The sequence below is a fragment of the Setaria viridis genome, chromosome 5, assembly GCF_005286985.2.
Source record: "Setaria viridis chromosome 5, Setaria_viridis_v4.0, whole genome shotgun sequence".
NCBI lineage: Eukaryota > Viridiplantae > Streptophyta > Magnoliopsida > Poales > Poaceae > Setaria > Setaria viridis.
Genome location: NC_048267.2, coordinates 17795916 through 17867521, shown reverse-complemented (window position 1 = coordinate 17867521; position 71606 = coordinate 17795916). Strand labels below are relative to the sequence as shown.

Below are 71606 nucleotides of genomic sequence, written 5' to 3'. Positions count from 1 at the left end.
GCACAATCGTGAAATTCTAAGGCTACGAGATAAATGGTTATACATTTTACACGAGAGCCCAAGACAAAAAAAGCACAAACCAGAATAGTGGTGTCTGCATAGATGCCATAGACAGCAACAGGAGCAAGGACTCATATTATGGTTTCATAGAGGAGATATGGGAACTCGAATACGGACCACTGAACATTCCTCTATTTCATTGCCAACAGGTGAAGCTAACTGGAGGTGGTGTAACCAAAGATCAGTATGGAATGACAATAGTGGACCTGACCAAGACTGGATACAATGATGAACCATTCATCCTTGCCAATGATGTGCATCAGGTTTTCTATGTGAAGGACATGTCTAGCAAACCAAAGAAAAATTTAGAAGAGCCATGGGAGCCAAAGCGCACATAGTTCTTCCAGGTAAAAGAAAAATCATGGGAGTCGAGGACAAAATAGACCAACCAGATGATTATGATCAGTTTGATGGCATGCCTCCATTCGTTGTTCAAGTTGACCCAACCATCGTGTTTGCCAAAGAAGAGGCTCCGTACTTACACCGCGATCATGGCCAAGGAACTTTCGTTGAAAAAGTTTTTTAATGTTACATTGTAATGCACTAAATATGCTTCACCTTTATGTAAAGTTACATTGTAAAGTTCTATGATTTCATGTACTACTTGATACAATTTTTAATTTTACGTATCTATGATTTCATGAGTGCTTAAATTAGTTGAGTGAAGATTTATTCGATCAATATGAATAATGTTAGCCACATACATCAATTGAATTTTTCACGTGTTGAAATTATTTCATTCCATAGTTTCTTGATAACACTGGTCCATTAATAATTATTTTAGAAACTAAAAGAACTAATATAGGATTAATGACTCATTCAAACTTATTGTAAATATACTTGCTAATTTAATATATTTTTGCATGTTCGAAATATGTAAAGTTTTTATTTTTTCTTTAACAAAACTAGTTGAAAACATGTATAAATTTGTGTGTTTAAATTAGTTGAGTTGAAGATTTATGCGATCAATATGAACAATGCTAACCACATCCATCAATTGAATTTTTCGCGCGTTGAAATTATTTAATTGAATAGTTTCTTGACGATGCTGATGCACTAAAATAATTATTTTAGAAACTAAAAGAACTAGTATAGAATTAATGACTCATTCAAACTTATTGTAAATATAGTTTCTAATTTAATATAGTTTTGCATGTTCAAAATATGTAAAGTTCTTATTTTTTTCCTTTCTAAAATCCGATGAAAACATATATAAAATCTATTTGCAAAAAACAGTTGGGAGACGAAAAAACAAAAAAGGGCCTTTTTTCCCAATTGCAATTTTGCAACCGGGACAAAAGGCCCTCCTAGTCCCGTTGCAATTCGCCTCCCACGCGGAACACACCCTTTTGTCCCAGTTGCAAATTGCAACCCGCCCTAAAGGGGGGGCCTTTTGTCCGGTTGTAGTTTGCAACCGGGACTAGGGGGGTTAAAAGCAACAATCGCCTTCTCCCCCCTTCCCCATTCAACACTTGCAAATTTCCAAGATCCCACTCGTCTCCTCCGTCGTCGCCCACCGCCCCACCGTCACCCCATCTCCCATCCCCCAGCAAGCCGTCCTCCTCGTCGCCCATCGCTCCGTGGCTGCCGCCCCGACCACCATCGCGCACGCCCGTCGCAACATCCGCCTCCGTCGCCTTTGCCCGTCACCCGTCCGCCTCCATCCGCCATCGCCCGTCACCCATCCGCGTGCTGTCACCCCGACCGCCACTATCGACCGTTCGCCGGCCCATCCGCCATCGCCCGTCCGCTCACCCGCCCGTTCGCCTCCGCACATTGCCGCGGCCGCCGGTCTCCGCCGCCATTGCCCGCCACCCCTGTAGGCCCCCCCCCCCCCCCCCCGGGCCCTCTCCACGGCAGTTGCCCTTTCTTAGCAAAATCAGCAGGAAATTACTATGATCAGTAGAAAATAGTAGAAAATCAGTAAGAAATTACTATGATAGTAGAAAATCAATAAAAAATCAGTAGGAAATTACTATAATTAGTAGAACATCAGTATAATTTAGTTCCAATGCTTAGTATAATTTTGTATACATTTTATATAATTTTTAGAAATTATTATGTTTTATTATAAATGTTTCCAAAATTGGTAGAAATTTGTAGAAATGCTTAGACTTATTTAGTATAAATGCTTAGTATAATTTAGTATACATTTAGTATAATTTTTAGTACATTACTATGATTTAGTACAAATGCTTCGAAAATTAGTAGAAATTAGTAGAAATTTGGTAGAAATTCTTAGAAATTAGTAGAAATTTTGTAGAAATGCTTAGAAATTAGTAGAAATTTGGTAGACAATCTTAGAAATTAGTAGAAATTATTAGAAATATGTAGAAACACTTCAAATTTTGTAGATATGCTTAGAAATTAGTAGGAATTAGTAGAAATTTGGTAGAAATTCTTAGAAATTAGCTAGAAATTTGGTAGAAATGCTTAGCAATTAGTAGAAATTTGGTAGAAATTCTTAGAAATTTGTAGAAATTTGTAGAAACACTTCAAATTTGGTAGAAATTCTTAGAACACTTCATTCAAGAGATTCATGTAACTTTCTTGTAAGTTTTCATGTAAGTTTCATTCAAGACATTTCATGTAAGTTTCATTCAAGACATTCATGTAAATTTCTTGTAAGTTTTCATGTAAGTTTCATTTCGTGGATGGTTTCATGTGTAGATTTCAATCAGTTTGTTTTATTTCATGGTTGTTCTATGATTTCATGTATATACCTTCACGTACATGCATCTATGATTTCATGTGTGTTTAAAGTAGTTAAGATGGTAGACGATAAGCACGCAAGGTATATAATGGAGCAGATTATTGCTGGTGATAGTGGCTCCAACCTGCCTATAACGTACACCGACAAAGAGGGTAGCTAGGTGGACATGTTCCTCAACATGTCCGGTGATGGCAATGAAGAGCCCGAGCCCGAGCAAAACCTTGCCATGACGGAAGGTTCTGGTGAGGTATTTATCATTTCCATTATTTTACCCCATCTATAATTTCTTAATCATTATTACTATGTACTAATTAACGAATCTTGAACTGTTAGCCCTCTGGATCGAGGAACCATCTGAATCCTTGAGGTTGTACAAAGGTTATGAGGGAAGGCTTATCATCACGAAAGTCACAGAAGAGGGCAAGCCGGTTGCTCCCGAACATGTGGCAAGAAAGTACATGAGTCAGATCAGGGAAATCGTAAGGGCCAACATGCCCATCAGCATTAGGGAATGGAAGGGCAAAAGAAATTATCCATACGCGCTCCCGGATACACAAAAGAATATGCTGTGGGAAGTTGTCAAGAAACGCTTCACATTTCCTGAAGGATATGCTGAAAAGGATGTGAAAGCATGGATGCTGAAGAAGATGGCCACCCAATTCCAGACATTCAAGAAGATGTTAGATGCCACCTTCATCAAGAAGGGCCGAACTCCGTATTTTGATGAGTGGCCAAAGTTGAGGGACTACTAGGAGTCATTTGTCGAATACAAGACGAGCGAAGACAATGCAAATAAGGTTTGCATCAATGTTGCAAATGCTAGCAAGAAGGAATAGCACCATCGTTTAGGGTGAGGTGGTTACAGCACTGCAATTCCTAGATCAGGGTATCGTACTAGCAACTTTTGATTGGCCCGATCGATGAAAAAATTGGTATTACGCTCATGGAGGCAACCTAAGCCAAGAGGATTGGACACTGGTCTTCAATGAGACAATACGGTCAGAAGGCCGAAAGGCTTATCAAGAACATTGAAGATGCTAAAGTTTGGAGGTTGAAGGTGGATTGAGAGAATGATTGATGAGGACACCACGAGTACATCTACACCAGCAACACCTCAGGCACCTTCAGTTGCTCCTCCACCTCAGGCGCCTACAGTTGATCATCCAGTTGGGCCAATCACTCGGGCCCGTGCGAGAGAATTAAACTTCATCATGCTGTTAAGGAACGAAGGCCCAGCGGAATAAGAAGATGGCCCAACAAGGGAAGCCCAGGTGGGGCGCCTAGGGTTGGGAGCGGCGACCCTTCCCCTGGTCGCGCGCGCCCCCCTCCTGCCGTGGCGCCTCCTCCAGACTCCAGGGGCTGCGCCCCCTTTATTTAGTCGGAGTCCCTTTTGTTTATGACTTGAGTTTTGTTTTACATCTAGCTTTTAGCTACTCTAGAACACGCGCAAATACGCGCTGTCCTTGTGTGATTCAGAACTCCACCTTCGAGTGATATTTAGATTGCTCGCCTCTTTTTCTTGTTCGTTCTTCGATTGCGGACAGGAATCGATCTTCGTGATCAGGCTAATCTTGCGCTGGCAAGGTTGGTAACCATAGGAAGTTGGTTCAGCGATTGCATTGGCGCTTTGGGTTCGCTCGTCGTAGTCGGATCGTGAGGGTCTACTTCCACCAAGTCGAATTTATCTCCACTCACCGAAAGATCGGGCACTCCGACTCTATCAATGATGAGCTCACATTGGCCCTCGGGAATCCCAAGCACTGTTGTCGGGACTAAGAGTCGCATCGAGAAAGGAACCTACAGCACCACTTAAGAAGTCGAGACCACCGCCTTCCAAGCCAAGTCAACAAAAGAAGAAAACAAAGGAGCCTGAAATGATTCATGAGGAATGCTGGGCCGAAATGACTCATGAGGAACTCTAGGAGGCAATCAAAGAAGAATGCAGGGAGTAGTTCAAAAAAAAGGTTGAAGAAAGAAAAGCAAAGGAGATGGAGCCACCGGTAGTAGATCGAAGACAATAAATTTTTTTAAAAAAGATGACAGAAGCAGCCAAGAAGACCATGCCACAACTATCGAACTATGACCGGCGTTAGTCAAGACTGATGAGAGGCAAAAAAGAAAAGGAAAGTCGTCTTCAAGTGGTACTATCCCCCACCTCGGGCATCTACTAGAAAAAGACACTAAAAAGATAGCAGCAATGCTTTTGGATCAACAAGCACATATCGTGAAATTCATGCAAGAAATAGGTATGTCCGTTGCTGAATGTCCATGGCAAATTGATCTGCCAACTCCATAGCTAGTTGTACCAAAATGGACCTTTGAGCTAGGCAAGTCTCTAGTAAGGGCTGAGTTGGTACAGAATCTATCCACGAAGATGTACGAATTCCATGGATGGTACATGAAGCAGTATGCCGACGAGAGCGAAATGTTCAGTCTTAAGGTAAAATTGATAGATTTTTTTGGCAAAGGCGAGACAATCCTGTGGCTGCAATTCAAGGATATATATGAAGTGTACCATCAGGATGCCCTTGACATCTCTCTCATCAGCATCTGGGCTATATAAGTGTCCATTTATCTATATGTAAATTTTGGCTCATATCATTATTTTTTGTGCGTGCGTCGCCCTACTAACTTCGTCTTCCACTTTATGTAGGATGCTAATTCAGACATGCCGCAAAGAAGCGTACTTCCATGTTGACTTCATAGATCCATCCCTAGTTAACCAAAACCAGATACGGGATCAGCCAGAGAAAATGTTGGTGGAAGTATACAATTTCCTGGACAAACAATATTACAAGAGTTACATACTACTGCCATACAACTTTGAGTAAGTGTGGGTACCGTCTATTTTCATTTTCTTTTTCCTTACCTGATTAATGTGAGTTAGCTCTAATATGAACATTTAATACGCAGCTTCCACTGGATCCTCCTAGTAATTGAGCCTGATAGAAGCCACATCACTGTCTTCGATTCGTTGACAAAAAAACCAACAGACTACCAAGACATTCAAGACATGCTAAACTTGTAATAATTCTGGACCTTTATCTCTATGCAAAAGTTTGTTTCATAAATTTTCACCTAACACTGCATCATTCATTATTTTAATCTACAACGCATGGAAACACTTCCTCAAGAAACACAAAGGTCCATTCAAAGAAAAACTTACATTCAACACAGACTTTGTGGTATGTATGAAGTTTGCACATTTTGTACATTCTATAGCATGAATATTTTATAACTAGTTTTTCCCCACTGAAGTGCTTAAGACAGGAACCTGGGAATAATCTATGTAGCTACTACGTTTGTGAGCACATGTACAGTTTTGTGGGACCCAAAGGCCAGACGATGCCGCATGACATGAAAGTAGGTAAAATAAAACTATTAATAATTAATTATTTTCTAGCTCCTTATATTTAATTATTCATGTAACATTCTGTTGGCGCTAGAAATCGGCCGATCGAATTCCCAGCGTCGGACACACCACCTGGGAGAATCTGCTTAACTCCTATTTGGGTGATCGCCCTGGTGTGGTTCGCGCGGCGTGCCAGCCAATCTGACCTGTTGATTGGCAAGGAAAGAAACATGTCAGATCCCAGAGGTTGCGATCAGCTAAGGTTCCGATCTCGAGAAAGCTTATCAGCGAATCGGCCAATTTGCCGTAATAAAGAAATCGGCTATGATGCAGCCGATTACCGGGCAGCGTTAATAGAGAAAACTGTTGGAGTAATCTAAACAACGCTACAGTAACAACACTAAGAATAGATCTAAATCGGCTATGCGTGAGATAAATAGATCAAATGACGAAATACAAGAAAAGCCGAAATTGCCGATTCCTAGCTGGATAACTAGTGATAAAACCAGAACAACAGGTAAAACCTAGAATTCTAGTAAATATCGATAACTGATGAATAAATCTAAACGAAACGACAGCGATGCGCCCGAAGTTAAAGCTTAGAAATTATTCGATAAGCGGAACTTACAAGATCGGCCGGAGGTCAAGTTGATGCAGCCCCGCCAATCCGTACGAACTCGTGAAAAGAGAAAAGTATTGGCGAAGTCGCCGATTTGAAAGTAAGTACGAGGAAATAGTAGTTTGTTGTATTGAGTTGATGATGATTACAGATCTACAAGGGTGGCTATTTATAGCCCGTTACAAACGACTTCTTATCCGATTAGAACTCTATCCCTAAATTTAAAATGAAAACGAATATTTACAAGTACGATTCGTACTAGGTCGATTATCGCGCGCTTCATGGGCTGATTCCCTCTTCATCTTCATAATCCTTTTTAGGCCCATACCGGCCCAATTATTCCAGCCTCCTAATCGGTCAATCACCTCATCGGCAAGGGACAACCGATTAGGACCCACATGTCGAGGGCTCAGACTACTCCGACCCTGGAAACTAAGGTCGGGCGAGGCGGAGATCCTCCCTTGGAGGGTCGGGCGCGTCCGATCCCAAACCTCAGGGGTGTAGCATCAATCGGCTAATCCTCGACTGTAGCACCAATCAACCGATCCTTGACTGTAGCACCAATCGGCCGATTTCCAAACGTCGCCCTTGTATCTCGCCGCATCTTCTAATTTCTTCCTCTCCTAACGCCGATTTTACTCGTGTCAAAATCTAGCGTCAACACATGCCCCCCAGTTTCGGAGTAAAACATAGTCTTTACTTCGAAATTCTTTTCAACTTCCCTTCCGAAACAAGCGCATTGAAAATATCCTTCCGTTTCGCGGTCTCTAGCCTGATGATTGCAATCTTTTCGAAACGGGCGCCCACGAAAACCACTCCTCCCGAAAAAATCGAAACGCCGGCGCGGTAAAAATTCCAGTTTTACCCCTTCTCAGACCTCCTTTAAATATAAGCACGCCCCGTTCTTCCCTTACGAGCTCACGTTCTTCTTCTTTAGCGCACGGGCCTTCTTCTCCCTCCGGCGCCTTCCTTAATTCTCCAGTTTTCCGGTGCCTCCTTCCATCCCCATTCCTTCCTACCTCTCCAATGGCGGCACCTTCAGGCACTTCACCAACGCCCGAAGCTCCGGAAATGGCCCCACCGGCAGAGGTTCCAGTGGCAATGGCGGCGGCTCCATCGACGGGAGGAGAAACTCCATCAGTGGAAGCTGGGGCTTCAACCGAAATCCCACTGATGGCTTCATCATCTGCAGCTTCACCGGCGATCCTGCCGATCACGATGAGCTTCATCCCGGAGGTCATTACCGAAACTTTCCTTAACAGCAATGTATTTACTTTAGATCTATTCTTACTTTTGTACCCCCTTTTTCCTTTTTTAGACGGTTAGGCATCGCATTACCATCCGCCTCACCGAAACTCCTGGCCTTATCTGCCTTGGTCCCATGGGAAACCCAGATCCAACCGACCTAATCAATTTGGAAACCCATAGGATCCTCTTTAAGCAATCAACTATGGACCTAGATCAGTGGTCGGGTACTTTCAGGTCATGGCCGAATGAAACTCCCGGCTGGAGGGAATGGTACCAGTGGATAGCCGCCTCTAAGAGGGTCCAATGGGATGAGCGCAAAATCGGCCAGTGCATCGATCTATCTTTGTCCCAAATGGAAAGGAACGAGCCATTAGTGATAGCAGCCTCTTACTTCTGGTCCGATGCTCTTAATGCATTCCTTTTTGGACACGGACCCATGACCCCACCTTGGCCGATGTGGTCTTGCTGACCGGCCTGGACATTTCCTCCCCGGACACCCCTTTGCACCTTTTAGCCACGACATCTCATCGGCTGGACACAAGGGGAATCGGCGGATGGAAGGGTTTCATCAGATGCAACAGAAGGGCCGGATCGGTCGAGAACAGAGAGCACACGGCCTTCCTGATGATGTGGCTGGAGAAACACTTCTTCTGTGGGAGAGCAGCTGGTCCGTCCACCAACACTCAAGCTCTGGCCGAGGCATTATCGGCAGGGACTTCCGTTCCCCTCGGAAAGCACCTACTGGGAGCAGCCTACCACATGCTTCACCAAATCGGCGTTAAATTATCCCAAGGGGAGCCGATTGAAAACCCTGGTGGACCCTGGTGGTTTATCAACTTATGGCTTAACCTGTACATGAGCAAGATTTCTCAGCAGCGAGTAGAGCACATGACGTTCCCCAACATTGAATCGGCAGAGAATCCCACTGTCCGACTCCGATGTACATCATTCGGCGAAGCGGCATCAGCCTTCTCCGGTTGCTCGTACTCTGCTACCAAAGTGGCCGAATACTTCCGGTGTTTTTATAATGGCTTGAGTGAAGATGCAACTGTCTGGTTCCCTTATCAGAGGGATGACCCAATCTTTGAGCTCCCTTCTTGCTTTGACTCGACTACTGGTCGATTCGACGAAGACCTCACAGACGAATTAATCAAACTGGGAATCTTACCGGCCAACTTCTTCTCGGGGAAGGATGCTCCTACGTATGAGTTCTACAACCCCTCCGTTGCAGCACGGCAATTCTGCCTGGGTCAATTGCCGATTCAGGCATACTTCGCCGGCCGAGCAAAGTTCAGAGATGAACTCACCAAGGGCCTTGACTATAATCGGCTGCGAGATCGGATCCCAGACTCCAGTACCATAGACCTGAATGAATGGATAGTAGCCCCCTTCGCCGTTCAACCATTCAAGCTATGGTGGGCCGAATGGAAACAGTACCTGTTCTGCACTTCTGCATCGACATACTGCAACCTTCTGGATCCAGCCAACATCGACCCGAATGCTGAGGTATTTTTTTCCCTGGCCGATTTTCATTCCCTATTAATGTTGTTAAACGTATATACTAACTCTTGCTGTTGACTCAGTCTGAGAACCGCGTTCCCCCAAAACGCAACCGGAGTGGCCGGCCGATAGAGGACCGTTATCCATATACCACCTTCCCCCTTATCGGCTATCATGCTCCTTCCGTGGACGTTATTGCCGGTCGAGTGAAGAAGTCGCAGAAGAAGGTTGTCAAGAAGACCAGTCGCCGAGTACGAGCTCATATAGAATCGGCAGTAGCCCAAGCAGTCGACGAAACGCCAGTGCTTCCATCTACCGAGGTATACTATCCTTCAGCCCATTCTTCTAGCATTTGGATGATGCTCTTATTAAATTTTCACACAGGTCACCGGTACATCAAGCGCCCCGCCTAATCAACCATTGGTCATCCTTCGAGAAGCTGGCCCAAGCAAAGCGCCAATCATTGTAGAATCTTCTTCTTCTGACGAGCCAATGGCACCAGTCCCTGAGTCGAGGGTAACGGTCTCTCAAACGCAGCTTGAAGAAATCCGTTTTAAGGAGGTAAGAGATTTCCCACCCTTAACCGGCCGATTTGCTATCACCATCGGCTGACTTGTCTTCTTTTTGATTTACGATTTTCCAGGAACAGGACACCCCCAACAATAGCCTTTTCTCGTTCGCAGTCACCCTCTCCGATGACGAGGAAGTCGCTTCCCGTCAGGTCACTTTGAGTTCCATTCCTAACGACGTCCGTGCCAAGCTTGAGAGCATACGATCCCTTCTTCAAGAGGACATCGGCCGATTGGTAGAAGACGCCTCGCTGATTCGGCAACTTTTTGGTGACGTCAGCGGGCGAGTACCAGAAGAGGCGGAAGAAGCCTTGGTGCCAGCCGCGTATATCGAGTCAATGCGGATTCCGGTCTTTAGGGCCCTGCGCCACATGGCCGATCGCGCCAAGCTGACCAAGACTCGCGAAGAAGAAGATCTGTACAAGCGTCAAGCTCAAGAGGTGCATCAACGGATTCACTTTCTGGAAGATTCTTGCCCTGGAATCGTCGGCACAATAGATCGCCTCAAACGCCGAAGAGCAAAACTTGCCAAGGAGATGGAGCAGGTGACCAAAGCAATAACCGCCAAAGAGAAGAGGCTTCAGGAACTTCCTTCCGTCATCGCCGATCTGAAGTGGGAGAGGCAGCACCTGGCTCATGAAGCTCTCAAACTCCACCGACATATGTCAGAAGTCCCGGGGTTGGCGGAAGATGATCAACGGGTCCTGGATTCGGCCAATCAGATCCGGCGTCGAGCGATTGCGGCTATCAACGCCCTTCTGGGCGACCTGTAAAAGCACTGGCAGTCTTTGTACGAACATTAATACCTCCTTTGACCGTCCTTCGCGGTGCCCCCTTATTTATTACCTTTTTACTTCTGATGGGACGCGTCTTACCAAACATCCACACCTCCTTCGCTTATAAATACCGGCCTAGGTTCCCCTTTTGAGAGTACCCGTTTAACTCGACCTTATCTTCCCTGACTTGTTCCCGTCGGCGCGCTTTGCAGTCATGTCTTCTTCATCCTCTTCCTTTTCCTCTGTTAATCAGGTAAGAGATTTGCTATCGTCTTCTTTCTCCTGAAAAGAATCACATCTTCGGCGGCTATATATATTGTTGCTTTTCCCAGCCGCGGCGCCTTAGTCCTGAACTCGAACGGGTCATCGGGCTCGTGTACTCGGATGAACCATTGTCACCAGAAGACAAGGATCTAATCAGAGCTCATCGTGAAGAACTCAAGGAGCACGTTCCTGCCGACGTCCAACGGATCTGGGACTTCCTTGATGGCAATGACCACGGGCGACCTCAAGCAGACAGAAGTCACACGCTTCCTCGTCAAATCGCCCTTGAAGATGCAGCGGCAGGAACATCACGTCCGGCAATGAACCGGAGTCATCCCCTTCCCCGTCAAGTTGAAGCGGAAGCCGCGATGAAAGAGATAGAAGAACGGCACATACGCCTTCTGATAGAACTAGGTCAGGTTGAGAGAGAGCTTAAGAAGAGACGTGGTTAATTATTTTTTGTTCTAAGGGCGACTTGTACCATGTCGGCCGTGTAATCCATCGCCCGTACCGAATAATATATCGGCTGATTTGGACGATTATGTTTTCTCTTTAGACAATTCTGTTCGTATCGGCTGTGTGTTTGTTTGTCATGATTGATCCTTATGCCCCGACCCATATGCTGGGGTAGTACCTTTTCAAGTACCTTCCGTTCAAAGCCCTAGTAAACTCTTCTCCTTCTATCGTTTCCAGAATATAAGCGTTTCCTGGAGCACATCTGTCGATTTTATATGGCCCTTCCCACGTAGGGGACCACTTACCGAATTTAGGATCTTTTGACCCGATCGGCAGCACTAACTTCCATACCAGGTCTCCAGGAGAGAACTGCTTAACTTTGACCTTCTTATCATACCATCTGGCCACTTTCTTCTTGTTTTCTTCAATACTTATCAAAGCTCTCAATCATTGGCCAGCCAAGTCATCAAGTTCCCTTTTCATGAGTGAGGAGTAGTCATCGGCCGCCAACTGATCCTAGAGTGAAGTGTGTCTCGACCCTGTCCTCAATTCCCATGGTAGTACCGCCTCGTGACCATACACCAACTGATAAGGGGACATCTTGGTGGCCACGTGGCAAGCCATCCTGTATGCCCATAGGGCTTCGGTCAGACATAAATGCCATTTTTTCGGCTATTCTTCTATCTTCCTCTTGATTAACTTTATTATCCCTTTGTTGGAAGATTCGGCCTGACCGTTAGCTTGGGCATAGTACGGAGAGGAGTTTAATAATTTGATTCCCATATCGGCCGTGAACTCTTCGAATTCTCCTGACGTAAACATCGTTCCTTGATCGGTCGTGATAGTCTGGGGAATGCCGAAATGGTAGACGATATGGTCCCTTACAAAGTCAACCATAGCGGCCGATGTTACGGCCTTTAGTGGAATTGCCTCCACCCATTTGGTGAAATAATCTGTGGCTACCAGAATGAATTTGTGTCCTTTGCTTGACGGAGGATAGATTTGGCCGATGAGGTCTATTCCCCAACCTCTGAACGTCCATGGTTTGATAATGGGATTCATGGCCGATGCGGGCGCACGCTGGACATTCCCGTATTTCTGACAATCCTGGCATCCTTTATAATATTTGAAGCAATCTTCGAGGATCGTCGGCCAGTAGTACCCATTATTCCTAATCATCCATTTCATCTTATGCGCCGACTGGTGGGCTCCACACACTCCTTCGTGGATTTCTCCCATCAGAGTCTTCGCCTCCTTCGTTCCTAGACACTTGAGTAGGACGCCATCAATTGTTCGGTAGAACAAGTCGTCTTCTAGTAACACATATTTGGTAGCATGAAATCGTACCCGCCGATCTAATTTTTTAGATGGATCCCTCAGGTAATCGGCGATCTCTTTTCGCCAGTCATTGGCCGCGAGCTCTAGAGCCATAGCACCTTGAATCGGCCGATACCCAGATGCATGTTGGGCGAGCTTGTTGGCATCCTCGTTGTGATTCCTTGGGATGTGTTCAATAACCGCAGACTTGAATTCTTTCAGAAGCTGCAGGCAATCCTCGTAACAAATCCTTAACACATCGTCCTTGCATTCGGACCTCCCTGTTAATTGATCCACGATAAGCATGGAATCCCCAAAAATTTCGATAGAATTAGCCTTGACTTCCCTTAATAATTGTAACCCCTTTAGCACAGCTCGGTACTCTGCTTGATTGTTAGTGGTGGATGCTTCTATCGGCAGAGAGAAATCATAGCTTGCCCCCCGAGGCGATATGAGGACGATGCCGATTCCTGATCCGGCCCCACATGATGATCCATCAAAGTATAAGGTCCAAGGTACTAGTTCCACGAAGGTAGCCTCTAGTCCGCAGTGCTGGGCAACGAAATCGGCCATGACCTGACCCTTAACGGCTTTTGCCGATTCATATCGAAGGTCAAACTCCGACAAAGCTAAGATCCATTTTCCGATTCGTCCTTTCAAAATCAGCAATGACAGCATGTATTTTACCACGTCGTCCTTGCATACGACCACACATTCCGTCGATAGCAAATAGTGCCTAAGTTTGGTGCATGAGAAGTAAAGGCATAGGCACAACCGCTCTACTGGAGGATACCTTGTTTCGGTGTCCAGAATTCTTCTACTGACATAATAAATTACCCGTTCCTTTCCCTCGAACTCTTGGACCAGAGCCGACCCGACAGCTCATTCATCGGCTGATAAATATAGTTTAAACGGCTTACCAGTTTGAGGTGGGACCAATACTGGTGGTGAGACCAAGTACTGCTTGATATCTTCTAATGCCTTGCGTTGCTCTTCTCCCCATATGAACTCCTGGTCGGGCTTCAACTTTAATAATGGTGTGAAGGCTTGGATACACCCAGACAGATTAGATACGAATCTTCTGATGAAATTCACCTTGCCGATTAGAGATTGCAACTCAGTTTTATTCTGCGGGGCCACGATTTTATTGATGGCCGCTATGGTCTTCCGGTTGATTTCTATTCCCCGCTCATGCACCATGAATCCTAAGAATTGTCCGGCGGATACACCAAAGGTACACTTATTCGGGTTCATCTTCAGCCCATCTTTCTTTGTACATTCCAGTACTTGTCGCAAATCGGCCAAGTGCTCCTGGTGTCCTTTTGATTTGACTACGACGTCGTCAATGTAAATTTCTACCGGTATGCCGATAAGTTTGTGAAATATGTAATTCATGGCCCTCTGATATGTAGCGCCGGCGTTCTTCAAACCGAAAGTCATTACCACCCAAATAAACCAAGGTGACCCGGGCATCTGAAGGCCGTTTTGGATATGTCCTCTTCGGCCATTAGTATCTGATTGTACCCAGCATTTCCATCCATGAAACTAATAACCTTGTGTCCTGCGGCGGCATCTATCAGCACGTCGGCCGTCGGCATGGGCTATCCATCCATTGGTGTGGCCTGATTGAGGTTCCTGAAATCGACGCATACGCATAGCTTTCCGTTTTTCTTGTATACTGGAACAATGTTGGAGATCCATTCGGCATAACGGCATTGCCGAATAAATTTCGCTTCGATTAGCAATGTTATTTTGGTCTTTATATCTGGTAGGATTTTAGGATTACACCGCCGTGCAGGCTGTTGATACGGCCGATACCCTGGCTTTATAGGTAACCGATGTTCAACAATAGATCGGTCTAATCCGGGCATCTCATGGTATTCCCAAGCAAAGCAATCTTTAAATTCCCTTAATAAATTTGTCAATTTACATTTATATTCCGGATCCAAATTTGCACTAATATATGTCGGCCTTGGTTTGGTGCCATCGCCCAAGTCTATCATTTCTAATGAATCGGCCGACGTGAAACCGTGTCCCAACTTCCCATCTTCTCTGGCGGACTGATCCATTTAGTCCGAGTCTTCGGAGCCGACTGCTCGGATCGGCTGTAAGCCAAAATCGGACACCTTCAAGAAATCAGTGTCCCATATTCTCCTGGATATGCACTTGATGTTCTCGCAGCTCCATTGCTGCGCGTCGGCTGCCGTGACGCTGTATGCGGAATCAGCGGTGACCACCTCGATATTGTCGCCGACCCATTGCACGAGGCATTGGTGCATCGTAGACGGGATGCAGCAATTTGCATGTATCCAGTCTCGGCCGAGTAGCATATTGTAGGACCCTTTGCCATTAATAATAAAGAAAGTAGTAGGAAGGGTCTTACTGCCGATGGTGAGGTCAACGCAGAGTGCGCCACGGGCGGGGGACACGTTGCCTTCGAAGTCCTTGAGCATCATATCTATCCTGGTCAGGTCGTCATCACTCTTCCCTAGCTTTTGGAACATGGCGTACGGCATGATGTTAACCGCAGCTCCTCCGTCTACTAGTAATCTGGTGATGGGCCGGCCGTCAACATGCCCTTTAAGGAACAATACCTTCAGGTGTTGTCGTCTGTCATCTTCGGGCTTCTCGAACGTGGCTGTCATTGGCTCCAAAGCCAATTGTGCCATCTGTTCTTCTATTGCCGACATGTTCTGTCGGTCGGCAGGAGTCATGAATTCAATCGACAGTATGAAAACCATGTCGATGTCGGCTGCCGATTCGTCGCCTCCCCTGTCGTTTCTTTTAGGGCGCCAAACCTGAGACCTGCCGTTTTTCTCGTCCGTCGTATGCCGTTGCTCTTCTTCCTGCTGTTCCCACTGGCGGAGGCGTTGGATTCTTCGTTTTTGAGACTTGGTCAATCCATCGGGGCACCACCTGGGGTTCACTGGTTTGGTTCGTGGCCTGGCGCGTTCCCATTCTGGTCCGCGTCCTAAGGGGTTCTCGTCTGATACCCGAGCATCGGCCATCTCTTCGAGTCGGTCATGAACGCTGACCTTGTTTTCTGGCTGATTGTGTCGATCGAATCTGCCCCCCGGCCTATCGTTCCGCTCGCGCCTATCTTCCGACCGGTCATATCGGTCACTTCTGCCCCCCAGCCGATCACGCACTGGAGGGCGTCGGTCTTCTTGTTCGCGCTAGTTTCTGCTAATCGGCTCTGGTCTTCCATCTCTAGAGCGAGACCTCCTGAACGGCCGATTGTTACGATACGGGCCGTTGCATTCAGGGCAATTATCGGCCGATGGCAACCTGAGGTTGCTTTCCCAGCAGTGGATGAAGAACAGGCATCGCCAATGATCTTCATGTCGCCGCATCGCCTCTTCCCGGGACCTTGAACGTTCATGTTGCCGTTGATATTTGTTGAGCAGAAATTGGGAAGTAATGGGTCTGCGTGGTTCTCCCGATCCGTTGTCATCGTCCTCCATCCGCCGTTTCCCCTTGATGTCTTCGGGCGCCGCTTGATTTCTAGGGTCCACGGCGCCGCTCTTTTTAGCCGATTCGGACGTCAGCACCTTGGTTTGGAACGAATTCTTTCCCCTGTCAACCATGTTGGTGGGGAAGGGGTGCTGGTCGATCTTCATCGGCTTGGCTGGTTTTGTTGGAACTTCAAATTTGAGTCTGCCTTGCTCGATGGCCGACTGTGTCTGCTGCCGGAAGATTTTGCATTCATTCGTATCATGGGAGGTGGCGTTATGCCACTTGCAATATTTCATCTTCTTCAGCTGTTCGGCAGACGGAATCGTATGATACGGCGAGAGTTTGATCTGTCCTTCTTGGAGGAGAAGATCGAAGATTTTATCGGCCTTTGACGTGTCAAATCCGAACGTTTCCGGCTCCTTCTTTCCGAATGGACATGATATCGGCTTTTTCCCTTTAATCCATTCTGCAAGGCCGATCTCCGTTTCTTCTTCCGTTTCAAATTCTTCTAAGTATGTCACCTTCTTCTGGAAGTTCCTTCGTGGATCGAAAGGGCGTACTTCTTGACCAGACAATCGGTGGACGATTTGGCTTAAGCTCTCAAACTCCTGTGAGGCGTATTTTTCTTTGATATGAGGTAGGAGACCTTGGAAGGCTATATCGGCCAATTGTGCATCAGTCAGGGCCAGGGAGTAGCACTTATTCCTGATCTCCCTGAACCTCTGTACATATGAGGATATTGGCTTGTCGCTTCTCTGCCTAAGGCTGGTTAAATCGGACTGCTTCATCTCATGTATCCCGGCATAGAAATACTTGTGAAACTGCCTTTCCAGATCAGCCCACGTAATTATCGAGTTGGGCGGTAATGTAGTGAACCACTGAAAGGCTGACCCAGACAGGGATGACGAGAAAAGGCGCACCCGTAGAGCATCCTGCATCGCTGCTTCCCCGCATTAGATGATGAATCTGTTCACGTGTTCCACAGTTGAGGTGTCGTCCAGTCCCGAAAACTTAGTGAAATCAGGAACTTTATACCAATGGGGAAACGACAGTGAGTCGTATGTAGGCGGGTACGGTGTCCTGTATGTGTAGGTCTGCACCTTCGTTTTTAAGCCGAATTGTTCTTAAATCACCTCTGCTATGCGTGCCGACCAGTCCAGCTGTTGCTGGTGTACCATCGGCTGGGGAACTGGTACGTGCTGGTATATTGGCGGCGGGATGACTTGATGATGAGTGAAAGCGTGCGGTGTCTGATGTGTCATAGCCGGCTGCGTAGTCAGGGTTGGCTGTTTGAATGAGCTGCCTGCTTCGTCATACAGTACGAGCGGCGCAACGCCCCGCAGTACTTCCGTTGATTCTGCCGCCCTGCTCATCTCTGGTGCGACAGGCTGATACTGCGGCATGATTGGCCTAGCGGCCGCCTGGAAAGATGCCTGGAGTTGAGGACTTCCATGGTTGGCCGGTTGATCCTAGGCGGCCATCACTGATGGTGCCCCCCAAGGCGCTGGATTTAACGGAGGAAACTGCGCGGAGGACCATTGAATGGGACGCAGTTGGAGATATTGCGCGCCATTAAACCCCATAGGGATCGATGATGAGGAAGCGCCAGAACCTCCAACTGGAATTTGGGTCGGCTGAGAAGCCGAATAAGGTGTATTTGAATAACTCTTGTTCAGAGCCGTAATTGGCGGAGCATATGCCGGCCCCTGGTACCCTTGAGATACGCCGCTAGCTAAGGAGCTGATGACGGCATTGTATACCGTATTAGAAATCACCGGGGATTGATCGATGAAAGCTTGATAGACAGATTGTTGAACCATCTCGGACATCTTGTCCGAGTCCTCGGTGATTGTAATCTGGCGGGGAGTTGGAAATGGAGTCTTTTTGACAGTCTCTCCGCTCCTGATGCGACTGAAGGACTGCAGACATGTCTTCCGGTAGTATGCCATCTGCTTCTCTAATTCTTCCCTCTGTTCGTCCCTGAGGTCTGCTTCTGTCACTTCGATGACGTTATCTTCCGAGACTTCAGCAGCTTTCGACATAGTGGCGGTTGTATTGGTCCCACCGGGTGTGCCAAAAGTGTGTTGGCGCTAGAAATCGGCCGATCGAATTCCCAGCGTCGGACACACGACCCAGGAGAATCTGCTTAACTCCTGTTCGGGTGATCGCCCTGGTGCGGTTCGCGCGGCATGCCAGCCAATCTGACCTGTTGATTGGCAAGGAAAGAAACGTGTCAGATCCCAGAGGTTGCGATCGGCTAAGGTTCCGATCTCGAGAAAGCTTATCAGGGAATCGACCGATTTGCCGTAATAAAGAAATCGACTATGATGCAGCCGATTACCGGGCAGCGTTAATAAAGAAAACTGTTGGAGTAATCTAAACAACACTACAGTAACAACACTAAGAATAGATCTAAATCGGCTATGCGTGAGATAAATAGATCAAATGACGAAATACAAGAAAAGCCGAAATTGCCGATTCCTAGCTGGATAACTAGTGATAAAACCAGAACAACAGGTAAAACCTAGAATTCTAATAAATATCGATAACTGATGAATAAATCTAAACAAAACGACAGCGATGCGCCCGAAGTTAAAGCTTAGAAATTATTCGATAAGCGGAACTTACAAGATCGGCCGAAGGTCAAGTTGATGCAGCCCCGCCAATCCGTACGAACTCGTGAAAAGAGAAAAGTATTGGCGAAGTCGCCGGTTTGAAAGTAAGGCCCTGTTTGGCATGGCTCCAGCTCTAGGTGGAGCTGCTCCACTCCAGAACTCCAGGTGGACCAGCTCCACTCCAAAACTCCAGAAATAAAATGGCGTGTTTGGCTAGATGGGTGCTCTCAGCTCCAAAAAAGATCGATTTCAGTGTAGATTGCCATTGTTGCCCCCCAATTCAAGCCCCACTTGTCATACGCCCCGACAAACAGCTGCGTGCCTGCCTCGAAGATACTGGCAGCGACGTCCTCGCCGTACGCCACGGACGCGCTGCCGCGACCGCCACTGGCGTCATCGGCCACGACGAGCTCGACGCGGAGCTGCGCCCCTCCCTTGTCCGCCGCAACGGCCCGGAGGAGGGGCGGATCTCCTATGGGCGGCCCCGGGGCCGGGGCAGCGACGGGGCCGGCCGGCGGTGGTCGGCGGTGGCCTGGACGGCCACGGGGCCAGGGCGGCGGCAGGGCCGGGTGGCGCCGGGCTGTGCGGCCATGAGGCCGGGGCGGCGACGGGCGGCGGGGAGGCAGCCACGGGGCCGGTGGCGGCGGCGAGAGGGGTGGGGCGGCGACGGGCGGCGGGGAGGCGGCCACGGGGCCGGCGACGGCGGCGACGGGGGCGGGGCGGCGACGGGCGGCGGGGAGGCGGCAGGCGGGGCGGCAACGGGCGGCGGGGAGGCGGTAGGCCACAGGTGACGGGGGTGGGGAAATAGGCACGGGTGGGAGCTCGGGAGGAACAGAATGAAACGTTTTTTTTGTGTAACCAGTGGCATTGGTGGGTAATTACCCACCAACTCCACGAGGAGGTTCGAAATCGAGAGTTTTGGAGCAGCAAAAGAGGTGCTCCAAAACTCCACCTCCATTTGCACTACAGCTCCATGGAGTTGGCTGCTCCATGGAGTTTTGGAGTTGAGGTCTTTGGCCAGATTTTTTGGTGGAGTTGCTGGAGTTTTGGAGTGGAGCCATGCCAAACAGGCCCTAAGTACGAGGAAATAGTAGTTTGTTGTATTGAGTTGATGATGATTACAGATCTACAAGGGTGGCTATTTATAGCCCGTTACAAATGACTTCTTATCCGATTAGAACTTTATCCCTAAATTTAAACAGAAAACGAATATTTACAAGTACGATTCGTACTAGGTCGATTATCGCGCACTTCATGGGCTGATTCCCTCTTCATCTTCATAATCCTTTTTAGGCCCATACCGGCCCAATTATTCCAGCCTCCTAATTGGTCGATCACCTCATCGGCAAGGGACAACCGATTAGGACCCACATGTCGAGGGCTCAGACTACTCCAACCCTGGAAACTAAGGTCGGGCGAGGCGGAGATCCTCCCTTGGAGGGTCGGGCGCGTACGATCCCAAACCTCAGGGGTGTAGCATCAATCGGCCGATCCTCAACTGTAGCACCAATCAACCGATCCTTGACTGTAGCACCAATCGGCCGATTTCCAAACGTCGCCCTTGTATCTCGCCGCATCTTCTAATTTCTTCCTCTCCTAACGCCGATTTTATCGTGTCAAAATCTAGCGTCAACACATTCACATATTTCCAAATTACAGATGTGTAATATTCAACTAAAACTCTTGGAGAAGGAAAGAATAGGGGCAATTTGTGAAGGTCTCGTAGGATTCCTGGTGGACGAGGTGATAAATCCATAAGGAGAATTTTGTTACAACAGACAAAAATTAGACGCACTGAGCAACACCACGACGAGAGAATCCTAGTAATGACCGAGATAAAATTTTGTATATATAGTAATTGTATAAATACAAGTTTGATTTGTATAATATGCTAAGAATTGTATAGTATACTAAGAATCACTACTAGATTTTAGGGCTATTGCCACGGCTATCATCCATCAACTCAAATTTTGTTGCAACAGGTAGAGGTTATTGCAACAATTTTGAGTTTTCGTTGCAACCGGTTGGCGTTATTACCACCATTTGAAAATTCGTTGCAATAGGTAGGCGATATTGCCACATGTGTTTTTTGTTGCAATAACTAATTGTTTTCGTTGCAATATCGACGGGTTATTGCCATGAAATACGCAATGTTGCAAGGCTTTGACATTTTTGCAACGAAATTGTCACATTGCCACATAGCCCAAGGCAACAACGGAAAATCTGTTGTAATAGGTCGATGTTGTCGCAACGAGTTGAAAATGGTTGCAAGTTGCTGAATAAATTGCCACGGTTTTTTTGCGTTGTTATAGATTTTTTTTTTTTGCATTGCAATATGTAAGGGTTATTGCCACGAAATACGTAATGTTGTAAGTAGGAAGTAATATTGCATTGAATTTGTTACGTTGCCACATAGCCCATGGCAATAGATAGGTGTTGTCACCACGAGTTGAAAAATGGTTGCGAGTTTTACTTAATGGAAAAATTAAAAGATGCACAATGAGGGAATCGAACCAGGGTCTCCAGAGTTTGGACTCGAGCACCTTACCACCACGGTACCTCAACTACTAGATTTTTGGCCTATTGCCACAGAGCCCATTGCAACAATTGAAATTTAGATGCGATAGATAGGTGTTATTGCCACCATTGTGTAATTCCGTTGCAAAAGATTGATGTTGTCGCAACCATTTGAAAATTGGTGGCAAATAGCTAATACTGTTACCACATGTGCTTTGTGTTTTTATAATGATTTTTTCTGTGGCAATATGTAAGGGTCATTGCCACGAAATACAATATTGGTTGCAAAACATTGATGCTCTCACCACTATCAGAAACATGGTTGCGAATAGATGATCTTTTTGCCAGTCAGAAACATCACAAAACTTTTCATACTGATTTTTTCTCAGATTTTTTGTAAATGGTATTGTGGCCTCTAGCAACGTGGGTCCATCTATTATGGTGGATCACTCACAAGTGGATCCCACATGTCATATACTGTACTCTCTTTGTTATGATCTTAGACCAGCATGCTAGTGGTCGAGTTTGGACCTTGCGCATGTCTGGCCGACCTGTTAGGCTGCCACAGATTGGTGGGCCGAGAACTGGGCTGCTTTGGATATTTCATGTACTAACCAAAAATAGAAAAAAAATGGCTGGCACGGCTGAAACGGTATAAAGGAAGCCATCTAACCGCTAGGCTACATCAAAATTTGTGTTACATGTCATGCAAAAGATCAATACTAACGCTATTACTCAAAGACATTAAGCCGCAAGCCCTACTGCTCTTATGAATTTATAGAAGAAAAAAATGAAGACTATACTAGGAAAATAGAAGTTCCTCTATCCAAAAGCTTTTTACATTTTAACTAGGACGTGCATGTGCGTTGCCACGGGCAAAACAATAGTTAACGAAAACAAGCTTGCTAGCCTCATTATGATATCAAAGTGCTATTTCTTTATGAACTAAAAAAGGAAATATAGTATCGTAGCAATTGTAGGCTCAAATTTCATTCAGCTATGACTAAACTAGATTCTGGGTCAACCTGAACATTGTACATTTGTACATCTGCAGCATGTTTTAACTGACGCTCACAACATGGAGCCAACGGTGGTGAAGTGCAAACTTCTAATGAGGCATATCATCCTTGAGCAATCCCTTTCTAACCTGAAACACTGCAAAAATTGGTCGTATCCTTTAGCCAATTAACCAATCCGGGAACCATTAGAAGACAAAAATGTTTAGAAATAGATTTTACAAAAGAATTCAATTTCTACTTTGGCATCTTGGACATGGAAATCTCATGATTCTCGATGCGTCAAACAACTGACCAGAGGCTGGAAGTATGTTGCTATCTGGACCTGGACAGCAGCAGCAAAACATTGGTGCGACCATGGCAATCGGCAATCAGCTATAGACCAATATTTGACAAGCTGCACAAACACACCATATTGAATTTTTAGAGAAGCATTACTGAAGCAGCACAGTTCATCTAGCTATCCATCTTCCTTCCTACATTGCAAACACATCATGAATTAATCAAATTGGAAGAGCCTTCCTGCATAGCTATCATAAGTCAATTGGCACAGCTATTAGAACCAAGCATATGGGAAAAATCAGGCTAATTTAAAATAGTACAGGCCATTTTTTCGTTGGAAAAAAGAAGCATATGGAGCAAAGATATTGACTTCAATCTGAATATTAACAAGGTGGCATCTAGAAGGTAATGAAAAGCTTCTGGTTCTCACAAGATGAATAATACACGCTTGCCGGTAATTCCATTCAATACCCAGAGCGATTACATCACCATATGCTGTCATTTTTCTTGCCATGCTTCATGTAGCAACCTAATCGACCTGCCATGAAGCTGTCATTTTATTGGCAACATGTTGTGATCAAACTATTTTGTGACGCTGCAAAAAGATATATTGCTCCAAGGACAACAATGGTAAAATAGACATAATCCCCAAGATGCTATTTAGTTTTAGAAATAAAAGATACAAGCATTAGGTCTAAGATCTACGCACAAATATGAGTATTCCCATAACCTAGTTTAGAAGTTAGAAACTTAGAATAGAACAACTGCTGACTGTTGCTACTGTTGCTCCTCACAACTGTCAATCGGTTATAGAAAATTCTCCAAGATGCTATCAGTTTCAGACATAAGAGGTGCTCACAGAAAATCTCTTAAATTGATAACCACTTGCGCATTGAAATTATCTTTAAGAAGGTGAGGCTAGCAGATATGAGTTTTGCCTAGCAGAAATGAGTTTTGCCGGACCCAACATGAACCTACTATTGCTACTACTGCTGCTCACAACAAAGTAGCATCTACAACTTAGTAATGACTTGCAAGAAGTAGTAGCCACTGGCACAACCACATCATGCACAACAAAGATGCTATCGGTGCCAACAGTACCAATTATTTGGTCCCATGTAATCATAACAGAAAAAATCATGCCGCGAGTAAGAGCGAGATTAAAGAATTTTGTCAGGCATCTAGTGTGCCACCTAGACAGATAACATACCCCACAGCTTGTGCTTGCAGAACTGCTCCATGTATTTCATTCGACATTCTCTGTTTCTGCTCTTTGAGCAGCTCCATCCACCTCCTCTGCATGAAAACACAAAATTCAAGAAACATTATGTACACGTCTCAGATTTACAATTTTGCATGTGTAGAAATTCTAATGTCAAATTTATAGCTCCTATTTTATTTAATAGTTCAAAGGTAATATGTACATTTTGAATACAATGCTCTGGCACTAATAACTGCTAGTCTATTTACATGCCAAAATAGTCTTGATATAACATGAAAACTTAAAAGATTTGATGTCAACAAATAATTAACTTCTAATTTTCGTAACAACACAACACCTCCAGTAGTCTGGCATAGATGTCAGGTCACCTAAGGTAGTATGCCAGGTCAACAGGTATAAGATTGTTCCCATTACTGCTATTAAAATTTCAATGAGAACTCTCTGATTTCAAGTGCAGAGATACTACATGACAAAGAAGATTTTGCCTCAGTAAAATACCATTTAAAGTTTGCACAGTTAAGTTTTCTAGCATTTCGTCACATTGGGTCTTCCCTTCTGTTAGTAGAGATAAATTTACCCCTCACCATAGCTCTTCAATCTGAAGCTCTTGCTGTACTATCCGTTGAAGAGCCACTTGATTCTGAAGCTCTTGCTGCCTCTTCAGTTCTTTAAGTTTCTTCTCTTGAGCAATCCTAACGTCATCTGGAAGGTCCAAAAAATTAAACATATAGCATTAACGTATCACCACAGCTAGACAAAAAGGGGGCTATGGTTCATTGCCATAATTGGGAGAATAGAAAAGAATCTCGATCCATGAAAACAGAAATGGACAAGCAACCTCCTTAAATATAGCTCAAAGAAAATGGACTTGATTTAGAACAGTGTAGGCAAGACTAAGCTTGTACCTCCTTTGATAGAGGTGAATTATAAATCAATTGTCAGTTTATTCCTACTCCAATAGAAGTGAAAATTTTGTTTGTCTACAATTAACTATATGTAGTAGATGCACAGAAAGAGGCATGAGCTGCATAGTCAGGACTCCACTCTTCTAAATCAAGTTCAATTATGCTTCCTCACTTCTCTGACAGGAACAAACACAGACCTTTCATAACCTTTTCTGACCAATCAGTTTGAGCAGCATACTTAACATTTCACATTTATAAGCTGCCTGAACGAGCAGTAATCCAGCTACAACATGAACTAGTCTACTGAGCCGAATGTGACGAACGGAGGCCCCAGTTGAACCATCAATATACCTCTGAAGCAATCAATGAAAAATAACTTGTAACCGAGCAATTCATCATCGCATCCAAATTACCATGTTTAGTTAAAGTCCAACCTACGATTGGCGAAATGTTTCAATCAATTAACTAGAAAACCGAGAGGCTCCCAGCCAAACACCCACCGCTCCACACGCAATAGCTAAACCCCATCATGGGGCCGAAAAAATAGCAGTGAGAGGGTCCCAACCTTGACCGAGGAGACCCCGGGGCTCGGCAACGGCAAATACCTTGCGGAGGAAGCGCTCTGTGGAGCGGATCTGGTTCTTGAGGGAGGCGGTCTTGGTGGCGGTGGCCCGCTTCCGCTTTCGGTCGGCCACGGCGGCGACGACAGACGGCGCGGGAGTAGATGGCCGGACGGAGGAGGCGGAGGGCAGCGAGGATGGGGATTGGGAAGGAGGCGGCGAGATGACGGGGGCGGCAGCGGCGGCGCAATGGGGGCGGTGAGATGGATGACGGGCGCGGTGGCAGTGCGTAGGGCGGCGAGATAGATGACGAGAAGACCCTGCTCGGAGGAGCGCAGGAGCTCGGGGAGGGAGGTGCAGGATTTGGGGCCTGGAGGGGTGAGGAATGGAAGGATGGGTTCGCGACGGAGCAGCTGTGATTTCGGAGGAAAACAAAGCGCGTGATGGCGGGGCAGCTATGATTTCGGAGGAAAACAAAGCACGCGCGATGGCGGGGAACGAATGGAGCTGAATTTTTTTTTAGTTTGCAATAATGATTCCAATATGTGGTTTCATCTTGCAATCATTAGAAATCTTACAGGTGAAAAGTATAGCCCCCTATTTGGATCTAGATATTAAAGATTGGGAATTGGAATTGGTATTGGGTGCACTCAATATCTTAGTTTTGATGTTTATGGAATTGGAATTGGAAAACCCCTTCCAATACCAAGCGGCATTGGGCGTATTACCGCAAGCCTTCCCACAATGTTGAACATTCCTTCTCCATATTTGTTGAAATTGACCTCACATCTTCCTGCTCCGACAGCTGACTCCTATATGTGTTGGAGGTTGAGTAACGGATTGTCACGGTGCTAGCCAAGCTCTAGCCTGCCTCGCGTCTACCATATCGCGTGGCTACGCCTCAGGCCCCACCCCCTCCTCGTGCGATCTCCACTTCCAAGATGATCCAGGCGGCAGGGAGGGGATGACCTTGCGAGGTCCCGCATCAGCAACGAGGATGATGACGGTTTGTAGAATTTTTGGATCAAATTTAGATATTATTCTAATTATTATTGTAATATGCTGGAAGACATATATATTCTCATCTAAAAGAATGATATATACATAATTTGCATTGTGGTCCTCCAAATGGGCAAATCCACGTTACTTTCATTTGTGATACTTGCATTGTACTTTGAGGATCCAGCCACCCCGGCTATAGCAATTGTCCCATTAGTCCAAAAGCATGGTCCCATGTTTCAAAATGGTCAAATAATAGCAATTCCTTTGCTAAAACAAAATTATGCACATGTTCCGGTGGTTTGATTGCTTCTTTATTACTAGAAAAGTAATTCTACACCAATGCATACTCAAGTGCATACGCGTAGTTCCATCCATGCTATAGTTTAGGCGCAACGTTAATAATGACCTTCCAAGTGGCACACTTATTCAAAAGCATATATACATTGACAGAGCCAGTGAGATGTGCTATAGTTTGGACTCGATATTAATAATGCCTTTCGAGTGACACACTCAATCACATAGAGGATGAGAAAGATATATTGTAGTCCATGTAACATGCTATGTTTGGGCTCGATGCTAGCAATGGTCTTTCATGTGACACGTTCATTAGGATTTAGAGGACAAAAAACATACATGATCAATGGTGCAACATGGATGATCGTCATTGATACAAGTCAACAAGTGATGTGGATGTGCTCATCCAAATGACGAATGGACCACAATGCAAGTGTACCTTTTTGCGCAGATGTTTTTCTCTTTAAAGTGAAAATATGACTTCCAACTACCATATAACGTTTATATTATGCTATCACCTATAAGATTTCTAACCATTGCAAGATGAAACCGTACATTAGATCACATTTGAACTCCACAACTTAAATTTGTTAAACGGACCATATTTTTAGCTCACCCGCATGGCCTTCACGGCCCAACTTTTCCTTGCCGTCGATTCCTCCGATCGAAAGGCCACCTGTCCTCCGAAACCCTCCATGGCGCTTCCATGTCGCATCCACACTAGTGCGCCAGCCCTGCACGTGTCCACTCGACCTCCACGCCACCGGCTCCCCGCCACCACTCCACCCATCATTCCATTGCCCCTGTTCGCCTCTCTTCCTCCTCCTTGCTCGTCATGCGCCACCTCCCCTTGTTCCCCTTCTCTACCATCACACCCTGAAATTTTTGAATTTCAAGATGTGATTAAGAAGAATAAATAAACAATAATTTTCTCATAATTTTAAAATTTTTTCCAACATTTATTTTTGTTTCCAGGAAATTTAGTATAGGAAAAATATTTGTTTATTTTTTGGAATTTAATAATATTGTTCTATGTCTGCGCATTCGTGCCGGTACATTATTTTTGTTTGGTTGAATTTGAATTTGTGTTTGAATTAAAATTTGAATTTGCTATTCAAACTTTGTTTCCTTTCTTCTCCTTCATTTTTCTTCTAGCCCAATCGTGTCCTTCAGCCTGCTATCATTTCTCTGTCCTCTTTCTTTCGGCCCAGCAACTCAACCAGCCGGCCCAGCTTTTCCTCCCGCACCGCACTGCCTCCTTCAGTTGCCGACCTATCAGCACCGCTCATCATCTTCCCCAACCCCAGGCCGCCGCTCCTCCTACACATCGGACCGAGCTTGAGTCCAAGCCGGACACGCCCGTGCGCCCCTCGCGTCTGTGTCGCGTTCCGCATCCGACTCCAATTTGGGCCCGCGTGCCAGGTCGTATATAGCCGCCGCCACCTTTTGTTCCTCCCCATCGCAAACCCTACCCGTTCCCGGTGCGTTGCCGCTCGAGCATCGAGCTTCGCGCCACCACAAGTTTCAGAGCGCCGCCACCGTGCCTGATCTCCTCCGCCTCTCCACATTTCCTGTGCCGCCCCGTGCCCGCACCCAACATCCCGCGCCTGTGTGCCGCACCATCGCCAAGCACCTCCGTCGGAGCGCTGCCGCCTAGAGGTTGAGCCGCATCGCCTTTGGTTGCCGGCTGCCGACGCCATCCTCAAAATTCCGACCACATCGCGCACCCATGTCCACGGTAAGCACCACTGTGAGGTCCCCACACTCTACGCTCTCGATCCCTCACCCCGACAGCGACGCTAGCAGGGATGGGCCCACTTGTATTCAATGGTATTTAGTTGAATACCCATTATTTTTGCAAAAAAAAATTCATATGTATATATATAGTGTATTCTAGGTATGTGTATGGAAAAAAAAATAAAGAAGCTAACACACTGAAACAAAAAAAAGCCCACCGAGAGCCACGTTCCCTTTCGTGGCCCAACTCACCACTCGGCCCACTCACCACTCGGCCTCCCATCCTCCCATTGCACGCACAGGCCACGCCAGTAGGCCACACAGGTGCACAGGCACAGCACACGCACGCTACATCCAGGCCAGGCGTTGCTTCAAGCCTTCAACCCTAGCCCTAGCCGCCGCCGCCGCTAGCGGGGCGGGCCAAGGGTTGAGCTCGGCGGTGGGGAGGGGGAGGGTGGAGCATCACTGCGTCGGAGCTCAGAGGCCTGCGCCGCCGCGTGGCGGCACCGCGACAGCCGCGCCACACCGCCACCTACTGGACCTTTACGAGTGGACGGCCGGGCGGCCGGCGGCCGGTGCCAGGCCGACGCTACTGGACCGCCGTCCCCGACTCCAGGGGACTGCTCGACACCCCGTCCCTGACCGCGTCGGCACATCCTGCTCTGGTCCATTCTCCATTGGTCCTGATTCCTCTGATTGTTTGTGAAATTGTCAAATTGAGGTGAGCATTTCGCCATTTCCAATTGTTTCTGAAATTGGGATAGCAATTAGCACAGCAACTTGCAAAATGCACTTTGATATGTTGATCATTAGTAGGTGGACAATTTCAAGTTGTGATCAATTTTATTAATCAATGATACTACCACTTAATTCTGTGTTATAAAACTATAATTTAGGCTGTCAAATTTTTTTCTTGCTATCTACAATTTTGAATACCCATGGTCCAAATTCTGCGCCCGCCACTGGACGCTAGGTCGCCGGAGCGCCGGCAATTGGAACCGGCTAGATTTTCCATCCACTATGGTAAGTTAGCATGTTGAATGTGCGGCTACTAACACAAGGTTTGGTATGCTTGTTATGCTGCTATTCTGAATTAATTTTATATTATAGAGTTCCTTGGGACAGCGTGCAGGGCATGAGGACTTACCTGTTGTATATCAAATGAGAATTACAATGTCTATACTGTGTTCATTGGAAGCTCCAGATTTCCATAGTAGAAGCGTTGAGAAAAAGGTTTCTAACTTATTTCATGTAATCTGTACCAGGTTTGAGTTTGGGGGTAAAAATAAACTTAATTCTCTACATTACAGGAACAGGTATTGAATTTCTTGATGGTAAAGATGTTCTAACTTAGCATGCCGTAGGGTGTATGTTTCTTTTAAAGGACAAGAAGAAGCATCACTTGGCTAGGGGAGTGGGAGGTCGCAGCAACCATTGAGATTAATAGGTGAGCTATGTTTCTTTTCTACATTTCCTTTCTTTTTCTTCTCTCAATGATATGTTGGTTGATGAGCTCATGAGCATATGTAAAAAGACATTGCTTGGTGTGTTAGAGTAAGGTTGCAGATTTCAATAATATAGCTGTGGATGACGCTGTGTATTTTAAAACTTGCTAGGAACAGATCAACACATACCATGAACTCGCCACTCTGAAGATGTACTCTTTCAACTCCGAGCTTGGCGGTCTGTTCCTCAAGGTTGGTGTGTTTATATTGCACCGAGCTTAGGTACATCTGCGCTTTCTACCATTCCTGCAAGAAAATATTGTTGACCTTACTACTTGTTCTATTGCCAACAAGCAATTTGTTTCAAAAAGTGATTGAAGCATGCTAGGTATTTGTTTCCCCTCTTGACCTTACTACTTTCTCTCTGATCTTATGGTGTATCGAGGTCTTTTTCAAAACAGCAAAAGCAATGTGGCAGGAGGTTTTATTACTTCACATCAACTACTGCTGCAAAACGTGTGCGCACAAGAAGCCAACAGGTATGCAGAAGTAAACCTAATTTATCATCTATGTTTAAGTGCATCAGTAAACTAAAAGCAGTCTCCTGTGTGCGAGTAATATGCTCTGTGCTAGACCACGTGTCCACAAGCACAAGACAAATTACCATGATCATGTTTGTTTAGTACATACTACTGCACTATGAGACCCTTTTGCTGATGCACTGCATTTTTTTTTGACAGGAACATTCTTCTTCAATGGATCGCATGGGCTCGGAGTCATGACATGGTTGACACAAGGAAAATCAATGTATTGCATGATTCCTGTAGCCTACATTACAAGAATTTAGTATTGTTGATATACCAACACTAGTTATGAACTATTTTCGATTTGGAATATGTATTTGGCACTTTGACTTTATGAATGTCGAGATGGCTTGGTTTTATATTCATGATGATGCAATTCATATTTCGGTAAAATCATTTCGTAGGTGCAACGATTCAATATACAAATATATAAAATGCAATCCGTTGCGAAAAATATCTTCCAGTTGTGAAAAGAAATACATCCACCTGTTGCAAAAATAAATAATTGCAGCAACCCCAGTTCGTTGCAACATCTTTTATTGCATCTATATACTTTCAATTGCACAACAACTTATTACCATGGAAGATAAAAGTTGCAATAATACATAATAACCTTCACCGCTAATTCGTTGCAACATATTATCTTGCTTCTAAATATTGTCCGTTGCAAAATAAATTATTGCCACCACATATGTTTCCATGGAAATATAGTTTATTTCGACGAAACCAATTGTGTTGCCATATGATCTGTCACAACGTAATATTTTCTGTTGCAAACCGAATTATCGCCACCAAACATGTTTCCGTGGCAATATAAGTTATTGCCGAAATATAAGTTATTGCCACGAAAGCAATTGTGTTGCCATAGAAACAGTCCCCACGTAATAGTTTCCGTTGCAAAACTAATTATTGCCACCGAAAATGGTTCCATCGCAATATAGTTTATTTCCACGAAAGAAATTTAGTTGCCATAGGATATGTCACAATGTCAAATTTCCGTGGCAATATATTCTATTGCCACCATGTAAATTGTTGCAAAATACCATATTACCACAGAGTTTGTAGTTGCAACTACGTACTCTTGCAATGACTGCTAGCATTGCAATACATGCTAATGCAATGAAATCCTATGTTGCCATACTCTATAATGCAACAAAAATGTGTGTGGCAATTACCATAAGTTGCAACGACCCACAAAAAATGTTGCAAAGAGCTATTGCAACGCCAGTACTTGCCACGCCTGCCAACCAACCAGTCGTCGTTGCAATTGCTAGATATTGCATCGATTTTGGGCATATTGCAACGTTTTTCCGCCGTTGCAATAGACCAAAAATCTAGTAGTGAATTGTATATATAGTAATTGTATAAATACAAGTTTGATTTGTACAAATACTAGTTTGATTTCATTACTAAAAAAAGTCTTAAGTACTAAAGGGTAACTAAAGGGGTACGTGATCATGAAATTATAGGTAATTTGATGTATGCCCTTTAGTCTCGATTGGAAAAACCAATCGGGACTAAAGGCCCGTCCCGCGCCTGGCGTGGTAGCCCCTTTAGTCCTAATTAAACGACCCGGGACTAAAGCCCTCCCCCCTCATCTCAAAAATTATATCCCGGATAGTTTTCAGAGAGATTGGGCCCCTACCAATCGGGACTAAAGCCGAGGTTTCCAATAGTGTGAACCCGGCAACTCCTCTAGGAATACATCGGGGTACTCGCAAACCACGGGGACATCTGCCACAGTCTTCTCGGTGAGGCTGTACACAGCCAGAATATCACGGGACTTCATAGGCTCAAACTTGACCTTCTTTCCATTAGGGTGTAGCAAGGTCACAAGACGAGGAGAACTAGAGATAACACCTTTGTGTGCGGTGATCCAGTCCAAGCCCAGTATGATGTCAATACCGTTGAACTTTACTACCGTCAGGTCTCCTAAGAACTTCTGCCCTTTCATCCACATATATACACCTTTACACATCAAGGTGTAGTTTATATCACCTAGGGGAGAACTTGTGATGATAGGTATGGGTCAGGGGACCATGGGGAGAGATGCTTTGGTCACAAACTTAGAAGAAACATAAGAGCCAGTTGCTCCAGTATCAAATAGAATTAAAGCTTTAGTGTCACAATCTACAAACTCACCGATCACCACATCAAGGGCATCCCGAGCTTCCTCCTCGGTAAGGTGGTTGAGTCTTCTGCGACCAGCAAGCTACCGACTGGCAGTCTGAGGAGGTCTCCCTCCTGGGATCGGTGTCTTTGCGGGCGTCTGGTTGGTCTTCTTGTTGACTCAGTTGTAGGACTTGTCGTCGGGCTTGCCACAGTTGAAGTAGCCGATCATGGCTACTCCAATGTTCGCCCTCGGTGCGAGCTGTTGAGGGCGGCCGTAGCCTCCTCCCTGCTGCTGGAAACCAGGGTTCCTTCCTCCTGAGAATTAGCTGCTGCCTCCACCAAAGCTGTGGCCAAACTGGATGGGTCCCGGACGGAAGCTTCCCCTTAGCAGGTTGCCCTATCCACTCCTCGGCCTCTGGATCGACTGGTCACAAGAGTCATGATCTCCCCTCCTTTTCTTGCTCTTCATGCGATCTTCATGTCCCATTTTCTAGGTCTCTAGAGCGATAGCCTTGTTCACCAGGTGGCGGAGCGACTTGAAGTCACTCCCCATCAGGATTTGGTGAAGGCTGTAGTGGAGGCCTCGAAGAAACTAGAACTGTTTCTTCTTGTCGGTGTTGGTGTCGTCTGGAGAGTACCTCATCATCTTGGTGAAGTGGCGTTCGTACTCCTCCACCCTCATGGTGCCCTAAGTCATAATGCGAAACTCTTGGGCCTTCTGGACCATCAACTACTTGGGGATGTGCTGCTCACGGAACGCCTTGCAGAACTCCAGCCATGTGATGTGCGCTGGATCCAGTGGCTGTTTGAGAAGCTATCCCAACAAGCCTTGACTGATCCCTCAAGCTGGTCGATGGCAATCACGACGCACTCCTTGTTGGTATAGTTGGTGAGATCGAGCTTGGTCTTAATCACCCTCGGCCAATCGTCAACTTCGATCGGATCCTCCAAGCAACTGAAGGTAGGGGCCTTCAGTCAGATGAACCTCTCGATCTTCCTTGGGAGGTCCTCCTCATGCGGGCCTTGGCGGTTCCCATGGTTTTTCCAGTGCTCGACAACCTCAGCCATCCTCTACAAGAGCTGGGTCTGAGTAGCCATCACCTCAGCTAGGTTGGGCGGTGGCGGCGGTGGCTGCTCCTACTAACGGCGGCCATAGCCATGACCATGACCCTGCTGGGCGGGCTCAGGCTCAGCTTCCTCCTCCTCTTCTTCACCTTTGGCTACCGGGTCGATGGGCGGCTGTGGGGCTGCGCCAGCGGCATGGCCTCAGCCTCTTCCACGAACTGGTGCATGGGTGAGGGCGCGTCCGCGTCCATGTCCACGAACAGCGGCACGTCCATGGCCACGTGCCAACAGAGCTCCTTCCTCTTGGGCAGCTTCCTCGTGGGCGACTTCCTCGAAGTGCGCCATTAGGTGTCCAGACCTTCTTGTCGACATGTTGCTGAATCGACGATTATAGGGTTAGATAGGCATTTGTAAACGTCACTCACCAACCAAGGTAGGAGTCTAATACAAGCATGAAAATGATACTAAATATATAACAACACTCAATAGGAAAAATCAATAAAACTCAATAACTCCAAGAAAATCCATATCACACAATTAGCATTACATGATAGACACATGCTACCTCGAGGCTAACTCCTAAGCCTTGGAGGTCTCATAGGCACCATCGATCTAAGTACATCGTGAAAGTTTCAAAAGGGTAGTGCCTACTCATGGTGATTCATGGTACTCATGACTCTTCATGTGCCAAAACATGCTCTCGACTAACATGGAACAACTCCTAAAAACTACTATATTACAACTCTACTTTTATTCTTGCTCGGTGGCATCGCTCAAGCACGCTCCTCAGTGCGATCCTTCTTGTAAGAGATAAGGCAGCAATCCTCAAGGGTGTGCTCAGGGGTGAACATCTTCTCAACCATTGCCTGTGTGGCCTTCACCTCCTCGGTCTCCATGGGGGTGGGCATATGCTCGGGCGGACACAAGTGGAGCTTAAGCGTGGTCGGGTACACAGTGAAGTCCTCCTCGCATACGGCACACTGAGACTCGGGTGGAAGCTCGCTACTCGCCTCCAGGAGCTTGTCCACATGGATCGAATCCGCATCCTTCCAAGTCTTAAGTAGCATCTTGGACTTGTCCTGAAGGTACAACGCGGTACGAGTGAGCACAGCTATGTATGCCACATTGTGCTTCTAGTTGGTTTCCAACTCCTCGATCTTTTCTTGCACACAGCCAAGCAGGTGTCCACGAACAGTCAGAAGGTCGTCCTTTCCCTCCATCTGCTGCTTCGGTCGGTCTAGACTCACGTGAAGCTTCCTCTTGTCCTCCGTTGTATGAATCAGTACCTCATTGATGTCTGTTCGTTCCTTCTCCACACGGACCAAGGTAGCAGTAGAAGTGTTGAGAGCACTCTCAAGCTGCTAGAGTTAGTGACGGAGAGTGTAGTTCTCTCTCGAGAGAGCCTGGCATTGAGGATAGTACTCACGGGCCCTCGCGGTGGCCTGGTCAAAGGCGCAGTGGAAGTCCAGTGCCTCAGACTCAAGTTGGTGGACGTGGTTGTCGAGGTCGGCCAGGTAAGACCCGGTGGTAGACAACGCCTCGTCCTCATCGTGGAGTGGCACAATCCGCACCTCCTCCTGCATGTCCTCGAGGTTAGGCGTGCCCCAGTACCCTTAGGGAAGGAGTCGGAAGCTCGTGGACTCAAACTCCCCCCGGTACCGAGCCAACACCTTCACCAACAGTCTTCGGCTTGCGAAGTCGAGTGCAGTCTTCACGGAGAATCCCATCCCATGCGATACCTCTCTAGCGAAGTCTAGCCAGGATGGGTGCAGGGTCACCACAACCATAGCATGCACGTAAGGGGCGACTCCGGGGTACACCCAAACAGCACGGTAGTGGATGTGGGCCGATAGGATCCCAGCTTCATCAGGGCTTTCTCCATCCACCTCAGGATCTCCCCATAGTGCTTAAGCAAGACCTCGATTTCGTCTACCATTGCTTCCTGTGCCACAAAAGAAAACGTTGAGTTAGCGTAGGTAAGTAAGCAGTTTTCAAATGAGGAAGAGCTTTCGTAATATAGTTCAAGGAGTATATATAGCAACGGAGCGTAAGGAAATCCTTATTGCTAACGACCATGTCTAGGGCAATGTGCTACGGTCAAGCATGGCTCTGATACCATCTGAAATGAACCGGATTTCTGTAAGGATAAATCCAACTCCCTGTATCCTCGTGATAGTCCCTGGATCAATAGCTATCACATACATAACTCATTTCAGCATAAATATCACTTCCATACCACAACAACAATACAAATTTATTTATTACATCCCAAAATGTGAGAGTATGATCTGGTACATGCCCCTTGGGCTAAACGACATGAATAAAACCATCACAGTGGTAGCTAGCTTTTGGAAGCATCTCCATCTTCATGATCACCTCCACAGGCATTCTTGAGCGTAGCACAACAACCCTCAGCCATACCAACTATCGTGGTTGTTGTCAGTCGGACTCGTAACCTGCAAACTCACAATATGTCCCCAAGGATTAGGACAAGTTCACATCACCATCCGTATGCAAGCTTTAATTAGCCTAATGCTAGTGGTCATAAATATAGTCGAGGAATAGACTCGGGTTTCCTATGCAGCAACAAGCGTAAAGAATAAAACTCTATATCCATTATCCCAATCTCTCATCACATCGGGCACACCTGCCTCGACAGGGTCCCAATCACCATCATCCTATGTTCATACTAAGGTCGAGGCGAAGACTCCCTCTCTTCACCTCTCAACAACTACAGCGTGATCCTAAAGGGAAAGGGAGCAACTTCCCCTCTTCCCGACTACAGTTGCGGCTCACCACACACAAGTAGCTATAAGGGGGAGGTAGAGATATCCCAAAACAATGAAGAGTTGTCGTGATACAAGGTTGTCCATGACCGAGGACGTGGCTATACGTATAGTTTTAACTGTGCAAAGTGTGTACACCTGGACCCATCTTGGAGTGAGCCCAAACGGTCCATCGACCGAGAGAACGTCACCCTACCGAGCGAAGAAACTGGGAGTTACGATACCATCCTGCATCCGGGCTCGGATATGATCCCCCACAAAAGACCACCCCGGAACTGTGAAGCACTCCCACCGGGGCCAATCGGGGGCAAAAGCAAATCAGGAGGCTAAAGGTCAGCACCACTCCCTCTTACACTGATACTCTATCCTACAACAGGTATGGTACCGCACTTGCCAGTCTCGACCCAGGCTTAAACCCATAATTCAGCGAGTGTCATGCACGTTTAACATATTCCCGTGAAAAATGGCGACCCACTCGGTTTCAAACCGGGGCGAGCCCCTAGCTCCCAAAAAAGTCTCCACAATGTGGTCCGCAACGGCACCCATAACAGGTATCACCCCCAACTCCTATGCTCCTCAACTGTGTACTCGCAACAAGTACCAAACAAGGAATGTCCGAGAACGGACCCTAAGCCCCCAATCTGATGATTGGGTTGTGTAAAGCTCATCCCCGTCAAGTATCCCAAAATCAACTTCTCCTGCCAGTTTTAATCCCACACACGCCAAGAATTCTAATCACAATATCCCATATATATGCTAGCATCACACATAGCATATATAAGTAGTATGGTAGTAGGTCGAACAAGGATTCAAGGCATAAAAAAGGCTATGCAAGGTTCATCATCATCATGCGAGGAAATAAAGTGGTAGCATACTAATTGAGCAATGCCTAATGGGTATTCAAATCGAATGGGCATGAACCTAAGTAGTCTTTCTCCTCGTAGTAGTCCTCAAATGGCTCCGGCTCCGGGTTCAGCTCCGAGTCTCTGGTAGCTCCTAATTACGCAATTACCATAATTATCAGGAGTCTAGTTGCAAAGTAACTCCAAAAGAGATCCAAAAAAGAACCAAATAAGAACAAAGCCTATTCTAATGTGTGCTGTATGATTTTAGGAAAATTATGAAACTAGTTTCATAATTTTTGGAATTAGAATGACTTAGTTATGACTTTTTGAAGTTGAAAACATTTTTCGGTATTTTCATATGATAGGCGAAAATAGGAAACAAAGAAGTTAGTTGTTATCTGGCCGTAGGTCAGCTGCAATCTGGATGCAAACTGTCACAAGGGTTTACAGGTAGCTTTAGAGATTTATAGGCGGGTAGTTATGCTGATGTGGGGAGTTTTTGATTTCTGGGGATGAAAACCGGAAGCTCCGACTTTGGAACCGAAAGTTCCAATTTGAAACAGGAAGTTCTGATTTAGAAAACTGGATGTTGCGATTTTGAAACAGAAAGTTCTGGTTTAGGAAACTGGATGTTCCGGTTTTGGAGAACTGGATGTTCCGGTTTGGGGTTCATTTGGCTGAGACTTTCTAAGGTTTCTAGAGCTACTACAAACTGGGCTGAGCAGAACCAAAAGTTGCAGTTTGGAAACCGGAAGCTCCAGTTTTGCTAAGGGTTCGGATGTGGCGGGCTTTGCGTGCGTGCAAGCGCGCGATTCAGGTCACAGATGCGGTGGCGGTTCACCCAGGCGAGCGGGGGTCGTGAAGCTCACCTAGTGGGCTTGCGGACGAGGGATGAAACGGCACGATGAAGATGTGAAACAAATAGGCACGGGCTTGACAGCTCTCCGGCGGGGCAGCAGCGGTCTTCTCCTCCTTTGGCATCCTCTCCCCATCCCCTGAACCCCCTCCTCCCTCCTCCTCTTCTCCTAATGGCGGCAGGTGAAGGGGAAAATCCCAATTTCGGATGGGGACGGGAGTGGTTGGTGTGGAGCTCTAATAGGAGGCGGCTAGGGTTCTAGGCGACGATGCACGGTGGAGGATGTGGCCAGGCGGCATGGCAAGCATCCGGAGGCGCCAGCGTGAAAAAGTGGCGTGGACAGGTCGCACGTCGCTGTTGCGCCCGTGCCGCGCGCGTGCACGCTGTGAGGAAGAAAGTGGAACAGTGGCGCGTGTGGCTAACAAGTGGGGCCAGGCAGTCAACGTCTGCGGTGCAGAGGCGGTCTGGGCAGAAAACTGGAGGTTTCGATTTTGGAAAACCAGAAGTTCCAATTTTTGCTCCAACTTTAGGTTGGGTTGTTAGATAGGTGGGCTGGTGAGGTTAGCTGGGTTGGTTTGGGCTCAGATTAGGTTTAGTTTGCTCTTCTAGTTTGATTGTATTTGAAATCCAATTCAAATACTAATCCCACTCAAACAAATCCAAATAAATTCCAAATGAACTCCAAAGATTCACACTAGCACATATGACACCTTAGCATTTCATTCTAATCTATAAGTTAATTCTAGGAGTTTTGGGAGAGATTCACTTAAGACACTCTTATAGTTGGCAAATTTCACTTCACAACACAAATTTTTTTGAAATCCACATTTTTGCAAATCCAAACATCTCGTAAAAATATGGGATGTTATAGTTGAAGACTTGTACTTGAATCTTTCACCGATTGATTTGGTGGCTCCATCTTGGTATCACCATATAAGTGGGTGATTGGGATTTCTGTGCACATGACAGCAACAGTTAGTTTTTTACCTTGGCCTATAAATGCACATTAGGCTGGTTCATTTTAGCTCTCGTGGCACTCAGTGAAGTTGATGGGATAATTTGGAGGACAAGGGCAAGTTGAGCACTAGAAGTAATTAGAGAAGTTCTTAAAGGTTAAGGACATCATTAGTGTTCGGAGAGTAGCAATAAGTGTGCATCCATCCATCTTTTTGGATTGAGTAGGTCAAATGAGAGTCTTTGCTTGTTACTCTCGGTGATCGGCATCACGTAGACGGCTTAGTGGTAGTTTTCTTGGTGAGCTCTCAAGGAGGTGTCTGGTGAGAAGCCCTAAGAAGTGTTGTGCTCGGTTTGGAATCCATCGATCCGGAGTGGAGAATGGATTACCACTAGTGACCACTTGGTCCTTGCACGGATCAAGGGGGAGCTATGCCCTTGCGCGGGTGCTCCAACGATGACTAGGGGAGACTACCAACTATTCGATACTGCGGGAAAAAAAAATCAACGTTCTAATACTCTCTCCAGTTTTTACATTCCACGCTTAAATTCCGCATTTACTTTCTGCATTTCAATCCTAGAATTGCCATGCTAGTATAGGGTTGGAATTAGGTTGCAAACATTTATACGAGTAGAATAGACACACATTTTAAGGTTGTAGGCACGATAGGTGATTAGGCTTGATGTTAGGTTTTAATTTCCGCAAAAAATTGTAGAAATCTAATTCAACATGATTTGGGCACAACTAGAAACTACAGAAATATGTGAGAAAATCAGGGGGAAAAAGGCCTTTTAGACAGTTATGGAGTTTGAAGCTTGTATTTGTTTGGAGAGATTTTAGTGCTCGAGATTTTGTTCAAATTTGAAGTGATTTGGGAGTTTAGATGGGGCTAGGGTTTTGTAACATACATAAGCAACACTCATGTAGGAATTTATGCAAGTTTTGAATTAATAAAGAAAAACAAACCAGAGTCTTGTTCCAAATTCGAAACATCTCGAAATTTTAATGATTTAAAATACTTAAGCGAGGTGTCACATATTTCAATATTTGGTTTACAAAAGTTCAGCATTTGTCATCAAAACATACCTGGCCGCAGGCGGCGGCGTCCAGGTGCCGCGGCCGTCCGTCCCTCCCTCCCTCCCTCCTCCGGGTAAGCAGATTGAGCGCCTCCCTCCCTCTTCCCTGCGTATGAGCAGATGGCGCCCTCCCTCACTCACTTCTCCTCTAGTGCGAACAGATCGGCGCCCTACCTCAATCCTGCTCCGTCCTGAGCAAATAGGGCTCCACCAGCACCTCATCGCTCTTCCCCACCAAGAAGAGCCGACGCCCTTCACCAGCACCTCGAGGTAATAGAATCCCAACATATGTATGCATATAGGGCTAGGGTAAGACGGATTGATGAAGTGATTGGGTGTTCATGATGTTATTACTCTGTATATTTCAGGGAGGGGAAGCACCTTGTCTACCTCCCTCTCTCGAGATGTTGCTTTGCTCGTTTTCTAAAATTTATGATACACTTGCTATGTTAAAAATGGACTGCACAGCAGCAAAGTAAAAATTTGGTGCTCGAAACTTATTGATACACATGATTGCTGCGTGCATTGCAAATACTAACCTTTATACTATTTGTAAGTGTATATTCAGATTATGACGATCATATTTTTTTTGTAATTTAATTGGACAAGAGGACCAAGCTTTTAATATATTCAGATTAATTGAGTAAGAGAGGCATTTGTCTACCAGCATCAATGTGAAGTGTCATACTTTTGCTTGTACCCGTAAAAACATTGCACAGTGGGTTATTTATGGCAACATATGTATAGACTTGCTATATGTGAAAGGATCAAGGCCTCCTAATTACATATGTAACTGTGCTATATGTTATAGGTTAATTGTGGCTACATATGTGGTATGGACTTATATATGTGTAGTGATCAGACCTCCTAATTATGTGTGATTGTGATATATGTAATCGTGGGTTAATTAGGGCTATATATGTAAGGACTTGCTATATGCGTATTGGTCAGACCTCCTAGTGAGTGTCATGGATGTAATTTGGGTTAATCATGGCTACATGCCCATGGACTTGTTACATTTTTATGTCTAATTAAATATGCAATTATCAAACTTTAATTATTTGCATACCTTTAATTTCTACCTCCTCACCCCATCCAGTCCCAGCAAAGATGCAAGCCGCCATGGATGAAGATGCGACTACGGGCAACTCGCGTGCTGCAGAGACATTCGATCTGGTGAGTTCATCTGCCCTGAACCACAACCGACCCTCCCTCCGATTTTTCTTTCCGCTGAAATTCAGGTTCTGCTGGGAGCTGTAACCTATTTTTGGGGATTTGAGCAGGACCTGATTCACGCCATCTTCAAGCTGGTGTGGAGACGGCGGGCAGAGAAGGGCAGCGGTGGCAACGAGGACATCGACGTCGAGGTGATTAATCGGTCCAGCCCCGAACCTAGGTGTTCAGAATTTTTTTCTGGACCGCCCCTTTCCCCCTTCTACTGACAAGTGTGCTTTGTTTTCTAATTTGCAGCCTGCTCTGGAGACCTCGAGGAGAAACCGGAGTACAACTGGTAAGTGAGTCTTTTATTTTCTTCTTCTTTTACTAGCGGCAAGGATTTGTAACATGCTTGATGAAGACACCTGTTGAACATTAGGAAAACACTATGACATAGCTTGCAGAAAGTGCGTGTGTTGGTCTTTAGTGCAGTTGAACGGCATCAGTTTGCACAGAAACCTGTTAGCCATTGTTTCCCCAGTCCCCACCCTCTTGCATAGACTGTTAAGACTACAAAGAAAAATTGGTGCTTAAATTTTTGTTGCCTACGTAGGGATGTGCGTGCATGTTATCGCATTGTCAATCAGTAATGTGTCCACCAGAGACATTTTTAGTTAAAAGTTCTTTTTGAAACTATTTCAGAGGGCAGGGGGCTACTCAGAGCATAGATCCAATTTTTTTAGCAGGTTTCAGTATGGCAAGCCAGCCACTTAATAGGATTGATCATATATTCATTAATCAGTCTTTCATTTGCTCCTATTACTAGTTGTAACAGTAAACACTTACGTTGATCACCTAGCACACAAATTCTTGCAGCTTAGCACCTATTTTGTGTTCAAGTGGATGGCTTCTAGTCTTCCTGAGTGTAGCTGTGTTGCTACATCAGATGTAATATCATCTTATTTGGCAATATTGATGTTAGACTTGTTGAAAAGTACTTTCTTATGAATATGATTTTTGCTTTTCTCGAACGCGCAGGAGAGCTGCGTATCATTATGTTAAGAAGAAGAAAAAGGGGAAGAGCCCTTACAAGTCCACACACGCACCCACACAAAACCAGAAATTCATACAAGCATTTGCGCCTTTTCACAAATAAAACTCGACCGACCTGGACTTAATACATAAATGATGAATATAATTTTGTATTGCGTAAATGATATATTAAGGTGTTCAAAGTCTTGTCCCAAGGAACCAAAATACATCTTACATTTTGAAATGGAGGGACTACCGATTATAGCATTGAGAACAAGTAACGTATGACATTAAAAAAACAGTAGCAAATGTCTACCAGATGAAATTTGTGGTTAAAGTTATTCAAGGGGGCTACACAGATCCATTACCAGGTTTCAGTATAACAAGCCAGGCACTTAGCAGGTTTTATGTTATAGTCATTGATTACGGATTAGTAGTTATAGCAGTAAACACTTATCTTGGTCACCTAGCACCAAGAAATTCTTTCATTTTAGCACCTGTTTTCTGTTCAAGTAGATGGCTTCAGTGTTTTGACTATAGAGTGTAAGCTTTATTGCTAAAAGAGACATAATATTGTCATTTGGCAATAACTATATGAAAAGGTTAAAACAATTTGACCTTGTTCGTCATGAATTGACTTGGATAATCACACCTACATGCCTCAAGTGTTAGGCTGTCTGAGCAAACTACTGACACATGGTGCCTCATTAGTGTTTATTTTTTTATCTTCTGGTTTTTCTCTAGATTTGAACTAGACAGTGAAAGGTTCCTAGGTATGATGTTAAAACCTGCTTTAAACTTTGGGATCTTTCCGTCTTTGTTTATGACTGATTTAGTGGCTTATTTCTGGCAGTAACTTGGGATAAGAGTAGGACTGGATTTCTGTTTTTGTAAGGGATCAAGCATTGGCACTGGATAGAGCGAAAGCTGTATTTGACTGGGTTTTTTTCGCCCTTATGGTTCAGCTGGACACTATACAGTCGAAACTAATTTTGTTGCGACCTTATTGTGTATTGTTCATGATATGCTGACATGATGTGTTCACCTGTCAGCCAATGCAAGTGCGCTTAAAGTTAGCTGCGAGCTTCTGCGCATATTTGTTGCAGGTTTGCACCTCTGAAAAACGCTGCATAACCTCTCGCTAGCAAGTACAGCAGCAATTCCATTTCTGTAGTTTTAACTCTGAAATTTCTCTTGCAGAGGCTATTCAACGTTCTGCTTTTATTGCTGAAGCGGAGGATGCTACTGTTATCGAACCCACCCATCTAGAGCGTGTATTGCCGCAACTTCTATTGGACTTTTGAGGTACTCCTATGGAGCTTTCGAATCCATTTATTGGAACACGTCTGGCATCAAAGGATAAAGATGCCTAATTGCCGTGTAGTTTTTGTACGGATGCAATAAGCTGAACCGCATGACTGACCAATGTCTTGTAAACACACGCAGCTTCTGCATCCGCTAAGCTTGGCAAAAGGAAAAGGTTGGACAAGACATCATCAATCATCATACAGATGGTTGATGAGGACAGCGCCCCAGTTACCTGGGTCAGCCGTTGCTGTCATTGTCAATCCAGTTATAAAGCTTGGCAGCGGGCTGTTTTGTAGCTTGAGGGAATTTCTTTTAAAGCTGTGTAGATTCAGGAAACTTGGAACGGTACTCTGGTGGTGTATCTTTATGAAATAGAAGCAGCTCGCTTAAGAAATGCATCATTTTCATTTGCGTATTGTGGCAAAGCGTGCCCAACACCTCGCCGCGCTGGCCGCTGGAGTTCAGAATCGAAGGTCGTTCTGGTAGCGGTAGATGTCTGTTACTGTCTTTTTTTTTTCCTTGAGATAGCTGTCTAGTGAAAATGCGCCTTATAACAATGGATGGGGAGGGTATATAACTTTTTAGAGGCTGCATAAATTTTCTTTTCGATCCAGTTAGTATTTATTTCCATTCTAGAAGATGAAACCATCGGATGCAGTATTTTCCGCTTTCGTTTTGAAAATGTCTTCTTTCTCGGGCCGGTCAAAAACTTTGGGCCTGTGTGGGCTTCTTTCGTATGGCAGTTGCCATTTACTGTTCTCGTCTTCAATTCTTCATGCATGCTCCTGTCCTGCTTCAGTGCAGCGTCTTCTATGTTTCTCCAGGCTAGTGCCCAGCACCTCCGAGCAAATGTTCTTTTTTTGTTGGCAACAGAGCATCAAGAGCACCAGCATCAACAATGATAACAATGTATACAGTAATAGCCATGACATCTTGCCTGTACAATGTAGCAATCAAGAGAAGTGCATTATTCATCAAGATTTGTGTGTGCGCGCGCGCGCCATGAATCATTTCGGCTTCTCATGAAAGTCATGAGATGGAGCATTTATCTTACCTACCAAACAAGTAGGCACCAAATCCTCTCCCTGGACATCCTCCAGTGCGGTTTTTGGGAGAAGTTAACATTTTATTTGAGGAACATTATGAACAGGAAAAGAAGAATTTTCTCAGATAAGAAGGTGCATTATTCTATCCTCAAGAAAATCCCATTCGCGTGGGCGGAGAGGTGGTAAAACAGTCTAGAGCTTAGACGCCTGCTCAACACCTGAAGAGTAACCGTTCAACCATGTCTTGTGGATGTGTGTTACCACAAAGCCCTCGGGGGATTCAGTCTGGCACAAGCAAAAATGATAGTTGTATGAGCATATCTGTGGCAAAATGCAAGCATGTGTACAGAAGTGAGAAGGTATTCAGCAAAACAAAGATGGCATACCTTGAGACTCAAGGCAAGGCTTGATAGAGAGCATACACGCACATCGCCTGAAAAAGTATGAAAGATTCAAGTCAAAATCTATTGCGAGAAAAGAGAATGAAATGGGTAATTGTGGAAAGCTTTTAAATTACAGACAAAAGAAAACATCTAGGAAACAAACAGTTGAAAGTAACATCCCACACATTGTGTTATGTCTACTCCCTCCATTTCAAATTATAGGTCGTTCTAGCTTTTCTAGGTTCATAGATGTTTGTATGTATCTAGACATACACTATATTTAGATGCATACAAACACCTATGAACCTAGAAAAGCCAAAACAACCTACAATTTAGTACTGAGGGAGTACATTGGATAGAAGTAGAGAACAAGGCACACTTCTAGTAACTGATTCACATAGCTGCACGCACACACATGAACCAAAAACATAAAAATTATACAACATATGTAATGAAGGTACAGATGAAGTCTGAGGACAACCAAGAGGTTGGAGCACAGTTTTGTTTAACCCTTGCAAACCAATGGATTTCTTTCACATTCTCAGCTGACCCAGCAATCAAACTGGACCTGCATGCACCTCCCTGGCTCTTGCCATGGCCCATGGGAAGTTAGGAACACATCCCTTGCCCTATGACCCAAAGATCAAACTGGGCAGCAAAATAAACTGCTTTAAATAAACTATTGCATGTTTATTACTGCTAATCTACGGACCTCTTCTCTGAATAAACACAGAATACTTCTGACTAGATGAACTAATGGTCATTTTACTTCTGACGGTAATTATTTACCTCATCCAATGTACAAAATAGCGGGCTATGGGATTTAGCGTAGAGCTGTGCTCAACCACTATAGCTCTGCTATAGCCCGCTAATTAGTATAACACTGTTGTAGTGGCAGCTAGCATCAACCGCTATAGCGCCGCTATAGCCCGCTATTTCGTACATTGACCTCATCCCTTGTATTGATTGCATCACTGATATGTGAGTCCACACACACCTTTTCAGTGACACAATAAGGAAATTTCATAAATCATGTGGCATGTTAGGAATTAATCCTCAATGCCGTAAGAACCCAACCATTAAGTGGAAATTCTCTTTAAATAAACTAGAGAAGAATTAAAAGCCACAAAAATCATTATCATCATCATTTCTGTACCACGTGCATTTTTAAACCAACAAACCATCCATGGCAGAAAATCACAAACACTACAGTCAAATACAATACCCTTTTCAGTATCCCCATCAAATCATATAACATGTTATTCGCCCTATTCCAATAATATGAACCATCATGTAAACAAATATCCTGAGGTTTCTTCTTGTATTTTCACTAACTGTATGGACTATTTAACATTTGAAAATGATACAAGGATATGACTAATGAATGCTTTGCAGGTAAGGCATATATGAAAAGGATTTCCTGTATCTGTAAACGTTTCAGCTCACATTCATGTTTACCTATGTGGTTAGGAAATATTTAGTGAGTTAAAGATATATTATTATTATTATCTAGAATTAGAATATACATATGAAAAAACTCAATAAACTATATCTTCTGCCTGCATAGTAGAAGCGAAAATCATACAACAGTCTGCACTTTGTATTTTATTTGTATTTTCCCCAGCCGGATGAACTAGTTAGTATTTATAAAACATACAAGGATATGACTATTGAATGAAAAATGGAAGGGCAATGGCATGTCTTGCAAAGTTCTATTAGGGAATATGAAATGTTATCATTTTCATAAACTATTTCTGGCACTCAAAACTTTACATATTGAGTAAAGAGATTCTCTTGTGAAATGGTCATGAAGATATAAGCAACGCAATCTACAAGTCAAAAGAAAACCCATGATTGAGCAGAGATGAAAGTTGAGGGACATGATACAAATTGAAAAAATTGTATGCAATGGCACAAGAAGTTAATTTGGTTGCTCTGTTAATATTCAAGACTCACCTTCTGATTCCCACAAGTCAAATCTCACCAACCAGCTATGTGAACCAGTCTGTGTGATAAAAAGTCTGTCCACCCATGTTCGGTACTTTTTCCCTTGTTTGTCACCATAACATGATCCTAATGCATCAACGGATGCATGGAGAGAGCACTCAAGCCCAGCAGGATGGATGATGACTCCATTTGCATCCTAGCATACATGATAAATAAGAATGAATTATTTTACAACAAGATCAATGAAACAATGATAAGGCATCACCATGTGCATTCTCTGACAAGTTGTTATGGAAGTTATGGAAAGTTCTATGAATAATATACATGCAAGGTGAAGAATCACGCTTTAACATAATGAGTTAAATCATATACATTCCACCGAGAGGAGACAGCTAGAATTAATAAAAGAAAATCAAACAGGGAAGCTATGTACTTACTGTGATATTTTTGAAGAACTGTATAACTGAGTCAGACTTTGGAACCTCAGCCCTGCGCCATTTCTCATACAGAACATAGAACTTCACTACAGCATCTGTAGGTTTGAAGGAGGCCTCCTTCGCATAAGGGAAGTCCACATCTCTAGGAGAAACGTTAGGTCCAAGCTTGAAGTGCCCAATAGCTTGTATAATACCAGCTGCACATCTCTCACTTGCATGAATTATCTTAGGGTTATCCTTTGCATTTTCTTGGTACCACTGAAGTAGTTCCTCTTGGGCATTGCTGACCTAAATATTTGAAAATTTTTGAGTTTCAGTAAACCCATTCATTCAGGCATGAACTTTGTCGTATACTTAATGCAATATATTGTATACTGACCATGCAACCATGTACATCTGGGATACTGAATAATTCTGCATCATTACCAGAGTCACCACAAACAAGAGTATTGTTTGGTGTCTTTCCACATGAGCTTAGCTTCTTAAGCAAATATGCAAGTGCCTGGCCCTTTCCAGCCCCTTGAGGTAATATATCAAGGTCCTGGCCACCGCTGTATATTATTTTCGCATCTAGCTGTTTACAGTAAACAAAGCAGTCAATAATAATGTGGACTCAGTGCATACACAGAAGATACGTGCTAAAGCCAAAACACAAATGACATATGGTGCATTAGTGCATGGTGCCTCACCCCACGTTTATCCAACTTTTTGGCAACAGATTTTATCACTTCCTGGGCACTCTTCTTGTCAACAAAAAAGCTGACCTTGTGTGGACGCTGTTCTGTCTCTGGCTGTATCCATGCAAATGTACAACAAGGCATTTTATTAGTTCACAACCAAAAAGAGAGAGTTAAAGAGAGCAATAATGGATGCAGCAGAACATACCTGAAGCTTCAGCTCAGAAAAGCTCGCGGTTTCCTGTACGACAATATTTCTGTCCCACTTGTTATTCAGATATTCTTCCCAGCCATCATCAGGAACCATTGCCTCGCCATATGTTATCTCAGTGCCCACAGACATGATAGTGATGTCTGGGGTCAGCATAGGCTTCTCTTTCCGCAATTCCTTATACAGAGTAGGCGATCGGCCAGTCGAAAAGACAAGTAGAGAATCCTGACAGTAAACAGACTCCCATAGGGCACCAAACCTAAGCAAGGATAGGTTCTCCTCATCATGGTGATCAACCTGCCAGTTTTAGCCGCCCAAAAAGAATCAACATCAACACTACATACAGATAGCTCAGGGCGAATCTAGCTTATGAGCAGAAAGACATACACACCATTGTATGGTCAAGATCTGAAACAATCATAAGACGTGCAGAACCATTGAGTTTATCCATTTTAGTAACCTGCAAAGATGATGGGTATGAACTTGAGAGGAATTAAGCTTTCAGGTCATGGTTTTGGGCAAGAGACAATAAAACAGTAACTAATCATTCTATTTATGGCTTTGGCATCATTTGACATTGTTAACTGATAACTTTAAAAACTGCCAAAGTAGAAAGTGAGGGTGTTCCTAGAGTGCATGTGGAAACAAGTGATGCCTTTTGGCTTCTCATGATCTTAACATCTTCACTGAATGTCAAGATGCATGTTGCAAATTTCCTTTAGAGACTTGTAAATATTAAGCTTAACTCAATCCAGGAATTCACTGAAGAAAGCATGCTTATATCAGCTTATGAGACAGTAAAATACAGAGCCTTGAGTCGAATTTTACAAGAATATTTCTTATCCTAACAACACGAGAGGTATATAAATTAAAGCAACGTTGTCTGGTGGTACAGCACAAGGCATGACAGGCAAGGTGAGAACCTGTCTGTTCCCAAAACAGCATTATACAAATCCATGGGCTGGAGGCATCCAATCAATCAAAAGGTAAATGGACGAAAAGGACAAGGAAAATAATAAGTAAAATTAAAAAATAGTCGCAACGAAGTCCGAATTTCCCGGCAGCTCTAACTGCAATCATTGATCTTGAGCGGACGGCACTAGGCGTCCGAATAGCGCGGCAAAGGGCATCACGAGCGGGCATAATGCGTATTGGGGGATTCAGCGGCAGCCCGCAAAATTTTTGGAAGAAAGGAAACTGATTCGGCGATTATGACTCCTTTCCACAGCAGCGAAAACAAAAGGATATGAAACGAACGGACGGGCGGGCGGTTCCATCCGAGCAGGGATCCCTTACCGACGAGAGAAGGGGTCGATCCAAGGCCGGGTGGATCCGGACGGGGGCGCGGGGAATGGAGATGCGGAGTGCCGGTGTGTGATGTGTCGCGATCCCAGTTCCGTTGGCGCTTGTTTCAGGGGCGTCCCTTTTTTTTCCTTGCGCTTTCTTCTCTTTCTGTTCGGTTTCTGCGTTGCGGTTGGAACCTTGGGACTTGGGAGAGCCGGAGAGCTATGGAGGGTGGTGAGAGAGGCGCCGAGCGGTGCCACACGTCCATCCCCTATCGGCATGGCGCATCGGTTTATGCCTGCCCGAGATTCGATGTCACATAGCCACACCTCGAAAAAGGATTCAATATTCAGGGACGTTTGGTTTTCTTTGCTTATTTTTAAGCAAGTGTCACATCAATATTTAGATACTAATTAGGAGTATTAAATGAAGGCTATTTACAAAATCCATTATATAAGTGGAGGCTAAACAGCGAGACGAACCTATTAAGCCTAATTAATCCATCATTAGCAAATGTTTACTGTAGCAACACATTGTCAAATCATGGACTAATTAGGCTTAATAGATTCGTCTCGGTAATCGGTTTTGTAAATAGTCTACGTTTAATACTCCTAATTAGTATCTAAACATTCGATGTGACGGGTGCTTAAAAATAAGCAAACGAACCAAACCAGGCCTCAATCACTACCACAATCCGCAGCATGTATTCTCAAACTACTACCTCCACGGTATTCGAACTAAATAAATTACTCTGGATAAACATCATATATTTAAAAATAAATAGTCCTCACTCTGATTTCAAACTGTAGGTCGTTTGACTTGTATAAATTTATAGATATTATTATACATTTAGATCGATTGTCCAGATACGTAGATAGAAAAGCTAAAACAACCTACAATTCGAAACGGAGGAAGTATTGTAAAAAAAACTATAAATGTGATAAAATAGAAAGCTTAACTAACCGGATCTCACAGGTCATAGCCAGAAAGTCATACGAGGATCAAATCACCACATTTTGATTTTTGAATTTGCGGTGTGTCTCGGAGCTGAGCTTAACTAACCGGATCTCACAGGTCATAGCCAGAAAGTCATACGAGGATCAAATCACCACATTTTGATTTTTGAATTTGCGGTGTGTCTCGGAGCTGAGCTGTCGTTATGCATTATTACGGTTCATAATATTTAGGGTCTATCTCAGCGTCATTCGCCTGAGAAACAGATTATTCGTCAGTCTATTAATCAGCCAACGGTCCAGATCTTCCTTGCTTTCAATCTTATCTTCAGCCCCACCGCTCTTCCCGAATCGCATGCACGCGACCGTCGTCTCGTCTTCCTTGCACCTGACGAGAGGCGCGCCAACACCGGATGTGAAACACCCCCGCCTCCACCACCGACCGGCAAGCTGCCCCGTAGCTCCCCCTACAGTCGGGCACTTCCTAACATCAAATTCTTATCCCCATTCAATTTGTAGTACAATTTTGGGTATTGGATAAGCAAGATCCCATTTAATTTGTAGTACAATTTTGGGTATTGGATAAGCAAGATTTCAGTCAACTGACAAGGAGTAAATCTCTAATACTTATGCCACTTCGGACATAGCATCTCGTAGAATTATTTGCAAACGAGGGGATTATTATATAGAGGATCTTTCTTTTCTAATCTCAGTAAGGTTATATATCACACAGACAAACATTACACACTCCGTTACAATGGCAGGTCAACGAGGTAATACAACGGTGCGCGTACGATAATTGTCCCTTGACTCCTTCGTTCAGTTTCTACAAATTCAAGTACCTTGATCATGTTGCATGTTACAAAATCAGGTGTAAAACAATGTTGCCAAGGAAAAGTTATTGTCATGTGCAAATGATGAGATGACAGCCGCACTACATATTCTTTCTCCTGCTTCGTTCTAGTGGCCTCCATGCAGCTAATCTTTGTGAACCGGGGATCCTCTGCTTGATCAATGGTGCCTGTGCCGATCCTTTTCACGAGATGAGTGCGAACTGTAGTAGTCACCCCGGTCTGGAAAAATGTAACACGACAGCAAAATGAGAAAACATAAATCATGAGTAGAACCAGTTTGGGGGCATCTAGGGAGGCTGCTGGGCAAATACACCATACCTCGTGACGACTGGCGCCTTGACTTCTCCTTGTCTGAATGTCCTGCATTAGAGATACATCAAATCATCTGAGAATGCCGTAGCATGCTTCAAACTAGATAACTAAAACCAGGTTGGTTCGCTGCCATACCTGAACTTCTTTCCCTAGAACGACGTCTCCTGTCCCTTTCACGATCCGAGTCACGGCCCCTACTATCACGATCAGAATCCCTACCCCTGCCATCACGGTCCCGCCCTCTTGATCTTTCTCTTTCTCTTTCCCGACTCCGGTCAACTCCCAACTCTGATTTCTCACTCTTCGAACTCGCCGCCGGGTCTTGTTTTCCATTGAGTTCAGCAAGCAATGGCTTAGCTTCGTCGTCACTTTTTTCCTTGACCTTGTTTGGTGCAGCCTTCGTCACTGAATCCTTCTCCTGGCTAGAACTGGAGGGTACAGGAGTACCCTTATCACTAGCAACAGCACTTGCAGGACTTTCCTGCAAATAAGTGCCAGTTAATTCAGTAATCATTCTTAAAAAGGTAAACTACATGAGTCCAATCATTTTGAGTGGTACTATGTATTAACCTTTGAAGCCTGTGGATCTGGTGTCCTAATAGTAAAGGAATCATTGTCTTTATACACTGGTATGTATTGCGACTTGGGGAGGCTGTAGAGGTGAGCAAGAACCCGGCAAACTTCTTGAATTCCAGCTTCATCAGCATCGAAGACAGTCCACCACGGAGGATCCTCAGGAAGGGAAATACCACGTCTCCTGGCTGCAGCATACACAACTCCGCATGCTACCACTTCACTCTTGAATCGCACACACAGAGTTGTCCTCAAGCTGATATACAAAACAAATATAGAATATGTTAATAGAAGTGCACAATCCAAATGCAAAAAGAAAATACAAGAATGAGCTAGTCCATCATCTTCTCACTCACTTTGTTGTTTGGTTTGTGAAATGGAATGAGTAGATCCAACACCACCTCATTCCTCACAAGCTAATAATTAGTACTAGTATGAGGAATGGGGTATTCCACCAAATTTGAGGAATGAACTTATGATGCACCACCTCATCTAGAATGGATTGGTTCCTCAAACCAAACACCCCCCTAGTGTCTGACTGTCTGGGACTTCAATATTCAAAGCCCAAAATGATTGTGAATCCCCCATTAGAATGAAGATCCAATTGGCAAAATGAGTTGAAGATCCCCAAACAAAGTCGCAATGGTGTGGTACACTGTCATTATTCTGAGATGTCTAGTTGTTCGATATATCCTATTGAAAATGCCCATCGCTTCCTGGTTTGGGCTATCCATTTTTTCCTTGTCTACCCCTTTATCTTTTGCATACATAGTTGCTCCTTTTTCAAACATGCAGGAGAGCTGTATCTTTTTATTGATTGAAGAAGAAAGATGCATAGTTGCTTTTGTTTATGTATTGATCTCTTCTTTCTACTGTTTCTGTCCCCCAAAGGGATAAAAAGTAAAGGGGTTGTCGACACTCAGCACAGCAATCGTCTACATGTCTTGGATAGAAAATTTATGTTAACATGGATTACAACAACTTGATGACAATAATTTAGTTCATAATAGGATAGAAATGCACTAGCACAACTTATGGGACTGGAACTGCTGCTCACACAAACTTAAGAGTTCTTCTCAAACCAAAAGACATTATTCATTACTCAAAATTCATGGTCAGCTAGTGTTACAAAGTCACAACTAAATTGGAACATGTAAAAATACTACTTCCTGCGTGCCCCCCCCCCCCCCCCAAAAAAAAAAAAAGAATAAGTAGATCATCCATGAGTTCAACAATGACTATAATTACATCAAAATTGGCAATCTGGGACAAGAAGTACCTACCTATCATTGGCAAGGTTCCATGCCTCTTGAGTTAGCTCAGGGGCTTCAAGTGTTACAAGGTAGTTCGATATGAACTTATGGGGGTGTTCGACATGGCAAATAAAACCCATCTCCTTCAACAGATGTCGTTCTGTCCTTATCAGGTCATGCCTCAGTTCTGAGTATTTCTGTAGCAAAGATTAGGGTCAACCCATCAGTTAGGATAATCATCGGATTCTTCAAAATGAAGTAAATCAACATCATACTAGGATACAATCAACAAGAATAAGAAAACAAAAGCGATGATTCTAACTTCTTACCATAAGCCTAAAAGTGCAGGGAGGTTTCAAAGGTAAAGAAACTGAAATTATGTGGAGTTGAACAAAATATACCTTTGAAAAGACATCTAAGTATTCAATTGGCAAGTTTTCTCTCCTGCATTCCATTCTGTGGAATACAAATATAATATGCTTCGATTTCCTAGGACTCTCCTCCAACTTCCCTGCCAGCCAAACACAGCTAGCAGCAACTCTCTGCGAGCATAAGCAAACAGATCCGTTAGTTCAACTCAGAAAAGACTAAAAATGGTTCAATCAGAGTGACTGAGGACAAAGATATTTACCTTTGCACTAAATCGAACAAATGATTTCTTGCAGTAAAAGCGATGGAACAATACTTGTGCTGTGGCCATCACTGCTTGTGGTCTTTGGTTAGTCAAGGAATCCCCAAACAAATAAATTTTAAATACACAGAAAAACCCGATTGTGAGAGCATGAGGTCCAGCTATGTTCAAGGTACATAGAAAATATTTAAAATCCGAAAAGAATTCTCTAAATAAAATACATAATTGTAAATATTGTGAGAGCATGAGGTCCAGCTAAGTTCAAGTTACATAGAAAATATTTAAAACCCAAATAGAACTCTCTATTCTTTATTAAAACATGTAATTGTAAATAACACTGAAACGGTGAATATTGTGAAGAGTTGGCATGCCAATCATTGTGATAATCTCAAATTGTCTGTAATGAAAACAAAGTTTTGTACTTCACTATATCATTTATAACATGGGCTCATATGTACTGCTTTCTGTAATTCTAAATCAAATACAAGATGGAATCAACGCTTATATTCTTTCAATCATTCTTTTCTAGATTATATTTTTATGGTTATGAAACTGGCAGAATGTAAGACCTAACAACAAAAGGCAGAGTAATAGTGTGGAAGCACACTATTCACTAAAGATATCACTGTATTCAGCCAAGCACTGTATTTCATTGACGAGGATAAATCATGCGACAAAACAGCTAATAAATGTGGATCACCCTATTCTGAAAAAAAAAATGTGCAAATTGCTGATTTGGTATCTAACAAGATCATAGTGACTTCAGAAAAAGCTAATTTTTACAATTAAAATGACATTAGCACAGTAGAAATAAATCCAGAGACACCTAAAGGCATCCAGTCACAAGTTATCAATAACTATCCGGTTTAACTAAGCAAAGCTACTAGAATTCGAAGTGGAAACGCCTCATTGATCCATAACACAAAGAATCCACAAATCTACAAAACAAAACAACCTAATCCCAGGCAAAATCAATGGAACTATTGCTAGAAGAAATCAAATGACCTAGAAACCACACTTGAAAGAGCTGAATTAGTAATAGGCCATCCAACGGAAACTAACTACCAAACCCTAGGAAACCCTAGGACCCTTCAGAAACCCCCAAAGGCCCTAACGAGTGGACTTGGACACGGAATGGAGGCCGGATTAGCAAGAGGGGCGGTAGTAAAAAAGAGGATACAGCCTGAGGAGGATGCCGCTCTCCTGGATGAGGTCGCATCCGTAGACACGGAGCGCGGTCTCGGTGGCCTCGTCGATCCCATCCTTCCGCGACGGCGAGTCCCGCAGCTGCTCGTCCGTCAGGTAGAAGGTGTCAATCGCAGTGTAGATCATCCTCTACTCCGGCCGCCTCGCCGAGCCGCCTCCCCCACCGTTCCCCGGGCGGTGTGGCACGGTGAGGGCGGAGGAACGAAGAGGACAAAGAGTGGGAGCGGTCGTCGTCTTGAGTCGGCAAAAATTGGGCCATGTGTGGGCCGTCCGGTGGGAAAGAGAGAGGGGAACTGTTGCTGTACATGTTTTGGGCAGAAAGGATAGGAGGAGAGATTCCCAGGTCTGTTTTTTTTTGTTGTTATTCTCGAATTTTTTAATACATATATATATATATGATATACATTATCGGAAATATATATAACTTAAAAAAAATTATAATCCAACTTCCATTATTTGATTTCGTGCCAGCAATTTCATCCGTTGGATGTATCTCTACTCTATAGCTGTACTCAACCCTAGTTCGCCGACTCCACGCCCCTGTGCCCTGCCACCACTCTAGCGCTCGATGTCAATCTCTATGGCGCACGCGCGCGACCTTCTGCCTGCACCGCCCCAGCTCTCCATCGGCCCAACATGCCGCTGCCGGTTCCGGTGCCCCCACGTGCTACCCCACGCTCCGGTGCCCCAGCTGTGACTCCGCGCACTGCCGTTCTCATAGGGCGTGATTGGTTGCCCGCGTCCCACCGTCCGCTGCATAACCCCGAAGCATCCCATGCACTGTCGCGTGTTCGGTTTGCCTCCCGGAACCGAAACGGCGCACCCCCCCCCCCCCCGTTCCTTTCCCTCACTCCATCCCGCATCGCCCCATCCGCCCAGAGCGTACCTTCTCTCGCGAGCCGGGATGGCGCGATGCTGGCGGAAAGATTTCGGCGGAGGGCGGGAGATGGCACCGTATCGGGGCTAAAGGCGCGGGAGGTTACGGTGACCTCCCATCCTCGGGCCATTTTCTTCGCTCCCCTCCTCCCCGGTGCGCCTTCTCCTCTTCCTCCTCCTGTTCGACCTCGGTTCGCCGGTGGCTCGAGGTACTCCGGTGGTGCCCTGTGCCCCCAGTGGTGCTGCGACGGTACATCTCCCCCTCCTTTTTACGCTGCTTGATCCCCTCTCCCCCGCTGATCTGTCGATTCGTATTTTTTTGGTTGTTGTCGATGAACCCTAGGCTATTCTTATGTCAGATCCGTGCGCTCCTTTTGTGGATTTAAGGTTGTGATGAACCGTAGGTACTTTTTCTGATGCAGATCTATGGTTCTCACATGTGTAGAGGTCGATCTGAATTTTTGTTCGGTTCTTGTGTGGGTCGGGGTCCTCCGGCGGCACCCTGTGCCTCCGCCGGTCCTGCGACGGTACATCTTGGTTGGTTTTCATCCACCCTATGTTGTTTGTGCATCTGCATTTATGGTTTTGATGAACCCTATGTTCGTTCTTATGCGCATCTAAGGTTGTCGTGTATATTTGTGGATCTGATTTCTTGAGTCCTGAAATCATGGCTTACTGCTTTGCAACCAATGACGCCCTAGTTAGCTGAGCAAAGTGCCTAGGTCGATGATGATTCCTTGCCGCCGGAGGAGCACCTTCGGGTGTGGCAGCCGCGTCTAGGATAAAATGTAGTTCAGAATGTTTGCTTGGTTAACAACATGACCCCAAGTTTTTGTATACTGAGCTCTAATGAACACTGCATTGTATTGTTAGACATGGACTTCCAAGGTAGGCGCCGGGCTGCGACTGCTCTTGTTGCTGCTGTTGCTGCTTGGTTTTTCTTGTGGTTTAGAAGGAGAAGTGAGGATGCTCGATCTATTACCTATGGTCCCATGGCAGAGAGGGACAGAGAGAGGAATAGCAACCTCAGATTCATTTATGAATCTGATGATATGCATTGTGTCAACCTGCTAAGGATGAGAAGGGCACCTTTTTTCCAACTGTGTGACCTGTTTAGGACTAGAGAGTTGGTTGTGGATAGCATCCATGCCACTGTTGAAGAACAGGTAGCAATGTTCTTGCATGTAGTGGGACACAACCAAAGGTTCAGGGTCATTAACATGACATTTAGGAGGTCACCTGAAACTATTAGTAGGTTCTTTCATCAAGTCTTGTATGCAGTTGGTGAGTTGAGAAATGAGTTGATTGTTCCAGCATCCACTAGTGTCCATCCTAGGATCCTTGGCAGCAGGAGATGGAACCCATATTTCAAGGTTGGTGGCCCTTTCCTAATTGCAACCCAATTGACCTGACCAATATGGTACCAACCTGTTAATATGGCTTTTTATTTTTAGGATTGCATAGGAGCAATTGATGGGACACATGTCTTAGCTAGAGTGCCTTTGAAGATGCAAGCTGCCTTTAGAGGCAGGAAGCACACCATCACTCAGAATGTACTTGCAGCAGTGGACTTTGATCTAAGGTTCACATATGTGCTTGCTGGTTGGGAGGGATCTGCACATGATGCTCTGATTTTATCAGATGCTCTTGAAAGGGCAGATGGTCTTACAGTCCCACAAGGTACCATAACTCACATACACACATGGCAACAATACTTGCACACACTAAACTGATAAATCATCTCCATTTGTTACATTGTCTAGGGAAATTCTATCTTGTGGATGCTGGATATGCAGCCAGGCCTGGGTTCCTGCCGCCATATCGTGGTACAAGGTACCACTTGAGGGAGTTTGGTTCAAATAGGCCACAAAATCAAAGAGAGTTGTTTAACCTGAGGCATTCTTCCCTTAGGGTGACAGTAGAGAGGGCCTTTGGTGCTTTAAAGAATAGATTCAGAATCCTTGATAACAAGCCTTTCCATCCTTACAAAACCTAAGTTAAGTTGGTTCTTGCCTGTTGTATTCTGCACAATTGGATACTTAGGCATGGACAAGATGAACATGTTCCCACTGAAGCTGCTTGGACTCCTAACTCCACTGATACCCCCCCTGAGCCAGAACATAGTGCTGATAATGGAACCTGGGCACAGCAAAGGGATGCATGGGCTGCACAAATGTGGCAGAATAGGGGATCTTCTAGAGTTTAATTGCACTTAAGTATTTGGGGTCATGTACTGTTAACTAGCATTGATGAATTTGTAATATGGTCTGAGACCTTGGTACTTTGCTATGATGTGTAACTGCAATCATGAACAATACAACTTGGTATGATATTTGCATGCAGTACTTACTTTCATGTTTGATTTCTAAGTGCTTTGGTGTTTGTTTTTGTTATGGTATGATGGTTAGGACATGGCTGTGATGGGTGAGGATGTGGTTGGTGTTGTCAATGAGGCAGGGGCCGAGGGTGGGGTGGCTGCTGTGGAGGAAGTGTTCCCAGCAGCCCCTCCACCCAATGGAGCCCAGCCTGGGGGGCCAATGCAATGGACCAGTGTTCAGTCAGCCTTCATGCTTAGGAGGTTTCATGATCTGGTTGGGCAAGGGGTCAAAACTGACAAAGGCTTCAAGGAAGTGCATGTTAGGCAAGTTGCTAGGATGGTTTCTGATTTTGCTGAAGTGAATGTTACCACCAACCAAATTTATAACCACCTACGCAAGTGGAGACAGAGGTGGGTTAAGATTGCTAGGCTCAAGGACCTCAGTGGTGCTCTCTGGAATGAGGACCATTATATGATAGTCCTTGAGGAGGAGCATCTGATAGGGCACACTAAGGTTAGGCCACATCTTACATATACCTCACTGTTATGACATTAATAGTTACCCTTATCTCTAACTGTTGCACAACCTTTTGCCCAACTAGGATCATCCTGCTGATGCCAAGTTCTTGAACACCCCAATTGAGAACTATGTCCAAATGGAGGCCATTTTTGGGTCTAGTCAGGCTACTGGTAGGTTTGCCATGGGTTCCAATGAACCTTTAGGTGTACCTACTGACCTTGGACACCTTGAGGGGGGGGGGATCTTGCAACAGAGACAATTAATTTAGATGGGAATGAGGGTGATTCTGGTAAGAAAAATGTAGCCTCCAATGGGCTGGACACCTCTAAGAGTTCTGATGATAAGGAAGGGAGAGGTGGTAAAAGGAGGAAGTTGGGTGAGGAAGAATACCAGCTGATGCATGGTATGACTGTTGCTGTTGCCTCTGTTGCAGAAGCCCTGAAAGCTCCTCAGCACAATGAGGTCCATGCAGATCTTTATGGTTGTGTCATGTCCTGTCCTGGGTAATCACAGGAGGCCTTGATGTTTGCACTTGTGTACTTGCTGAAGAACAAAGCAGAAGGCCTATGCTTTGTTCAGATGAGTGAAGCCCATAGGATCCTTTGGCTTAGGACCTACCTCAGCCAATCTAACTTCCTCTAGGTGGTTAAGGACCGTTATATGATATTTTGCTTGCCTATGCTGTAGTCTGACATTTTGGGTTAGCACTAACCACTGATGGTGAGGGTAGAGACACCATTTGGGATATTTCCAATGCTGCAAATATTTTTGTATAGCATAGGCTACATGGTTCCATCTGCTAAAGGTGGTTTGGAGGGATCTGTTGGGTGTGTAAACATGAACACCTACACCTGGTCAATGTGATGGATGCCAAGTCTTTAGTCTGCTAAATTGAGGTTTCCTGGTGGTTCATGTGCTGGTGATGGTATTTTTCTTTCATCTTGGATACATGTTCTGAATTCATGGATGCATATGTTGGTCTTGTTCTTCTTCTTAAGAACTGCTACATGGTAAGTCCATCTTCTTTTCATCCTTTCCTATATGTTGGTTGCTTCCTTCTACCTTGATGGTTACTTTTGTTATTTAAGGTAAGAAAAAATGCCTATGATGACAAACTTATTTGCCCAATTAGAAGTATATGGGTATCATCAGATGACCTTGAGCTTGTGAGGGACTATGACATTGATCTTGTGATTCTTATTGCCAACTGGTACTGCATGTTCCTTACTTATGGTTGTGTTGTTCCTGAGCTGTTGTCCATGTTGTGCTACTGCTGTTTTTTGTGTTGACTGTGCTATAGTTCCTGTTGCCATTGTGCTACTGGTTTTGGTCTTATTTTGGTCTGAAGATGAAAATAACATCTGAGGCCAATTCTTTTGTAACTTAGCATATCAGACTTGCTGCTTGTTCTTTTTTTCTGGTTGTGCTGTTCATGATAAATTTATTTGCCCCATGGGTACCATCATATGACCTTGAGCTTCTGACTGACTATGCCATTGTTCTTGTTATTAAGACCTGCTACTGCTTCTGGATACCTGGTAAGTCCATCTTTTCAGCATTTCCTATGTGTTGGTTGCTTCCTTCTGCCTTGATGGTTACTTATGTTATTTAAGGTAAGACAAAATGTCTATGATGACACACTTATTTGCCCAATTACAAGTAAATGGGTAGCATCAGATGACCTTGAGCTTGTGAGGGACCATGACATTGATCTTGCTGTTCTTGTTGCCAACTAGTACTGCATGCTCCTTACTTATGCTTGTGCTGGTGCTAAGTTATTGTCCATGTTCTGCTGGCACTGTTATTTCTGGTGACATTGCTGTTGTTCCTGTTGCCATTGTGGTACTGTTTTTGGTCTTATTTTCTTCTTGTGTCACTCCTGCGAGAGTGCACGGGATGCTTCGGGGTCATGCAGCGGACGGTGGGACCTTTGCAACCAATCACGCCCATACCTATGCACATTGGATAATATGCATATGGAGTTACCTGTCTTGGTTACCCAACCAATTTGATGTTGTTGCACCTATCCCTTGGTACTGCTCTTTCTGTTGGCACTCCTGTTGTTTCTGTTGCCAATATGCTACTGTTTCTGGTCTTCTTTTGCCATTGTGCCACTGATGCTCCCCTTTCTGAGGTCAAGAGAAGATGGAAATAAAATATGAGGCCAACAGTTAGTACATCACAATTGCTTTTATCATACATCTACCTTTGCAAATTGGGTAATATGCAAATTGGGTGACCTGTCATGGTTAGGTCACATTGTTGTTGTTGTCGACCTACCTTTGCAAACTGGCTGTTCCTTATTTCTGGTTGTGTTGTTGTCGATGTGCTGTTACTGCTCTTTTTGTTGGCAATGTCCTGCTGTTTCCATTGCCATTGTCCTACTGTTTCTGCTCTGCTATTGATCTACTGTCTTGATGGTTACTTATGTTATTTAAGGTAAGACAAAATGCCTATGATGACAAACTTATTTGCCCAATTAAAACTATATGGGTAGCATCAGATGACCTTGAGCTTGCGAGGGACCATGACATTGATGTTGTTGTTCTTGTTGCCAACTAGTAGTGCATGTTCCTTACTTATGCTTGTGCTGTTGCTCAGCTATTGTCCATGTTGTGCCTATGCTGTTATTTCTGGTGACATTGCTATTGTTCCTGTTGCCATTGTGCTACTGTTTTTGGTCTTATTTTCCTGTTGTGTCACTGATGCTCCAAGCTCAAGATCAAGGGAAGTTGAAAATAACATCTGAGGCTAATTTTTTTCTAACTTACCATATCAGACTTGCTATTACCAAACATATACCTATGCAAATTGGATAATATGCATATGGAGTTACCTATCTTGGTTACCCAAGCAATTTGATGTTGTTGCCACCTATACCTTGGTACTGCTTCTCCAAACTTCTGTTGTTGCTCAGATGTTGTCCTGGGATGGTTGCTCAAAGGTTGCTATTTCTGTTGGCAGTCCTAGGATGGTTTCTGTTGCCTCTGTTGCAAATTGGGTAACCTGTCATGCTTCTGTCATATTGTTTTTGTTGTCGACCTCTTTGGTACTGCTTGTTCCTTTTTTCTGGTTGTGCTGTTGTCATACTTGTCATTCTGTTGCCAATGACATGCTGTTTATGTTGCCATTGTCTTACTGTTTGTGGTCTGGTATTCATCTAGTGTCACTGATGCTCCAAGCTCAAGGTTAAGAGAAGATGCAAATAAAATCTGAGGCCAATAGTTTAATTTCCACATTTTCTTTTATCATTCATCTACCTTTGCAATTGAATCAAGTTTCATTTTCTTTCTAAGGCACAATGGCTTGGTACGTTGTGTACCGTGGTAGGAAGCCTGGAGTGTATGCAACTTGGGTAACCTGTCATCAGCAGGTCACCGGTTATCCTAATTGTTGCTACAAGAGTTTTAGTTCCAAAGAGGAGGCAATTGCATCTTTCCTAGAGTCAACTGGTGATGAAGATGTCAAAGAAGCGACTATCGGTTCGAAAAAGATGGCAAATAAACTTAGTTGGCTCCATATCATAGTTATGCTACAATTTATTGTTATTATTGTACTGCTAGTAGTAATTAATTGTCTTTGGAAGTAGTTCATCACGATCAACCTTTGTAATATCAAAATAGCTTATGTTCATGAACATTGTTGGTAACCTCACCAATATGGTGCTAGGGTGCTCCGATCTGGTCCCATTCTACGTACCAAACACGATCTGGTGTCTCTTCTCATACACGACAATGATACAACCCATACAACCAAACACAACCTCGCATGATTCAGGACGACAGTAAAGTGCAACCAAACAAACCTCCCTGTATCGCTCTATCCCGTCTCCCACCATCCAGTACATCCCATCCATTCTGGACGGCCCCCTTCTTTGCAACCAATCACGCCCATAGCCTCCGCATGACACCCCCTTGGCTCGTGGCCCCGCACACCGTCGCGCTTGGCTCATGGCCCCGCGCACCTCTGCAGCACCTCGTGTGCTGTGCGCACCGCTCATTGGCGTCGACCCACCACTGCAGCTCGCTAGCGACGCCCCCACACGCTCCATTGCTACTGCGGTGTTGTTCATGGTATTGCTAAACGTTGAATCAACATTTTGTATACAAAATCAACATTCAAAATATACCATTTCAATATTTTTATTGTATTGTTCCAACATTTTGTTCAAAAAATGTTGAATCAATTTATATGAAATGTTCAAGATCGGCTGTACGTACTAGTGAAGAAAGACTTCGAATGCCACCTTGAGATTTGAGAATGTACACTCAAAAAAAGCAGAGAGATAGTTTTAAAAAGTTGAGAGATTTGGGAATGCAACGGCAACTAAGACCTCATTTGGCAGAACTTCGGTTCCTGCCAAAATAGCTGCGGCTCCGACTCCTCTGGTGGAGTAACTTCTTTAGTGGAGCTGAAGACGTTTTGGAAAAACATTTGGTGAAATAGCTTCTCAATGCCAATATGGTTAATTTTATGGTCATTTAATGCTTGGAGAGGGAGGAGAAGCTAGTGAATCCACTTTTTTGCTCCTCCTCTTTAGTGTAAGCCATTTGTGCCTTCTCCCTGCTTTGGCGGTGGAGTCATTTTGAAATTGCCCTTTCGTAGGGTTTCACCAAAAACTGGTGAAGAAATCCTACCAAGGGAGTCTGAGCTTACATGATCATATATCAAGATCGATTTATTTACTCGGCTATTTTATTAGATCGATTTATTTACTCGGCTATTTTATTATGTTCTAAGTAAACTTCACCTCCTTGCAAGGAACTGCAAGCTATTAAAGAGATATGGCGCGTAGCTAGGATTTTAGATAAGGATTTTAGTTAAGGTGATCCAACTTAGCATAAAATTTTTAAACACTATAACTCTAATGTACAAACATATATAATTTTCTAAATACAAATACATACAAATACCGGGTAGTTCAACTCCTATTTGAACAGGCAAACGTGGAATGGAACGTTTTTTTCTTTTGAAAATCAGATGAAAGCAGGAATGTACTGGGCTTTGGGCTGGATTTCGGCACGAACCACCCGGAAGCTCCGCCCATGCGCTGATAGAAAAGATAGGCATAGGCTCCCGTCTTTTTTGTTTTTTTCCTTTTTAAGAAAGATTCTCACAAATACGTTTTTGGTGGAACTATTTCAAAATCTGGATCCTTAGCTTGGTGCCAGCTTACACGTCTTGGCGCTAGCTTTCCTGGCGCTAAGGTCCATACGCAGCTGCTGATTCGAATGCTGACGTGGCGGGAGCTTGATGCCAGCCATCGTGACGCCAAGCTTGGCGTCGTGGATCTTGGCGCCAAGCTTGCAGCCTTAGACCTTGGCATCGAGCAGTTACCCTGTACCGGCGGCGTTTTGAATAAAATAAGTATAATTATTCCGAGAAGCATGTAACAAATCACATTGTGGATCAATTGGATAGGACATGGGCTTCTTATCCCTAGCCTAGGTCTTTGGGATAAGAAGCCCATGTCCTAGTCAACTGAACCGTAGTGTGATTTTGTTGCATGCTCCTTGGAATAATTATACTTATTTCATTTGAAACGCCACCGGTACAGGGTAATTGCTCGGTGCTAAGGTCTACGGCGCCAAGCTTGGCGCTAAGATCCACAGCGCCAGGTAATTGCTCGGTGCTAAGGTCTACGGCGCCAAGCTTGGCGCCAAGATCCACAGCGCCAAGCTTGGCGCCATGATGGCTGGCGTCGAGCCCCCGTCACGTCAGCATCCGCGTCAGCAGTTGCGCATGGACCTTGGCGCCAGGATAGCTGGTGCCAAGATGTGTAAACGCCAAGCTAAGGGTGTCGGGCATACACCCAGGTCCACGAGTAGGCCTTGGACGGCCCACCAAGGGATGTACTCGGACAATATCAGAACAAGGATGGGCGTATCCTACTCGGACTAGTCAAGTATGTTTATGGAAAATTACTCGGGCCGTTACCGAGTAGAACTCTATAATAGTACCCGACTAGGACTCAGACTTGTAACACTGCCCTCCCGTGCATATAAGGGCGGGCAGGGACCCCCCCTCAAGACCCAACAGATATCATATCATCATACATCAATACAAACCAACACACAGGACGTCATCATCAGGTCCGTCTTCTTCATCGAAGCTGGCGCCACCTTCGTTTTTGGATCCTGGCTTTGCGTCGCCGAAGGCTCGGGATCGTTCCGGCGCCAGATCGTCGATGTTCAGGAGAAGAAACCAGGAAGTCTGACCAGAAAAAACCAATATTTCAAAGTCGACGACTTCGAGTTCGACTACGCGTCGGATTCGACTTTGCCCCGGAATACTCCAACCCTCCGCTCAGGGGTCGGGCGCACCCGACCCCAGGACTCAGGGTCGGGCGAGGCGGAGTTCCACTCTCAAGGGGCCAGGCGCATCCGACCCTGGGACTCAGGGTCGGGCAAGGCGGAGTTTCACACACAAAGGGTCGGGCTCAGCCGACCCCAGAACTCAGGATCGGACTCGCTTCGGACTCGTCGATCCCAGTTAGCGTCCAAGTCGGTTTCAACTTCAAATGCCAGGCCCCAAGGGGGAGCTCACGCTACGAGGAGATCTCCGGAGATTCTACGAATGCGACACCGAAGCCGTGGAAATTGCTGCGACTACTAAATCTCCTAGTCCCATGCAGCAAGTCTTCACAGCTTCAAAGAAGCTCCATCCATCCGAACTAGAGATCCCGGAAAACAAGTCGGGGTCCACAAAGGTGAAACCTGCCAGTGAGCAAGACTTCAAATCAGTCGACCTCCAGACCGGTGATCCTTCCAAGACAGCCCTGATCGGAACAGGGCTAGATCCTAAATAGGAATTCGCGCTCGTCAGTTTCCTTCGGGCTAACCATGATATCTTCGCTTCGAAGCCGGCTGACATGCCAGGTGTGCCCAAGGAACTGATCAAGAATTCTCTCAACGTCGATCCCAAAGCTACTCCAAAACGGCAACGACTACGCCGGTTCGCTCAGGACAGACGAGAAGCAATCAAAAAAGAGTTAGCCAAGCTACTCGTGGCAGGGTTCATCAAAGAAGTCTTTCATCCTGACTGGCTCGCCAATTCCGTGCTTGTTCGTCAGAAAAACAACGAATGGAGAATGTGTGTTGACTACACCGACCTCAACAAACACTGCCCGAAAGATCCTTTCAAGCTACCCAGGATCGATCAAGTGGTTGACTCCACTGCTGTAATAGCTGCCACTTTGATCATTTAAAGTGACTTGGATGAATTGGAAGTGATTCAAGAAGAAAAGGAAAAGAAATTAGCCAAAAATCAAATTCGGGTAGAATTTGGCCGAAATTTGATTTTTGAATTTGAAATTCAGAAAAATTCGGCAAAAATATAGAATAAAAGTGTAAGGATGATTAGAACTTAAGGGTCAAAAATTTGGAATAAGATTTGATCCTAAACACTCAAAAGAAATCAGAGAAGGAAATGAAAAACTACCTTTACTGTTCACCGTCCGAAAATAGAAGTTCAGAAAAACAACAGCAGAGTCTATTTTCAAAATTGATTTCTGGTGAATTTTTCAAATGAGTGAATCAGAACAACTACACCATATCAAAGTATGGACTTTGGACTCCAATAATTGGGTGTTGTTGGCCAGGAACATGGAAGGGAACAATTTCGAAATTGAGCTCAAAGTCAGCACATTGTCACAGTTAACTGTCACCCTAAAAATGGTTAAGTGTGAAATCAACAACATAGGTCGACTTTGGACTTGAATTCAGAGCAATGTAGATTAAGAGGGGTAGGTGTTCTTGAGCAAAATGGAACCTTGGGATGTTGTAGAACACATTTGGGAAGAAATTGGACTGGAAGGAAAGGAATCAGATCACTAAATTGATTCACCAAATGAGATCGATGTCACTGTCAGTTAACTGACGAACTGAATGTCGGGTTCAGTTAAATTCAGACAAATACGAGAAACAATTCAAAATTCCACCCGGTTTGATGATTATCTCAGGGTAGAGCCAAAATAAAAGTTGGAGGATTCAAGTTTATCTACAACTTTGGTTAAGACACATGTGCACCGTCGGATTGGAAATCGGCCGTGATAAAGCTCTGTAGATTTCGGGCGTTAGAAAAAGGAATGAGGAGCGGTGACAGAGCAGCAGGACGTGTCGCCGCCGCCGCTCTCGGTCGCTCGCCAGCGCAACCCGCTAGGCCACCTCCTCACCACGCCAGCCTATGAGTAGGCCACAGTGTCGCTCATGCGCGCGGTAAACAGTTCGTATATTTACCGCTCCCGCGCCGCCGTTTCACCGCCGCTCTTTTTACCGTCGCCGTTCCTTCTGCCCAGTCGCCGCTACCGAGCAAAATTCCACCGCCACACCGCACCTCCCGTCGATTCCCTCCGTCCACACCTCCGCCTACACCCCACCAGCAACCCCAGCAACTTGTTGCCCAGCTTCTTCGCCGTCACACCTCAAACCGCCGCCGCTTCTGTCCGCCATCGCCGCGCCGCCCGCTCACGGTGAGCACTATCTTGCACCGGTTCCCTTCCTCCTTAAGTAGTCGTAGGCGAGTCCTTTGGGTCCTAGGATAGTGTAAGGGTAGTTGTTCGAGTAGTTTGTGCCGTCGTCATGAGTAGCCGTGACCGGCCGAAGGTGTTGCCGCCCGCCGCCGTGGAGGGAGTGGCTCCGGCCATCTCCCGAGGAGCTGTTGCCACGCACGGGTGCGTGAAGGCATAGGGATGCTATCCTGACCTAGCTTCGCCACCGGTGGGGCGCCGGCCGGCGAGTCGCGCCGTCCCCTGTTGCGCGCGCGTTTTGGCGGGAGGAGGAAGAAGCTCCTGGACGCTCGGGCCCGCGCGACAGAGAGAGAAAGGAGGAGAGGAGAAAGAGGCCGGGCGCGCGGCCGTCTGTTGGGCCGCGGCCTTGAGGCCCAGTAACGCGCGCGCGGTCGGCCGTAAAAGAGAAAAGGGGCCGGGGGCCCAGTGGAAGCAGGCCGCGCCCGTGAAGAAAAGAGGAAAAAAGAAGAGGGCCGTTGGGCCGGAGAAGGGGAAAGAAAAAGAAAACGGCCCACGGGGCCCTTTAGGGGGAGAAATGGCCGGCGGGTAAGTAGAGCAGTGAATAGGTGGGTCCGCGCCGTGGGGCCCAGTGCGCATGAGAGGTGGTAGGGTCGGGCTGTGTAAGAAAAGTTTTCCAGGGCGTTTTTCGGGAAAAATTAGATTTCCTTTAGAAAGTAATTAGTTTAAATCCGTTTTACACCATTTAAATCGCAGGAATTTCTAGGAGTGTCCAAAATTAGCGAAACCAATTTTGTTAGGCTTGTTTTATTTTCCTTTATGCATTAAAATTTTTACACCCTAGGAAAATAAAAAAAATTCGGGTATTTATTTAATGCCTTCCTTTTAAGGTAATTAAATAAATACTTAATATTTATAAAATGTATAAAATATAATTGCTTTATACGTGGGGTCCCATGTGGGGGTGCATCCCTGGGTCCGGGTAGTCGTATTCCTAATCATTGATTTTGCTAATCGAGAGGTTGTTATGTACGACCTGGACAGTCGTATAAAGCTGGTGATCAGGGTACTCTCCTGCAGGATGTAAATTGATCCGGATCGCCGCAATTCTCGGTTATGAATGCACTTGATCACTGTTGAGCATCGTAGTTTAAATTCATGCAATATATATATATCTCCTGATAATATTTGATGTATGACTTAATATCTAGGATTGCTTTTACTTACTGCTCATCATTTAGAATGGTTAGGAAATGACTTAACCCGAATAAAAGATAAAACTAAGGCAGCACTTGTAGTAAGCTTTTCGGCAAAAGTTGCATCAGCCAAGTACACCAAAAAGCTAGCATATACATCCCAAGAAAACTATTATATTGGTTAGTCGGGTAAGACTTGTTGAGTACCCCGTACTCAGGATTTTCCCTTGTGGCTATCTTTTCAGAAGCTCCACAGGAGTCTATAGAGGAGGAAACCCCGAAGCTCTAGGGTACTGTTATGAGTCTCACAATACCCTTAGAAAAGAAGTTTTAAATGCTCACCTCCTCCTAAACTATTTATGTTTAAATCTTAGAACTCTGTCTAACACTGCACTGCTAAGTTTGTTTCAAACTACGTTCTGTAATAACTCGTACCTTTTATATATATGTAAAAATGTAATGTTTTTTGATGTTATCCCATCGCGGATACTATCCTGATGTATGGCTATGAGACACGTCGTGGATCCTTCGAGGAGTCCTAGGGACACTCGACGGACTACCGGACTTATGCTGTTTTAGGTGCGTTTCGGATAATTGCTGTTCCGACAGCGATTAGGCGCACTTAAACCAGCTTAAGTTGGGCGGTTCCGCCACAGCTGGTATCAGAGCCGTAGGTTGGGATAATCAACAGATATTACCTTTTAAAAATTGAGACTCTACTTTAAAATAACGAAAAGAAGAGTCACAGGTGGCAGTAGTGTTAACCGGTTGCTTGTTTTGCAGATGCTAACTGTTTGCTGCGTGTCGTTAGTATTCGGTAGGTTATTATTTTAGGGAGAGATTACGATGCCACCAATTTCATTACGAGTGTGTATATGAGTCTATGAGTCTGTAGGAATCGTTGCATCATGTTGCATAAGCATATTTTCAAAAAAAATTTGGGTTTGGTGAGTGCCGTTAGATCTGACCTCGTTTCTTTTATAGGATGTTTCAAGAAGGCTACACTGATAAGGATGGATGGACCCGCGGCCATTATTTGGATAAGCCGGGGTTTGTGCAGTTGCTTTGGAAGACACTACAAGAATTGGGCTTTCACAACCCCCCGGAATATTATTGGAGGAAAGAAGATACGTGCCACAAGCAATATTGCACTGTTTATGTGCATATTCCCGATGATGACACCCGTCCCAATTGGCGTCTAGAAGAGGTGATGGAGTCGGGTTTTGAGTTCAATGACACAATAGAAAGGGCGGCTATGACTGCTCTTACAGAGTTATGTGAAAACCACAAGGTAGAGGTAGGGTCGAGCTCTGCTCGATTCTATCCTATCAAGCATCAGGATGACGGGATATGGAGGAGAAGGATTAAATCTTTGAAGAACACTTCTCGAGTAGAGCACGATGTTTTGGTTGCTGCTGCTTCTGATTATATGACGGCTATGTACAACTTACATCAAGCCTGTATCAGAGAATATTATAACCAGAGGCAAAAGAATGAAGATGCTAAGATGGAGTTGATGGGTGCCCAACAAGACAAGGAGATGTACAAACAGGCGGCGTTGGCAAGAGAGCACGACATGGAGAAAATAATGAGGGAGCAATCTAGAAGAATTGATGATTATGAAGAAAAACTCAGAGTAATGCAAGGGTTCATTGAAGCCAGCAGGAGCATGGCAAATAGAGCAAGGGAGGAAGCCGAATCCAATGTCAATAGGCTGGAAGCGGAAAGATTCCAACAGCTAGACGAGATCCTGTCACTTCGTCTGGCTTTGGAAGAGATGCAGGCCCAGGTGTCTGCACAAAACATCGTTAATGTTCCACCGCCTCTACCACCAGAAGAGCCTCAGCCACCGAACCCGGAAGAAGCGGATCAATTGGTACCTGTGGTAGAAGTGGAAGAAGATCCTGCTCCACCTGCAGTTCCTGAGATTGATCTGTATGCTCATGAGAACCTGGAGGGATTCGATGTTGACATGGAGGACGACCAGGGTGAAGCTCTCGCAGGAAATCAACAATTCGCCTGGGCCAATGCCAATGCCGATGGGCTAGATCCACAGGGCTACGGGCCAATGCAACAATGGGGAGAAGAGGAGCCCGAAGACGGAGAAGAAGAGGAGGATCCCGAAGAAATGGAGGGAAACTCCGGAGTTAGCACTTCTGCATCCTACACTTCGTACACTTCGAGTGACCCCGGGCCGGAGTCAGGGAGTGAAAACTCAGTAAACCAAGCCCCACCCGTCGCTCCTCCAGGGCAGACATTGATGACCGTAGACCAAGATGTCCTGCAGGCAGCAATGGCTCGACTGGGATTGAATGCCGAGGAACTAGGCATTTTCCCCTACGATGGTTGAAGTGAAACCTTGTCTGAGAAATGTTGTAATATATTTATGTAAGATATATGTGTTGGACAAGTAGTATGGTGGTTTTTGTAAAAAAATAACTTCAGGGCATGTATTATAAATAAGTATGTGTATAAGTGTGGTTTATGTGTGATCATGTTGTGATGTGTGACATATTAGTGTGCAGGCAACCGTTGATAAAATGCACCCTAGATATTAATACTCTGTTTACTCTTGGCAGCATGACGGATCCCAGAGGACCACGAGCTTCAGGTTCAGGGGGTCAGGAGGAGAATTTACCAAGAGCACCCACGCTGGCAGATGCTATAGCCAGCCTTATGAACTCTGGAGCAGAGCAAGCCCGATTACTTCAAATGATTGTACAGAACACGGGTAATGGTGGACATCGGTGGGATCCGGAGCAGGGTG

The 71606-nt window shown here is 45.0% G+C and overlaps 3 protein-coding genes and 1 pseudogene across 4 annotated transcripts; 2 read left to right on the top strand and 2 right to left on the bottom strand.

Moving 5' to 3' along the window:
* Positions 1 to 40162: 40162 nt before the first annotated feature.
* On the top strand, positions 40163 to 44114 carry LOC117857343 (protein MHF2 homolog). 2 transcript variants are annotated; one of them, XM_034739966.2, is made up of 8 exons: positions 40163 to 40278; positions 40357 to 40474; positions 41304 to 41380; positions 41488 to 41571; positions 41675 to 41714; positions 43444 to 43497; positions 43592 to 43696; positions 43838 to 44114. In XM_034739966.2, the coding sequence occupies exons 3-7, from the start codon at positions 41315 to 41317 to the stop codon at positions 43693 to 43695; spliced, it is 348 nt and encodes a 115-aa protein (XP_034595857.1). In that variant the 5' UTR covers positions 40163 to 40278; positions 40357 to 40474; positions 41304 to 41314; the 3' UTR covers position 43696; positions 43838 to 44114. The 2 variants fall into 2 exon arrangements, with proteins under 2 accessions (XP_034595857.1, XP_034595858.1); XM_034739967.2 differs by having other exon boundaries at positions 40175 to 40278; positions 40366 to 40474.
* A 532-nt stretch (positions 44115 to 44646) lies between these two features.
* LOC117857342 (sucrose-phosphatase 1) lies at positions 44647 to 49944 on the bottom strand. Its single transcript, XM_034739965.2, has 9 exons — positions 49697 to 49944; positions 48792 to 48860; positions 48398 to 48697; positions 48202 to 48303; positions 47892 to 48086; positions 47513 to 47800; positions 47085 to 47271; positions 45132 to 45178; positions 44647 to 45030 (listed from the first exon to the last, which is right to left on the bottom strand). Exons 2-9 carry the CDS (start codon positions 48849 to 48851, stop codon positions 44938 to 44940), a joined length of 1272 nt encoding a protein of 423 aa, XP_034595856.1. The 5' UTR covers positions 48852 to 48860; positions 49697 to 49944; the 3' UTR covers positions 44647 to 44937.
* Positions 49945 to 51411: 1467 nt separating this feature from the next.
* Positions 51412 to 55737, bottom strand: LOC117858091 (cyclin-L1-1). Its single transcript, XM_034741089.2, has 8 exons — positions 55441 to 55737; positions 54261 to 54342; positions 54031 to 54171; positions 53660 to 53826; positions 52374 to 52632; positions 51939 to 52284; positions 51810 to 51851; positions 51412 to 51710 (listed from the first exon to the last, which is right to left on the bottom strand). The coding sequence occupies exons 1-8, from the start codon at positions 55590 to 55592 to the stop codon at positions 51649 to 51651; spliced, it is 1251 nt and encodes a 416-aa protein (XP_034596980.1). The 5' UTR covers positions 55593 to 55737; the 3' UTR covers positions 51412 to 51648.
* A 1480-nt stretch (positions 55738 to 57217) lies between these two features.
* Positions 57218 to 59026, top strand: LOC140222814 (protein ALP1-like; annotated as a pseudogene).
* Positions 59027 to 71606: the final 12580 nt, after the last annotated feature.

Excerpts from the sequence above, each read along its gene's own strand:
- LOC117857343 (XM_034739966.2), top strand. The coding sequence starts at position 41,315 with ATGCAAGCCGCCATGGATGAAGATGCGACTACGGGCAACTCGCGTGCT. Across the intron at positions 41,572-41,674 it reads ACGAGGACATCGACGTCGAG|CCTGCTCTGGAGACCTCGAG; the intron begins GTGATTAATCGG and ends TCTAATTTGCAG. Across the intron at positions 41,715-43,443 it reads GAGAAACCGGAGTACAACTG|CCAATGCAAGTGCGCTTAAA; the intron begins GTAAGTGAGTCT and ends TTCACCTGTCAG.
- LOC117857342 (XM_034739965.2), bottom strand. The coding sequence starts at position 48,851 with ATGGATAAACTCAATGGTTCTGCACGTCTTATGATTGTTTCAGATCTT. Across the intron at positions 48,698-48,791 it reads CAGATCTTGACCATACAATG|GTTGATCACCATGATGAGGA; the intron begins GTGTGTATGTCT and ends TAAAACTGGCAG. Across the intron at positions 47,272-47,512 it reads AGTTCTTCAAAAATATCACA|GATGCAAATGGAGTCATCAT; the intron begins GTAAGTACATAG and ends CATGTATGCTAG.
- LOC117858091 (XM_034741089.2), bottom strand. The coding sequence starts at position 55,592 with ATGATCTACACTGCGATTGACACCTTCTACCTGACGGACGAGCAGCTG. Across the intron at positions 54,343-55,440 it reads AGCGGCATCCTCCTCAGGCT|ACCACAAGCAGTGATGGCCA; the intron begins GTATCCTCTTTT and ends GACTAACCAAAG. Across the intron at positions 52,285-52,373 it reads CAGATCCACAGGCTTCAAAG|GAAAGTCCTGCAAGTGCTGT; the intron begins GTTAATACATAG and ends ACTTATTTGCAG.